At 46.8% G+C, this 72089-nt stretch overlaps 2 protein-coding genes and 2 long non-coding RNA genes across 7 annotated transcripts; 3 read left to right on the top strand and 1 right to left on the bottom strand.

Annotated features, from left to right (window-relative positions):
- Positions 1–29120: 29120 nt before the first annotated feature.
- Positions 29121–34803, top strand: LOC123047605 (uncharacterized). Of its 4 annotated transcripts, none has more exons than XR_006423036.1 (8): positions 29121–29390; positions 29480–29720; positions 29803–30054; positions 30204–30427; positions 30521–30878; positions 31003–31198; positions 31285–31383; positions 34569–34803. It is a non-coding gene; the product is annotated as an uncharacterized lncRNA (long non-coding RNA). The 4 variants fall into 4 exon arrangements; XR_006423034.1 differs by lacking the exon at positions 34569–34803 and adding an exon at positions 31495–33041 and having other exon boundaries at positions 29122–29390; positions 31285–31393; XR_006423033.1 differs by lacking the exon at positions 34569–34803 and adding an exon at positions 31495–33036 and having other exon boundaries at positions 29123–29390.
- Positions 34804–39370: 4567 nt separating this feature from the next.
- LOC123042984 (chitinase 2-like) lies at positions 39371–40723 on the top strand. Its single transcript, XM_044465317.1, has one exon. It carries the CDS (start codon positions 39425–39427, stop codon positions 40415–40417), a length of 993 nt encoding a protein of 330 aa, XP_044321252.1. The 5' UTR covers positions 39371–39424; the 3' UTR covers positions 40418–40723.
- Positions 40724–41229: 506 nt separating this feature from the next.
- LOC123047603 (DNA-directed RNA polymerase II subunit RPB1) lies at positions 41230–50947 on the bottom strand. Its single transcript, XM_044471194.1, has 15 exons — positions 50764–50947; positions 49728–49991; positions 48967–49266; positions 48716–48874; positions 48414–48575; positions 48072–48292; positions 47843–47984; positions 47408–47743; positions 47031–47317; positions 46693–46951; positions 44448–46583; positions 42133–43136; positions 41897–41968; positions 41733–41792; positions 41230–41629 (listed from the first exon to the last, which is right to left on the bottom strand). Exons 1-15 carry the CDS (start codon positions 50845–50847, stop codon positions 41536–41538), a joined length of 5580 nt encoding a protein of 1859 aa, XP_044327129.1. The 5' UTR covers positions 50848–50947; the 3' UTR covers positions 41230–41535.
- LOC123047604 (uncharacterized) lies at positions 43379–44436 on the top strand. The gene is made up of 3 exons (XR_006423032.1): positions 43379–43516; positions 43604–44045; positions 44131–44436. It is a non-coding gene; the product is annotated as an uncharacterized lncRNA (long non-coding RNA).
- Positions 50948–72089: the final 21142 nt, after the last annotated feature.

Below are 72089 nucleotides of genomic sequence, written 5' to 3'. Positions count from 1 at the left end.
TTTTTTCATATTCCCGCACATTTTTTAACTCCACATGAATATATTTTTTCAGTTCATGAATTTATTTTGTATTTGCAAACATTTTTTAGAATTCTCAAACAATTTTTGTTTTGGCAAACAATTTCGAATCACAAATATTTATGAATTCATGACCTTTTTTTTTAATTTGTGAACATTCTTTTGTATTCCTGATTTTTTTTAAAGATATGAGATTTTTTTTCAAATATGTGAACATGTTTTAAAGTAAAATAAAACCGACCAATATATATCTCTGAGGTAATAAAACCGACTAAACTAAATAGGTATAAAAATATGTTTTTTTTAAAAGGGGACTCCCCGGCCTCTGCATCAAAACGATGCATACGGCCAACTTATTAAATAAATAAAAGGGTTCAACAAGATCTTAGAGTGTCAAAACGAAAATAAAGGAGAGCTCACAAAGAGCCAAAAGGGCCAAAAACAAAGTGGCCAAAAAAAGCCACAACCGGCTGGCATAAGAGAGATAGGTAAACTAATTGTCTATCCTATTACATGACCGCCATCCAAACCGGTTGAAGATATCCCGTGCTACCATCTCCCAGAAGATAGATCCAGTAACCAAACGCTCCCTGGCCTCCGTCGGAGTGAGTAGCGACCACATACGGATCAACGCAGTGGCTCGGAAAATAACCTGCAAAAAATGAATATTTGTTGTCTTGTTAAAAACCAAATCATTTCTGCAGTTCCAGACTGCCCACAATAAATCACAAACTCCTACGCAAATATGTCTCGCTGTTTTGGGCTCTATCCCGTTAAGGCACGTTCCAAATAACGTGTTGACACACCTTGGTGGAGTAATATTAAATGCAATATGGATTGTCCACCATAGGACTTTGGCTAACGAGCAATCAAGAAAAAGGTGTTTGATAGTTTCATCTCGATCACAGAAACTACACCTAGTAGGTCCTGTCCAATTACGCTTTGCCAAATTGTCCTTGGTTAATATTACTTGTTTATGGACAAACCACATAAACACTTTGATTTTCTAAGGAACTTTGACAGCCCAAACATGTTTGGAACTAGGAATCGAGCTTGAATTGATAACATCAACATACATTGATTTAACTGTAAACTCTCCAGACCTAGTAAGGTTCCAGCGTAATTTATCGGGTTGTTGACATAACTGAACGTCCATCAGTCTACTTAGTAGATGGAGCCATTCTTCCCAACGATTGCCAACTAATGTCCTTCTGAACTGAATATTAAGGGGGTTGGATTGAAGTACTGTTGCAACGAACGCCTCACGTCATTGAACAATACGATATAGAGACGGGTATTGAATGGTAAGGGGGGTCTCTCCGAGCCAGGTATCCTCCCAGAATCGCGTACTAGCGCCATTGCCAATAATAAACTTTGTCCTATTAAACAAAGTTACTTTGACTTTCATAAGCCCTTTCCAAAAAGGTGAGTCAGTCTGCCTTGCTGTCACCTGTGACAAAGTTTTGGAGTGAAGATACTTGCTATGGAGGATCTGCGCCCAAGTGGCATTAGTTTCACTCGATAACTTCCACAGCCACTTGCTGAGAAGACATCTGTTCTTAACCTCAAGATTCTCAATACCAAGACCCCCCTTGATCTTTCGGTCAACAGATCATATCCCATTTAGCGAGTTGGTATTTTCTTTTCAGTTCATCGCTCTGCCAGAAGAATCGTGATCGATAGAAATCTAGTCTTTTTCTAACTCCAACTGGGACTTTGAAGAAAGACAAAAGAAACATAGGCATACTCGTAAGAACCGAGTTAATCAGAATTAATCAGCCTCTGTATGACATGAGCTTTCCCTTCCAGCAACTCAGTTTCTTTTCAAAGCGGTCCCCGATGCACTTCCATTCTCTGTTTGTCAGCTTACGATGGTGGATTGGTATACCTAAGTATGTAAAAAGTAAAGTCCCCAATTCGCACCCAAACAATTGCCTATATGCCTCTTGTTCGTCATTGGCTCTACCAAAGTAGAACAATTCGCTTCTATGAAAGTTAATCTTTAACCCGGCCAATTGTTAAATAAGCATAACACCAACTTCATATTTCTCGCTTTGGCCAAGTCATGCTCCATAAAGATGATAGTGCCATCAGCGTACTGAAGGATAGACACACCTCCGTCAACTAGATGAGGTACCAAGCCACCCACCTGACCAGCCTCCTTAGCCCTTCCTATCAAAATTGCCAACATATCAACTACAATGTTGAACAGGATAGGAGACATCGGATCCCCTTGTCTCAGGCCCTTATGTTTCTGGAAATAATGACCTATGTCGTCATTCACTTTAATTCCAACACTCCCTTTTTGCGTGAACGATTCTACCTGGCGTCGTCAGGCTTCATCAAAACCTTTCATACGCAAGGCCTGTTGAAGGAATGGTCATTTGACTTTATCGTACGCTTTCTCGAAATCCACCTTAAAAACAACTCCATCTAATTTTTTCGAGTGAATTTCGTGGAGCGTTTCATGAAGGACCACCACCCCTTCTAGGATGTTTCTGTCCGGCATGAAAGCGGTTTGGGAATATTGCACCACCGAATGCGCAATCTGTGTGAGCCTATTAGTCCCAACCTTGGTGAAAATTTTGAAACTAACAATAAGGAGGCAGATCGGCCTGAACGTGACAGTGCTGTTAACATGTCATCTTGCAAGATAGATAAATTACAAAAATTCGTCGGATGGGACTTAGCTAGCTAGCTAGATATCTAGGAATACGAGGACACACAGCGATGAGACGGCGCCTCTCTTGCTCGTTTTAGTTATATGTTGTTATCTTGTTATGTCATCCCATCAGTATTAATGTTGGGTAAGCAAGTTGTTAAGTGAAAGAAAGTGGTTTAGATTGCAGCCAAGGGTTCTGATTACCGTCCCTACACGGAATATGAGTCCACCAGATGTTAGCGTGATTCAGCGATCCAAATCGAACTAAGAGCCCCCGGCGATCTACTTCCGCCGTGAGCTCAACGACCAAGAGCGGGCAAGTTATGCGGCGATGCTTGAACTCTTAGGCCCAATTTCGCTGTCCATAGCAGCAGACTCGGTGACTTCGGCGCTCACCGCATCCGGCAAGTTTTCGGTCAAATCCCTGTACCATAAGCTTTGCCAGGGCCCAGCCTTGCCGATGGCGAAGGGCCTATGGAAGGCGCGCCTCCCGCTGAAAATCAAAGTGTTTTTCTGGCAGCTGTTCAGAAACAGACTGCCCACCTCTGAAAATGTGGCTAAAAGGCAGGGGCCGTCGACCGGCATGTGCGCGATTTGTAACGTGGTAGAGGATGCAAACCACGCCTTTTTCCGGTGCCCGCTGGCCAGGTTCGCCTGGAGCACGGTCTGGACCGCGGCCGACGTATCCTGGGACCCGAGGTCAACCAGCGATCTTGTGGCTATCCTTGACTCGGTCCAGGGGAGCAGTAAACGTGTGTTGTGGAGCTGTGTCGGGCCACTGTTCTGGGCACTTTGGCTAACTAGGAACAAACTTGCTATTGAGGGGATCTTCCCGACTCATCCGGCTAATATCATCTACAAATGCAACTTATTCCTGCAGCAGTGGAGTCCGTTGGCGAGGCGCAATGATGCTGAGAGGATGCAACATGCTCAAGACCATCTATGCCAGGTGTACGTGATGTCTAGGGAGCCAGCCGCCACTTCTTGATTTGGAGTGGCCCTTTTGTTCGTGTGCGAGCCTGCGTGCTCAGTGTTCTGGCCTCCGCGCCATGTAACTTCTACTCGCGCTCTTTTGGCTGTGAACCCTAAAACTTCCCGCCTTTGTCTGGCCTGAGCACTTTGATGATGTTTGTAAGGCCTGACTTTGGTTTCACACTACGACACCCTTCCAACACTTCCATTATTCCTTTTCTCCGTCTTGTCTAAGAGCATCATCAATAGTTCATATATTACTTTGTTGGTAAAATTGTCTATGACATCGACCAATAACCCAGCATACAATAATTCGAAAAGAGTGTGCCTAAGTTGCCCAATAGAAGGTGGGAGAAAAGTATAAATTTACTCTCTAATTTATACCTTAGAACTTGTGCAAAGATCTATTAGTTCAGGTGCGTATATAAAACCTTGATTTCTTTCTTTGTTTATTTATGAGCCACATCATTACATGTTCCTTGTGATAAAGGTTACCAACAACCATCATATAACCATTAGAAATGACCTAAACGTCTCATCAAAAGGACGACATTGCCACTGTTGTGTCTTTGAATTTGCCACTCGCATTAGTCAAGGAAACTAGTAGTTAGACTCTGCTGATTCAGGATGTGTGGCATGCTGGCTCGCTTGGCCAATTTTTTTACGAGAAAGCTAATTTCCAGTCGACTGGAAATTCGCCAACAGATCCGAACAACCCGTCCGTCGTTGGATCTGGATCCCACGATCACCAACGAACCCACGTCCTTCTCATGCGCCATCGAAAAAATTATGCACTGAGTGGGTATCGAGCACACGACCTCTAACTTCACGTGCAGGCTGCTCAGTAGCTGAACTAGCTCTTTTGTCTGTCCTGAAGCAGGCTAAGTTCTTTTTCTAGTCTAGTTTAAACGGTCTTCTGAAAAAAAACGCACACACTGAAGACACTAGTAACGGCTTCCACTAATTTAGGCCTTAACCTCTCCTGGCCCATGCATGCATACTGGATTGTTGATTGCGCACCTTCCACGCTAATCGAGAAATGGTTAGCGTCAGGCACGGACGATTCTGTTCGATTGAGCGATTTTCTTTTTCTCCCGCGTCGCGTTCCATCGAGCGATTTTCTTTTCCTCCCGCCTCGTTGAACCATTTTTTTATGCACCGCTCGTACGAGTTCCCTCGACCGTCAGTCCCTCCGATTTTCAGGTGGTGAGTAATTAAGTCGCGTTAATCTTTCTCGTCAAAAAATAGTGTGCCAACAGGATTCGATCCTTGTAAATTTTACAAGGTAACCCACTAGCCAACCACCTCACCTACAATTCCTCTTTTGTAAAAATGAAAGCAAATAGGCTTTTTAACCTGTCTCCTTTTCTATGTTTGCACAAAAGTGAATGCAATATCCGATCTTTTCCGCACGTAAGTAGATTATTTTACCAACTCGTCTCGAGTTGATGATACCATGGTAATTTTGGTGGAGGAGGTTGATGAAATATACCGTTGGTAATTTTTGTGTGTGTATAGCATGGTAACTCACACATCACATACCTGATAACTTATGTACTCGGTACTGATTACTTTGGCGATCGGGAGGGAGGCGTTGATGAAATATCCCGGGTCATTTTTGTGTGAATATCATGATAACTCACACATCACATACCTGATAAACTTATGTACCTCAATCCTGGTAACTTTGAGGGAAGTGGTGTTGATGAAATATCCCCAGTTACTCTGATGTGAACAACATGGTAACTCAGACATCAGAGACCCGATAACTTATGCACCCCGGTCCTGGTAACTTTGGCAAGAAGGGGTGCTGAAATATACCCCCAATAATTTACGCACCGCAAACATGATAACTTTTCCCTCCGCCGGAGGGAGGGGTTTTGATGAAATATACTCTCAATAACTTTTGTGTAAATATGATGATAGTTTACGCATCACTGTCCTGATAACTTTTATGCAAATAACATGATAACTCATACATCATAGACATGATAAATTATGTACCCAGTCCTGGTAACTTTGTCGGTGGGGGTAGGGGTGGGGGGAGTCGTTGAAACATACCACGGTAACTTCCATGCAAATAACATGATAAATCACACATTGTAGACATGATAAATTATGTACCCAGTCCTGATAACTTTGTCGGTGGGGGTAGGGTGGGAGGAGTTGTTGAATCATACCACGATAACTCTTATGCAAATAACATGATAACTCACACATCGCAGACTTGATAACTTATGTACCCGATCCTGGTAATATGGCGACTGTGGCGAGGGGGGGGGGGTGATGCCCCGCTAATTTCTGTGTAAATAACATGGTAATAGAAACATACAAAAATGATAACTCCCATACAAACGCCACTGTAACTTTTGACCTGAAACTTTTTTGTTGAAAAACATACACCCGATAATTTCTGTGTAAATAACATGATGATGTATCATCGCAGACTTGATAACTAATATTTTACGTTTAAACACCATGGTGTCTTTCATCCAAGGGAAAAAAGTTTTTGAAACATTTCACCGGTAATTTCTATGTTAAATTACCATACTTTCCCATGCTTTTAACCTTCTCGTACTGTAGTTACCAGCCTTATCCTAGTACGGTTATCATGTTACTCAGACCATAGTTAGCACGCTGGTCATTACCAAAGTTACCAAGCCAAACTTTATTTTTTTCTTTTGATATGGCAGAAATAAGAACGGTTCAAATAACATTGTCATTCTACAATAAACAACAACAAAAGGTGGCTTATTTGGTTATTAGGCTCGATAGGTATTACATAGACCTGAGTTCGAATCCTCTTTCAAGCACTTTTATTTTCTTTTCATATTATGCAGCGAAAAACCAGAAAAAACCACTAGCAATTTACTACAGTTTTTGAGAGAAGGAAAAAAAATCAGTGAAAGCGGGAGGAACGACGCAGCGGGACGAACGGAAGGATCGATCGAAGGTCGTGCGGATCTGTTGCTAACCACCAGTCGACTGGTGGTTAGCACAGTCCATTTTTTTTATTAATAGTAAATAGTAATGCAGCAATTCCAAAATTGATAATGATTGATTTTGAAATTTGAAAAATAGGAAAGGCGCTATGGACAACAGCGCCCAGACTGGACTCTATTCCGAATGATGTCCATGGCTGGACGGTTTTAAAGAAAGCGTCCAGTTATGTCGTTCCGGTCAGGTGCTCTTATTAATCTATACCGAGAGTATTTCCTCCAATAGATTTAATACATGTGAGCTTTGGATATTTTGTGATGGTTGTAAGGCATCCATAACAAATTACTAAAACGCTCATTTGTTCCATTAACTCTAGCACAGTTTGCTTTTGCCAATTAGATGAGAAATCGACTTAAAATACATGAATGTATGAATTGTTAACACACAATCACATCTCAGTGATTGCCAAAATACAATGAAGAAAAAACAGTGACTCGTCAGCTACCAAAAGTGTCTCAAGCAAGTCTAATTGTGCATTCTATATCATGGGCATTTTCAAAATCCCCTACTCAGTGTGTGATGACCTGACTCGTATAATACGCCAATACTGGTGGGGGGTGGAGAACGGCAAGAGGAAGATGGCCTGGTTGAGCTGGGACAAACTACGGCTACCTAAACCCATGGGGGGCATGGGTTTTCATGACATGAGGGCTTTCAACCAGGCTCTGCTCGCCAAACAGGCCTGGAGGCTCATTGACAAGCCTGATAGCTTATGTGCGCGTCTGCTGAAAGCTAAATACTACCCCTCTGGACAGCTCCTTGATACTGTCTTTCCGAGCTCCGGTTCGGAGGTGTGGAAAGGAGTTTTGCATGGCCTTGAACTTGTCAAGAAGGGGGCGATTTGGCGTGTTGGCAATGGTACTATGATCCGGACGTGATGCGATCCGTGGATTCCGCGCCCTCAATCATTCAGACCAATTACTCCTAAATGTAATTGCCGCCTCAACTGGGTCTCTGAATTCCTTGACGACAATGGGGCATGGAGGGTAGATTGGCTGAGGGAGTTTTTTTGGGAGATGGATGTGGAGCACATTCTGAAGATCAGACCCTCACCGCGTCAACGTGATGATTTTTTATCTTGGCACCCGGAAAAGAGTGGCCAATTCACTGTAAGAAGTGCGTACAGGCTAGCCACTTATGATCACAATGTTACCTTCGCAAACGGTGCTTCTAGCACTAATCCTGAGGGGAACAGATCGAGCTGGAATTATATATGGAAGACCAAGGTTCCCCAGAAGATGAAGATCACGGCTTGGAGGTGTGCGACAGGTACGCTAGCTACTCAGCAATGTAAATCCTATAGACACCTGGCCACGACATCTACTTGTCCGTTGTGTGGTGTTGATGTGGAGGACTCTTTCCATGCCTTAATGGCCTGTACCCATGCAAGAACCCTATGGATTAACATGAGACGAAGATGGCCGCTGCCTGGGGATGAGGCTATCATCCATGATGGAAAGGAATGGCTGGTTTCCTTGCTGTCTAGGTGCTCTCAAGATGTCCGCGACTTGATCATCCTGCTGTTTTGGAGGATTTGGCAGTTGCGGAATGATATGACTCATGGGAAGGCAGCCCCCCCGGTGCCTTCTACCGTCGAGTATCTGGATAGCTACTATAAATCGATCAAGCTGGCTGGTCGATTTTCCACTGAAGATATCCTGAAGGGTAAGATGCCCACTGTGGATATGGACAGGCCGACGCTCTTGGTGGAGCGTCTTGCAGTTCCATGGCCAGCCCCAACGCACGGCTCCGTGGCGCTCTCAGTTGATGGCTCGTTCAACCAGGAGGATGGTTCTGCTGCGGCAGGGATGGTGCTCAGGAACGAAGAAGGGGAGATCTTGATGGCCGCGTATCGCTTTATTTTTCATTGCAACGATCCACTCGAAGCTGAGCTACATGCGATCATGCAGGGTATGGCTCTGGCCATTCAGCATTCCGATCGTCCAGTGATCGTGCAATCGGACTCCTCGGAAGCCCTGTCTAGTTTGACAAATGGTGTGTTGGTTCAATCGCGGTATGGTCATATAGTTCTGGAAATCAAAGTCTTGCTTGGTAGGAGGGAGTTTTCTTCACAAAAGATTAGTAGACTTCAAAATAGAGTTGCCGATCGTCTCGCGAAATATAGCCGATCCGAACGAGCTACGGCTGTGTGGCTTGGTTCAGTTCCACCATGTATCGAGGACATTTTGCCCCTCGACTGTAACTCTATTCATATGTAATGATACTCCCTTTACCCCGCAAAAAAAAAATAATTGTGCATTCTAGGGTAGGACCAGATCAATACAACCCTCGTCTCGTGGGTCGCTAGCGACTCACGGGGCGACTCCCAGCCGCCGCAACAGGGAGCCTCCTCTGCGCTCATCCCCCTAGCGGCCGCTGCCGCCGCCGGCCGCCTGGCTGGCCCGTGGTGGCACGGCGCCCCTTCCTCGTGCTGCTACCTCTCTGCTCGAACCTGCAGCGCCTCCCGGCCACTACGCGATTGCGCATCCTGGTTGGTATCTGATCCGCGGCCGTCATGGCGACGCTCCAGCAGATCGGCCGCTTCCTGTTGGCGGCTTGCTAGTGTTGGTGCCTCCTCGGCTGCTGGCCCTCGGTCCCGGTGGGCTCCCGTCGATGTGCCTCGGCCAGATCGGGCTGCCCCTGCATGGCCGGCCAGTCCGTCAAATCTGACGGCAGTTGCATCCAGATTGGACTGGGATTCATCCACTTCGACTGGATTTTCGTGCCATGCATGCCGTTGTCGAGGAGACAAACGTGAACCGTCGACGTTGCGGGATGTAGCTGGAAGGCCTCTATGATGGTGTTGTGCCGGTTGCCGGCCCTCATGAATCTAGCTGTTGACGAGTTCCGGAATGCTTCATCGCAGATCTTCATTAGGCGCTTGATGTCTGAAGATTGCGGGATCAGATGGGATTCGGTTGTGGGTGCCCCTATTTCAGCCCGAGTGACTTCAGGAGGGTGTGACGCGAAGCTTCGGTATCAGTTGACATTATGGAACACATCGGTATTTCGATTTCCATGGTGAAGACGATGTTGGAGAACGTCATGGCGGCTAAGGACTAAGGCCTTGTAATGGCGGTCGAGTCTTCGTAGCAATGAGGACTTTGCTTTCGTGACTCGTAGCAGCGACATCGGCAAGTGGGGGCGGCAACACAGACGAAGTACAGAGTCTTAGCTTTCAGGGTGAAAACCCAAGGCTTGGCCTTAATTAGTTGTGCCCGGCAGTAACCTTGTTGAAGGCATTGTTTTGAGAGCGCGGATCTTCTTCAGGGTAAAAACCTAAGATCTCGGATCGGGCGATGACAGTGCTTGTGCACTATTTCCTTTTTGGAGGCATCGCTTTCGGAGAGTTTTCGACTTCGGGTATTATCTAGGTGGTGATCACTATAGCGGGTTCTTTTATTCTTATTCTTCTTTTTTATTCTTTTGGTTGTGTACATCCGTAATGTTTTTACGATATTGCGTTGTTGTAGAGGTTGGATGTAATTGGTATCTTTCGATATTAATATATTCCCCTTGTCAAAAAAATTGTGCATTCTACAACGGAGACTTAATTGCTTTCTAGACTGCGTAGAGGGCGAAAACCTCCAGCGATTCAACCATGGACAGTGTGCTCCGGTACACTCCTTGCTACTAAGGGCGCCTTCAACGCCAATTTCCAAACAGGACAACACATTTGTCCATGGACAAGGGGACCAATCCACGAACACGGTTGCGGGAGGCAGTCATTCAAAGCTTTCAGCATATGTATGGTTACATTTTGGAAGAATTATAAAAAAAATGAACAAATTTGATGCATATTTAAATGCATGGGATGATATTCATTTATGCATGGATGATTTTTACATAAAACCTCATGCTTTTCATCTAAAACGGAGAAAACTCATTACATTTAGACATATTTCAACTAAACTGAACTCTAAACCTAGCCTAAAATGACTGCCAGCGCCTGTTCCCCATCTCCGGTCAGCCATGAGCCCCGAGAAAAGAAACTCTACCTATTCTGCGGCCACGACCGTTCGAACTAGATCTATCCGCCTCCATGTCACCGGCAAGCAGTTAATCGACTGACCATGTTGAGGCCGCCAAGCTTGGCTTCAACAGGAGGGAGGAGCGCTGGCCTTCATGAGACACAAGCGCTGATAAGGACTCGACTAGATGGCGAGTCGTTCGATGTCCCGATCTTTCACGGTGCTAGCAGCAGCAACAAGAAATTCCGGTCGAGCAAAGATGCAAGACCGTAAGATCAGAAACTTGTGTCGATTAGATTGGATCGACTCCACACGCAGCAGCACCAAAATCCCCTCGGATCAGCAACAAAGATACTTGATGTCCCCCGACATGGAACGTTTTCTGTAGTTTTATTGATCTCACGACTAAAACAAAATTTGACCATTACATCAGCCGTAGCCAGCCTTTTATATAGGCATCACACACCCGATCAAACCGGCCCACGAGCAAAGCAAAACTGATACGGACTCTCTCTCCTAACCATAAACCGAGCACGACTCCTAGTACTACTACGACTCCTCTAAATCTCACGCCTAAGGAAAAGTTCCTTTACCTAACAACCAAGAATTTACTATTTAACTATCCGGCCATGCTGATCACTAGGATCCAAAATATACCTTAACCGTACTATATCACCTTGGATTTAGAACGCTTCTGCACGTAAACCTCATGTGACCTGGACCGAAATAGCACCAACAATTATCCAGCTTGGCGTACGAAAATTAGGCTTGACTTTTTCAGGCTCTGGTTTTGGTGACGGTATTTTAAGTGCATTGTACCCATCATCAACATATAAGAATTTGTAATATGACCAGTGTTTGCTACGGCACTGATGGGCACATCAAGCGCCCACGACCTTCCATGCACTACTCTTGCATGTTGCCGGCGACGCCCGCGGATGTGGGCTTTGTGGTCGTAGCGGCGGGTCGCGAGCAAGCTGGTAACCTCGTCTTCGTCCTCGCTCTTGCTGAACAGCTCATCCGCCGCCTCGTTGAACTCCCAGTAGGCGGCTTCTAACTTTGCCTGACGTTGGCGGTACTGCCAGCTGTCACGACAAATGTCGCAGGCGGAGCGATAAGACTCGAGCAACGCCTCCGGCTCAGGCATGTCCATGTCCCGTCCAATGGCCGTTCGAGCTGCGAGTTGCTCCTCTGCACGCCGGTGCTCCTTGAGGAGGTGAGCGTTGTACTCCTGGTCATCCTGCACCTACCGGAACACGGCCTCCCACTCGGCCAACTCCATTCGGTGTAGTGAGCATGGGCCTCACCCATGGTGATGCCCGCATGGACTGGCAAGGAGGATGGCGTCGGCTCGTCGTCGGTCGCGTCCTCCATTGGGACGTCCGCAGCCCCGGCCTCTGCCTGCTTGCCGACATGCCGGCCGGCAGCAATGGCGGCGATCTCCAGTATCTACTCGGACGAGAGGCTGTCTGATGTAGGGTGGAACCCTAATTCGTCGATCTTTCACGTTTGGAGGGGATCCTACGGAGGAATCATGAAGAACATGCGGAAGCACAAGGGAAACACGGGGGAAAACGAGAGGGAATCACTTAACCAACAAGGAATCGATCACACAAGTGCTAGATCACCACACACATAAGAGATCCACAAGATACATGGTCAACAAAGGTAAGGATACAAAGGAACCGTTCTTCTCCAAAAGGAGGCCTTGATGTTCTTCCCTAAAGAGGGGTCTTGAATCCGCTAGGGGATCTTCTCCGAGGAGGTCCTGATCTCCGTGGAGAAGTAACCGAGTGGATGAGCAAAGGCTCTCACACAAATATGAGCTAATCCAATGCTAAGTCTCAAAGTGAGGAGAGGGGGTCCTATATATAGAGTCGGGGGCGAAGGGGTACATGGGCTCAGCCCAACACGCGCGCGCAGGCACTGGCCGGATGATCCGGACGAGGGTCCGGATGATTCGGGCTGGTCCGGATGATCCGGGTGGAGGCCCGGATGAGCCGGAGGGTCGGCTGGTGGTCGCACAGGGCCGGATGTCCGGCTGGAGGTCCGGATGTCCGGGCCGAGTCCGGATGATCCGGGACGGGGTCCGGATGATCCGGCTTCAGCGTGGAGCTTCTGTAGGCTTCGGTCGAATTAGCCGGATCATCCGGACCGGGGTCCGGATCATCCGGGCTCTGTCCGGATCGTCCGGGCCTCCGTCCGGATCGTCCGGCCTCTCTGGTCCTTGTTGCTTTCTCCACTCCGTCTTCATGCATGTCTTCCGCTTCCGGTTCTCCTTGCTTCCTAGCCTCTTCATGGTTGACTCCTTGGTACCTGAGTATGCATAGAGTTTCCGTTTGAGGTAGCAACCATGTCTCATGTGAATCGAAGGAGAGTTGTGATAGGAGTGATGTCACCTCGGTTTCGAGAGCTCTTGTACGTGCTCGAGTCATAGGTCCTTGTGGGGTTGGATGTGTTGATGTAGAGTCCATGGGGATGATGGAAGGATGCTCCGCATCATATCCCCTCCCTTCGAAAGGATCCGACCTCGGATCTAGATCTTCATCACCATGGAAAGGCGAGAGGTCTTTGACGTTGAAGGTGTCGCTCATGTTGTACTTGTCGCTTGGTAGATCGAGCATGTAGGCGTTGTTGTTGTAGCGTGCTAACACCTTGAAGGGTCCATCGGCTCGGGGTAGTAGTTTGGACTTGCGTTCGTTTGGGAAGCGTTCCTTGCGAAGGTGTAGCCACACGAGATCGCCTATGTTGAAGATCATGGGTTGCTTGTTGATGTTGAGCTTGGTCGTTAGTCGTTGTACTTGGCGCTCGATGGTGTTTCTTGTATCTTCATGCATCTTCTTGATGTAGCTTGCCCGGGCACTTGCGTCGAGGTTGGTGCGCTCTTGTAGAGGTAGAGGTAGAATGTCCAATGGGGACAATGGGTTGAAGTCGTAGACGACCTCGAAGGGGGACTTGCCGGTCGTCGAATGTCTTGCGCGGTTGTAGGCGTACTCGGCGCTGGGTAGACACGCCTCCCACTCCTTGATGTTCTTCTTGATCAACACGCGAAGTAGAGTGGAGAGCGTCCGGTTCGTCACCTCCGTTTGGCCGTCGGTTTGAGGATGGTATGCGGATGAGAACAAGAGCTTGATTCCAAGCTTGGCGCAAAGAGTTTTCCAAAAGTAACTCAAGAACTTGACGTCGCGGTCGGAGACGATTGTCTTTGGTACTCCATGGAGGCGCAAGATTTCCCTACAAAAGAGATTTGCAATATGTGAAGCATCGTCTACCTTGTTGCAAGGAATAAAATGTGCCATCTTAGAAAACCTATCCACAACCACAAACACGGAATCCTTTCCATTTTGAGTTCTAGGCAAACCAAGTACAAAGTCCATGCTAATGTCTTCCCAAGGTTGATAAGGAATAGGAAGAGGCATGTAAAGACCATGAGATTGAGCTTTTGACTTAGCTTTGCGGAATGTTGAGCATCGGGTGGTGAAGCATGAGACGTCTCGAAACATCCTTGGCCAAAAGTAGTTCTTGGAGAGCGTGGCGAAGGTCTTGTCGCGTCCAAAGTGTCCCATGAGTCCACCGCCATGAGCCTCTTGCAAAAGGAGCAAACGAAGAGAAGACTCGGGTATGCATAGTTTGTTAGCCTCATAAGATAACCATCCTTGAGGTAATATTGTTCCCAAGATGTATGCGTCAAGCATTTAGCATAATGAGGTGCAAAAGATGGATCACTAGCATACAAATCTTTGATGTGCTCAAAACCAATAACATTCAACTCAAGTTGGGTGACAAGCGTGCATATGCGTGAAAGTGCATCGGCAACTACATTTTCCTTGCCCTTAATGTACTTGATCACATATGGGAAAGATTCAATAAATTCACTCCATTTGGCATGATGCTTGTTCAATTTAGTTTGACCTTTCAAGTACTTAAGCGTTTCATGATCGGTATGGATGACAAATTCGTGAGGTCTAAGATAATGTTCCCAAACATGTAGTACACGCACAAAAGCATACAATTCCTTGTCATATATGGGATAGTTAAGTTGAGCACCGGAGAGTTCTTCACTAAAATAATCAATGGCTCGTTTTTCTTGCATCAAAACTCCGCCAATTCCGGTACCACTTGCATCACAATGAACCACAAAAGTTTTGTCAAAATTGGGCAAAGCAAGAATCGGAGCATGAGTAAGCAAAGACTTGAGCTTATCAAAAGCGGTTGCTTGCAAAGGTCCCCAAACAAAAGGAGTATTCTTCTTGCTCAAAGTATGCAAAGGAGCGTCTATTGTGCTAAAATCTTTCACAAATCGACGATAAAATCCTGCAAGACCAAGGAAACTTCGCACTTGTTGCAAATTGGTGGGTTGGGGCCAAGTTTTAATTGCTTCAATTTTAGTTTCATCAACATGGACACCCTCGGAAGAGACAACGAAACCCAAGAAAACCACTTTGTCAACGCCAAAAGTGCATTTTTTCAAGTTGGCATAAAGACTTCCCTTTCGAAGTGTTTGCAAAACAAGCTTAACATGATCAAGATGCTCTTTCATGGTTTTGCTAAACACAAGAATATCATCGAAGTAAACCACAACAAAGATTCCAATATAAGGTCTAAGCACATGATGCATGAGACGCACAAAAGTTCCGGGAGCTTCCGACAAACCCATAGGCATAACCAACCACTCATATAAGCCAAATTTGGTTTTAAAAGCTGTTTTCCATTCATCACCCTCATGAATGCGGATTTGATAATAGCCACTTTTAAGATCAATTTTTGAGAAAAAGTTGGCTCCACTAAGTTCATCAAGCATATCATCTAAGCGAGGAATGGTATGCCTATAGTGCACGGTGATAGCATTTATGGGTCTACAATCGGAGCACAAGCGGAAACTTTCATCGGGCTTAGGCACAAGTATAACGGGAACGGCACAAGGGCTTAAGCTTTCACGTACATGACCGTTGTCGATTAGTTGTTGTACTTGCCGTTGAATCTCTTTGGTTTCTTCGGGATTGACACGGTATGGAGCTTTGTTTGGAAGTGGCGCTCCGGGAATGAGGTCAATTCGATGCTCAATGCCTCGTAGAGGAGGTAGACCCGGAGGTAGCTCTTCGGGGAAAACATCTTGAAATTCCTGCAAAAGAGATTGAAACACCAAAGGTAGCTCGTGAATGGTGTTAGTTTTTGTTTCTCCATCCTTGCACACAAGGACAAAGTGCATCACACTCGATGGGTTCTCACACACTTCTCTCATCTCATGTTTGGTGGCGAATAGTATGAGGTTTTTCTCTCTAGGCGAAGAGTCGCTCAAGTTTGGCTTGTGGCTCTCACTCACTTTTTGGTGGTTCACTCTCTCACTCTTCTCTCTTTGGTTGGTGGCTTGTTTGTCGGCTATCACTTGACTAGGAGACATGGGTCGTATGACATATGCTTTTCCTTTCATCTTGAAGGTATAGTGGTTCGTACGCCCATTGTGGTAGACACCACGGTCAAATTGCCATGGCCGCCCAAGGAGAAGGTGGCAAACGGTCATTGGGACCACATCACATTCCAAAGTGTCCTCATATGCACCTATTTTGAAGGATACTTGGACCGTATGCTCAACTCGTATAGTGCCGGAGTCACTTAGCCATTGGACCTTGTAGGGGTGTGGGTGCTTCTTCTTGACCAATTGAAGCTTTGAGCAAAGTTCTTCGCTTGCCAAGTTGTGGCAACTACCTCCATCGATGATGACCTTGACGGATCGTCCATTGATGCCGGCCTTCGTGTGAAAGATGTGGCATCGTTGGTCTTCTTCTTGTTGATGTTGAAGTGTCAAGACCTTGGAGACAACTAGAGCGGGGCTCGTATCTTCATCACAAAAGACTTGATCATCTTCGTCTTCATTCACGCGTCGGTGCATGGCCACTTGCTCAATAGCTTCCATTTCATCTTCACTCATTGAGTCGTAGGTGCCATCATCGTTTAGGATCATGGTGCGCTTGTTGGTGCACTCATATGACTTGTGGCCTCGGCCGCCGCAAGTGAAGCACTTAAAGGAGCTTGTCTTGACGGTCTCATCGGTTGGAGTAGATGATGAAGCACGCGGCTTGAGGTTGCTTGTAGTAGGAGGAAGACGACTTGAACTTGTGGAAGTTTTCTTGTAATTTGACTTGTCGTCGTTGCTTGGAGAAGTCTTGGTTGATGCCGAAGTTGGAGTAGTTGTTGAAGCTTGGTTGTTGAAGAAGCCGTGTGTCTTGGAAGAGTACTTGGCGTACTTGAAGTCATCTTGCACTTGACGTTCCGCCTTTGTAGCTTGATGCACGAGCTCAATGAGGTTGGAGTAGGGTTGGAAGTCGGCGATTTTCTTGATGGGATGATTGAGTCCATTCAAGAATCGTGCCATTGTTTGCTCATCATCTTCCGTGACATTGGCTCGAATCATGGCAATCTCCATTTCTTTGTAGTATTCTTCAACACTCTTTGTTCCTTGCTTGAGGAGTTGTAGCTTCTTGAAGAGATCACGGTTGTAGTAGGTGGGCACAAATCGTGCTCGCATGACATCCTTCATTTGAGCCCAAGTGGTGATTGGAGGTTCACCTCTTGCTTGTCGGCGCTCAAGGACTTGTTCCCACCATATGAGCACATAGTCTTGGAACTCAAGTGATGCCATAGCGATCTTCTTTTCTTCATCATAGTTGTGCAAACGAAAGATTTTGTAGACCTTCAATGCCCATGAGAGGTACTCTTCGGGATCATTGCTTCCATTGAACTTGGGCATTGTGAACTTGATCTTGCCATAGCGTTGCTCTTTATTGTGTTGTGGTCGATGTTGATGATGACGTTCTTGTCGTGGAGGGTAATCATCCTCATGTTGCGCTTGGCGAGGAGGAAGTCCATGATCACCTTGCTCTTGTTGACCTTGAGGTTGAGGTTGAGCTTGAGGAGCTTGTGGAGGAGCTTGTGGGACTTGACGTTGCGCACGCGGATGGTAGTTCCTCTCTTGTATTTCTTCTCGAAGGGCTTCCTCTTGATTGCGCCTTTCGCGATTGCGGTTGGCGATAGCTCGACTTGATGCTTGAAGGGCACGTTCCGCCTCAAGAGCTTGTGCTTCTCGTTGTTGTTGTTGATGACGTTGGGCCTCGACATCTTGTTGCTCTTGATATAGGCGCGCTCGTTCTTGTTCTTGTTGGCGACGAAGACGTTGTCGTTCTTGAGCTTGAGCAAACGCCACTTGGTTCGATTGAGGACGAGGAACTTGTTCATCAACTTGCTCTTGGGGATTCTTGTCATGTAGCGGGTTGCGAGATGCATGACGGTCTTGACGCGCGGCTCGTCGAAGAGTGTTCGATGACGGTGTACTTGTGTCGGAGAAGGAGTCGTCGGAGTGGCGACTTGAGTGGCTCCGTCTTGAGTGTGAGGAAGTAGAAGGACGCCGGTTCACCAACAAGGCGCGGAGCTCGTCCATTCTTGCATTGTTCTCTTTCTTGTGTGCGTCGAGCTTGTTGTCGATGCGTTCGCTCATTGCTTGTTGCTCTTGATGGAGAGCTCGTTGTGCGGCAAAGAGGTGGTTCTTGGTGACGTATGATGACATGTCGTCGTCTTGCTCAATGAAGAGTGGATTTGTAGAAGAACTTGGCCTATCCATCATTTCAAGCAAATTGTGAGTGGAAGAAGGAAAAGAACGAATACCAATGTACCTTTGACCGAAGTTGAAGATGAATAAAGTTCACTCAAATGCGGACAATGAAATAGCACTATTGGTACCGATCCTTGTCGATTCTCACACCTACACAAGTAAAAGCCTTTGGTGGAGCTTGTTTAGGATGGTGGCACAAAATTGATTGCAATCGTTAGCTTGACTCAAAAATGTTGAAGAAGATTCGCAAATTCGCATATGCAACAAGTAGACCAAGCAAGTAGTGGTACACGAAAACACACATGCAAATAGATAAATAGGATTGTGCAAACCAAAAGTGAGCCAAAATGTGGAATCCACGAAAATGCTCTTGTTGCACAATACTTGAGAGACGCTAGCACGATTGCACAATAGGCGGATACGGAGCTTGTGCACAACCTACTAGGCAAAAATGCAACGATCTCTATCCCACGTATGCTATATGTATGGTATTTCGGTGTAATGATCCAAGATGATCTTATATGACAATCTTAATGTTGTATGATGCTATGCTTGTTGCTTTTAAGCTCTTTGCTTATCTTTCCTCTTTGCTTAAAAGCTTGAGTGGCTCTTCCTCTTTTGAGCTCTTTTCTTAGGCAAACATGACGAACCAAGATAGCAATTGTGTATGCGATGACAACTTTGTGACACACAAGTTGATTCCGAGATATGCACCAAGATGGTATGTATGATATGGTGTATGCAACTAATGTGCACAAGTCACGTTGCCGGCAATACTCAATGGCTAGTCTCGATGGGTAAGCAACGCAAAAGATGGTATATGATGGTTATCAATGCAATTGCAAGGTATGACAAAGATGTCGTCGATGTTACCGTCCGTAGCGAAGATGAGTAGTCGACCAAAATGAGCGTTTGTTGTTGATGTTGCACCGCGCCTAGATAGCCGAAACACAAAAGGACACGGAAATCTCACTCAACTTGTCGAACTCAAATTCGAATAGTAGTACGGAGGTTGTGTCGTGGGGTTTGGCGAGTGGAAGTGGTGGTAGATGGGGTGGGGAGGGTGTATGTAGGTGTGGATGGTGGTGGTGGTGGGTGGTGGACTGCAGAACTGCAGTTTTGGCAGAGGAAGCCGGATGATCCGGGCCAGGAGCCGGATGATCCGGGCACGTCCGGATGATCCGGGCAGGTCAACCACACACGGGAACTGCTCGGGAAGAACACGAAAACGGGGAGAAATTTGACGATTTCGGGGATTTTGGGTGGATTTCGAGGGGAAGAAGGTGGGGAAAAGCAAGATCCACGAGTTACACACCGAATCCACGGATCAAAAACAACAAAACATCATCAAAACCAACAAATCACAAAAAAAATTTGGGGGGTATTTTTGTGGGGATTTTCGGATAGGACGAAAACAACAAAATCAAGCTAGAAAACATGGGGTAGGGGCTCCAAAAACGTGATCAACGTGGCTCATGATACCATATGATGTAGGGTGGAACCCTAATTCGTCGATCTTTCACGTTTGGAGTGGATCCTACGGGGGAATCACGAAGAACACGCGGAAGCACAAGGGAAACATGGGGGAAAACGAGAGGGAATCACTTAACCAACAAGGAATCGATCACACAAGTGCTAGATCACCACACACATAAGAGATCCACAAGATACATGGTCAACAAAGGTAAGGATACAAAGGAACCGCTCTTCTCCAAAAGGAGGCCTTGATGTTCTTCCCTAAAGAGGGGTCTTGAATCCGCTAGGGGATCTTCTCCGAGGAGGTCCTGATCTCCGTGGAGAAGTAACCGAGTGGATGAGCAAAGGCTCTCACACAAATATGAGCTAATCCAATGCTAAGTCTCAAAGTGAGGAGAGGGGGTCCTATATATAGAGTCGGGGGCGAAGGGGTACATGGGCTCAGCCCAACACGCGCGCGCAGGCGCTGGCCGGATGATCCGGACGAGGGTCCGGATGAGACGGGTGGAGGCCCGGATGAGCCGGAGGGTCGGCTGGTGGTCGCGCAGGGCCGGATGTCCGGCTGGAGGTCCGGATGTCCGGGCCGAGTCCGGATGATCCGGGACGGGGTCCGGATGATCCGGCTTCAGCGTGGAGCTTCTGTAGGCTTCGGTCGAATTAGCCGGATCGTCCGGACCGGGGTCCGGATCATCCGGGCTCTGTCCGGATCGTCCGGGCCTCCGTCCGGATCGTCCGGCTTCTCTAGTCCTTGTTGCTTTATCCACTCCGTCTTCATGCATGTCTTCCGCTTCCGGTTCTCCTTGCTTCCTAGCCTCTTCATGGTTGACTCCTTGGTACCTGAGTATGCATAGAGTTTCCGTTTGAGGTAGCAACCATGTCTCATGTGAATCGAAGGAGAGTTGTGATAGGAGTGATGTCACCTCGGTTTCGAGAGCTCTTATACGTGCTCGAGTCATAGGTCCTTGTGGGGTTGGATGTGTTGATGTAGAGTCCATGGGGATGATGGAAGGATGCTCCGCATCACTGTCCTAGACGGCTTTGGAAGCAGTGCTCGCATCAGGGTGGGATGGCGGCTGCTGCTACTGGTTGCGGTGGCGCGAGCGCCGCGGGCTGCCATGGCCGTCGGTTGGTGGGGGTGGCGGCGCAACAGTGGTGGTCGACTTCGTCCTCCTCTGCTCGACGGCTAGGAGCGTTGGCTGGTGGCGGCCTGTGGTGAAGTGTTGGCAGCTCAACGCACCTGGCGCCGTTGGCCGGCTGCTGGCAATAGGGGCAATTCGGGGTAGGAGGCAGCGACTGCGTGCCAGAGGGTAATCATTGTCTGGCTTGCACCAGGCCAGCGGCGGCGGGGGCCGTGGACCTTGTTACCTTTGTGAAGGCGGCGTCACAACTACTCTCCTCCTTCGGGTTGTCGGGTGTAAACCATGATCTTTTTCGATCGTCGGTTGCGGCTCCGATGTCGCACCCTTCCTGAAGGCACCGTCTTCGAGTCCATGGTTCGTTGGGCACAATATCTTCTCTTCGTGACGCCTCTTTCATGGTGGAGCACTCTGACCGCTTCTTGCTGGACTCTTTTTTTATTCTAATTGCAAGCTTCGAACGGGTTGGGGTGGTGTCGCTGTTCTTTTGCATTGTTGTATCCTTCCTCGGGTGTGTGTGGTATGGTGTCAAGTTGTATGCATTGAGGTATATGCTCTTTGTTTTATCTATAAAGCAGGGAATGTGCCTTTTTAGGTATAAAAAAAAACAACTCGAGTTCATGACAACATGCACAAATATTCACACGCAAATTCTCAGCACACTCACACGGTTGCGGGTGCCTAGTGTAGGAGAGCGAGAAGGGTGGAGAGAGGGGTCACGATGACGTGGTAGTAGTCAGTGTGCCTAGAGATTGCTCAAGCGTAACGGGGAAGAGGTCAGTGTGGTCCTTGCTGAGGAGGATATGACAGCTGGAGTTGGACAGTTGTGGCCCCGGCACGAGCAAGGCACGGCGATGTGAATTGGCAAAGAGGGATAACGGCTAGCGAGAGGAGGGTGGTGTGTTGCGGGAGCGCCATTTTTGACAGGTTAGAGGTGGCGGAGTCTAGCTTTGGTTGTGCGGAGGTAGCCGAGGGTACAAGTCAAAGGCCAAAGGTAGCTAGTCGGGGTCTGGTCGAACCAAACAATGGACGCTGTTTATACCGAAAAAGGGTTTCCCCCCGCTTTGTATACAAAGCAACCAACCGAATCATACAGGGATAGGTGCTGGGGCGGAAGCAGCACAGTCACGCCCAAAAGAAACAACAGAGAAAGAGCAAAAGAAACAAATGCCGACAACGGCGGATCAACAAAAACGAAGAAGCCTCGCGATCGCTAGGCCCACCGGGCTCATCCACTAGGCTCCAAGACTCCGAAGCGCCGGCACCAATCAACACCCCCAAGAAGGATCGCGACGATGACGACGCTGCTGCCAAGGGTTTCCCCCGGTACACGACGAGGCGAGAGGAAGAGTAGCCCCCGACGCCCTCCCGGAAGTTCAGGCGGCACCCACAGGCGCCACCGCGCCGGGGTCGGCCACGCCGACAGGGGTTTCCCCCGATCCCAACCCGCACCTCGGGCACTCCGGATCCCGCCACCAAACCAACCACCACCCTACGCCAACGTGGTCATGAGGCCTCCACGCCGTCTCACCACGGCACCGCGAAGTGAGGACAGCACGACGAAGAATCAGAGCCGGGACTAGGGCATCAGCACCATCGGCACGCGGGAGGGCCCCACCTCCACCGTCAGCGACAGTAGCCGTCCGGACGCAATAGCAGGAGCACACCAGGCCTGTAGGCCCACAGGCCCGGCCGAGCCCTCGTGGGCCCGTAAAGCTCCCGCCTTCGCGCTGCTGCCGGCACGCCATCGGCACCGACGCCCCAAGTCCGAGCCGCTCCTCCTTCTCACCGCGCCGCAGACAACGAGACCATGCCGGGGGGCGGCCCCCAGGGGCCCAGATGGGGCCCGACGTGCCCGGATCTGGGCCGGGGGCGCGTCGACGGCCACCCGGCACCACCACGCCGCCCCGCCGCCAAGGAGCGGCGCCGTCACCACGCCGGCCGCCGGCCGCCACCGCAGGGCCGCCGGACCGCAGCCAAGCCGGGCTGCACCGCCGCCGCCTCCCTGCCCCGGGAAGGGAGCATGTGCGCGCGGGGACTGGAAGGCCCGCCGCCGCCGGCACCACCCGGGCCAGCGTCGGGGGCGCCCGCCGACGGCGGCGGGGGGAGATGGGGAAGGCGGGGTCCCGCGGGCGAGGGGCGCGAGCTCCGCCCCGGCCACCTCCCGGGGAGGCGGCGCGAGGCGGCCTAGACGGAGGGGGGTAGGGCGGAAGGGGGCGGAGGCGGGGGGCGGGGCCGACGGCCGGCGGCGGCGGGAGGGGTGGCGGCGGCAGGAGGGGAGCGGGGGAACCCTAGCGCGTCCACGCTCAACCGTCCAACCTTGGACGTTGTTGTTACTGGCGTCCAGCTCTGGACGTCATTATTCCTAGCGTCTTTTCTACTATTCAAATTTCTCATTAATGTTTATTAGTTTTCAAATTACTGGGATATTAATTATCAATAAAAAAATTGGCTTGCTTGGCCGGTCCATCTAGCGACGTTGAGAGCGATGCATCCCTTTTGCGAGAGGCACAGTTGGTCCCATGGAATATTATTTCACTCGTGTGGTCACTAGAAAGGTAAAAATTGCTTTAGTGTAACATAAATTAGTTTAAAATACCGCAGTTAGTTCTGGTGGAGGCGGTGTTTTTGTTCGTTTGCTTGCTGCGTTGTGATGGGTGCTAGGTGTCAGTTTCATGACTGCGGCGTGGTCTCGGATGAGCAGGTCCTTTGGCGGTGCTGGCAAAAATATCAGTTTTTGTAATATGGTTTCGACTGAGCAGGTCCTTCAAAAACGTTGGCACCATATGGTGTCTGCGGTACCGTCTGGGTTGATTTTCAGCAGTTAGTACATCGACCGCGTCATCAACGCGCTTACATCTTTCGTCGTAAAATAAAAAAACTCGCTCACACCTTTGGTTTTGGCTCTAATGGAATTTGCTGACCCTAGAGCAATGGTTCCCATGCAGATGCAGGGACCAAATCAAACTTGCTTTAGCTCAAAAAAAAAAAGTCAAACGTGCTCTTTCGAAAATAGTCTTGCATATAGTATCTCGATAAATAGTACTACATGACAGCTTAGAGCATCTACACCCAGGCGCCCTATATCCGTCTCATACGTCCGAGCAGGCTGTCCGGTCACTGACCGGTCACAAAAAACTGACCCAGCCGAAGCTCTCAAACGGGCTCCAAACGCCCGGACTGACTGGCGCCCCTACACTCCCATTTCCCCAATCTGTCAAATCCCTAGCGCCGGCGACCATGTCCAGCACCGGTAGCCACTCCGACAGCATCTTCGGAGACAAGGAGGAGCTGGCGCTCCGTATCGCGCTCGAGCACTCGCAGGTCAATACGGGCGGCAGCTCCAGGTTCGGTGCGACGCCACCTGTCGCCCGTCGCCGGCCCTTCCCACCCCGCGCGCGGCTCTATGAGGCCAACATGATATGCTCCTCCTGCCCGATGGCCTCCTCCTCAACCTCCAGTCGCTGCTTCACGCGGGCAGCGCTGGGTTATAGTACCCGCTCCGCCACAGCCACGGATGCGGACTCCAGAGTCGAAGGCACGTGCCGCCCGCCGCGAGAGGGGGAGATGTCGGGCGGGTCCGACGTGTCTGCGTAGTCCGCCCGCCGCCGCCAGGTGCCCGACGAGGATGACTGTCTCCTCGAGTGGATGCCGCCGGTCATCGACTGAGGCGGAGACGAAGGCCCAACGGCTCTGGAGGATCAACGCCAAGCAACTCCGACTCGGCATTGAGAAATCCGAGCGGGATGCGGCGGAGGCAGCGGCAGAGGCAGAGGCGGCGAGGGTGGCCAAGCTCAAGCATAAGCAAGACCGCGTTGTCCGGCGCTTGCAAGGCTACTTCGTCATGTCCGATTCCTCCGACGACGACGACGACGGGTCCAACGGCTCCGGCATGGACCCACCTCCTACCATGGACTCCTACAACTGCGCTGGCGACAGGAAGGGCAAAGGCCGGGCGAGGTAGTGGTGAAAATCTGTCTTAATTTCAAGTTTTTAGATGTAGTTTGAACTTCTCTGCCGTATTATGTGTATTATGTGAACTTTGGCTATCTTTTGAAAATCCGGCTGTGATCTTTTGATAAATCGATTATGCATTTCTATGTCCGCTCATGATCTACGTAGTTTTTATCAATGTTGCATGGTTTAGTATGAATATAGGGGACGGAATATATGAGATACGCGGGTGCGGAGGCGCGGATATAGGGAGTGCGGAGGCGCGTCCACGGATGTATAGGGAGCCGGATTTGCCAAGTCCGGCTGTATATGCTTTTAGCTTGCGGAGAAGAAAAAAGAAGAGAAAAATGCATGCATCACGACCACGGCCAGGGGACACTGCTACAGCTGCATGTCCACTTTCTTGTTGCTACGAGTCAAATCAGTTCTGTTAATTGCCGGAGTTGCTACGACTCACTAATAATAAGTTGTTACAGTGGCCGTCCAATCAGTTCTTGCATGTCCAACTTTAGTTGTCTATCATGAGACGCATGCATGGCACGCAGTAGTTGCCGTGATCGACCTGGGTAGCCACAGGCATCGGCAAATGGCTGGCACCATGGAATTGTCTAATCGTAGTGCCCTTGCTTTCCGGTTGTGGAAGAGCGCGATGGAGGAAATGACACATATACTCCCGGCTTGACGATCGGATTGAAAGTTTCGTCGAAATCAAGGATACCATCCCGCTTGAGCTTGTGGCCAAAACTTATGATGTTGGTTTGGCTACTACAACGGTAGGTTACATCAAATAGTTAATCCTTTGTTGTCGGAGAAAATATGCAAACCAATAATGTTTGAATGGTGTATCTTGCCTACAAATTTTTAACGTTTTTTAAATGTTTACCCAATAGACCATGAATACCTCTAAGCCATTAGAAGAGAGAATAAAAACTAGTATAATATCAAATCTAGTCGCTCAAATACGTGGCTGTTTTCATAACAGCGTGTCTCGAACATCCTTGTTTCGTTTAACTAGTCATCGACCCGTGCAACAGCACGAGCTAGTTATATACTTGGCAACGTAGTAGCGTTTTTGAAATAAATCTTCCATTATATGGGATGTTTGCTCATGTCATCATATACCCAGCTAAATTTTAATTCATTCAAAAGCTTGATGGTGTTATTTTGTTACCCCCATAAAAGATGACTGTTTTATTTGGCATGTGCTGAAAGCTCATGGAGAAACGAAAATACAAAGAACTTTCCACATTGTTAACTCTCCCAAGCATATTAAATAAATCTATGTGCGGAGCACAAAAGGGAAATCATCCATAAAAGGTATACACGGTGTACAGCACAAACACATTTGTGAAAGGTTATACACACGATGAGTCTCTGTATTTTTCATCTAAATAAATTGACTTAAGTACGATTTTGTACCTATAGCAGCTTCTGTACCGAACTAACTATACAAAATAAAGGCCAGCAAAATATATTTACAATTATCAAAACCTTTTCTACAAACTATAAACTTCAGCAAATATTTGTATCATAAGTTCGCTAACCCCAGAGACTGATTATTTCTCTCATCCCAAAGATCAGGTAGAAGTACTATCAAATTCTCAAATTATTATAGAGATACGACATATCGTAGTGGTTGCTGGTCTGATGAGTTGCACACCACATTATAAACTATAAAATAAAACTGGATTATATAGTATTAAATGAAGAGATAGGCAGGTGACTTCAAACATAAATGTAATTTGAGAATCATTTTTTCTCTCTTCCACTTGTACCCAAAAGCGTATCCATTTTTTTCTATTAGAATGAGAAACAAAACTTTGGTTCATTAGGCCTTCCTTTCTGAACCGGGATATAACATTGTAAACAAAATATACAAACGTACCAACATGCCACTTCTGCTGATGTAAAATGTAGCAATAGATTCTATTGACTGGCTACTACATATTCTAGTTTTGCATTACATGGGGCAGATTGCAGGAGAACCCCTTGCAGTTTTTCCAAGTGGAGGATACGATTTATACTGACATGTACATTATTGCACTGCTTTAAAATCTTGATAGTCTCGCCATGTTCCCACTCTGTACCTTTTCACGCAAGCAGCGCTAGTTCACATACATAAGATCAAAACCAATTTTTGAACCATGTTGAATATGCCAACAAACTATTTTGTAATCCTTATTCGGTATACTGCGCTAATGCCAGCCTCATCTCCAAGATTTGAGCTGTCACCTAATTCACAAATAAATAAATAAAAAAACCCGGGTGGGCAACGATCTGTGTTGGCAACAACTACAATTAAACTTACATAAATGGCATTTGTCAACTCGAACTCTACAGGGGGCTCACCTAAGATCATCGAGAGTGATGTTGGAGCCGAGTAGAGTGCACAACAAATAATGAGGTGGAGTAATACTCGCTCTCTCAGCCAACGGAAGGTTAACCACTGCGCCACATAGCTGGGCCAAATCCGTTTCTGCCAGCTGCCTCACATCAGGACGGGCGTTTACAGCTTGGTGCAGAATTCGTACCTGCCAAAAAGCAAAGTTTCTTGAAGCAATATTGATTGATAATATCTATCTTAAGTAGCACGATACAGATATTACCTTCAAATTAATCCATCGTAACTTAAACATGTCTTATATTCTTGAATGCAACCTCACCAATCAAACACGATAAATTTCAATAAAGTTCAGTCATTCACGTCATGGAACAGAAACTGAACCTGTATAATTTGCAGCACTTTGTTTTTTTTTTGCGAATAAGCACTTTGTTGGCTCCTAAGCATTGATTTTACTGCTAATTTGGTACTTATAGATGGAAAATTGTACCTGTCCAAGCACAATATATAGGAAAAGTGGAAAATAACTTGGTTGCATCAGCATAGTACGTAGTACAATTAATACTGGAGTTAAAAACTATCGATTTTGGCACACAATTTTAATTTGTAGCTCCTGTCAGTGCCCCTTGGTTCGTATAAACAACGAATTTATGTTAAAATAACAGTACGGGGAGTAACCACAGTAATAGATAAGATGAATAAATAATACACCATATCTCAAAGGAATTCGTCAGTAAATCTACTTGTAGGCCCATAGGAACCAACATTAGATTTTGCCAAATACCTAACCAGGAGAACAACGACCCATCGAACAGGAAAGTATTCATGACCACAACGTCTAGGGCGGCTGCGAGCAGTGCATCGTGATATGAGATTGTTGGACTTGTCATACTCATATAGTAATGCCAGTCACCATGTAACGTTACAACATGGGACCTCGGGCTACTGCACGTAGTGCGTCAACTCTAGATGACAGAGAATCAATATTCAATACTTGACCTGGAGCAACCAACAACGATCCATCAAACTGAAAATTATTGACGACGACAGCGTCTAGGGCCTCCGCATGCAGTTCATCGTGATCCAACATTGTTGTCATAACCATGGCCGCATCACCCTGAAACATTATAATATGGGACCTTGGTTTACTCCATGTAGTGCATCTTGATCGGATGTTCAACTTCAAATCGAGGACGACATGCTTCGCCCAAGATGCCGCGGTGAAGCCAACCCATCTGTTCACATGATCAAATGATCGTGCTTCTTCACCAAGGTTTTGACGTTGTCAATAGGACTGTCCAGGTCGCATAATGAAAGTCTGAGATTATGAAAGCAAAGATTGGGTGATATGTCCAAAGATCCTTCCATTGAGAAGAAAGTACGCTTGTCTGTGGAGCTTCTTCCCGTCTGAGTTGTGCTATGCATCAGAGGGAGGCTCGTGTGGGCTCATGGATGATTGTAGGAGGAGGAGCGGAAGGGAGGGGCTTGCAGGAGGGGAAGAGGATGCATCTCCGATGCCTTGAGCGCCGGCGCCAGAGAAGATGCATCTACAGCTGCCTCGCGTTAGAGATTACACATACAATCGTATCCTTCTATGACTCTTTTTTTTGGCAGGTGTATCTTTTCAGGACTCTAAACTGCAATTATTTCATCTGGACCATGGGTTTGAGATCTGAAGGTTAAATTTACATGCTAGATACATTTATAGTTTTTTTTTAAATCAAGATACATCTATAGCTGCCTCAGTTGGAGATTACGTACACATAAAATCGTGTCCTTTTACGGACGCGGAGGAATTGATCCCGAGCACGCAGGATCTCGGTATCGGGACCGCTGGGTACGGTGTAGCGATTCGCATGAGAAGGCGCACGTGACTCCGCGCTGGCACATGTGAGGACGTGGCAAAGATACATTGAGGGAGTAATCCTCCTGGGCGGTGGGCCAGAACATGGTTTACATTCCAGGCCGTGGCTGGGTTGCCGTCAGAGCCGTGGCTCGACACGGCAGCGAATTCCTGATCCGTGGATTACTGTGGGCTAGCGTCGTCAATGAGGTAGAGTAAATGAAGATGGATGGTAGGTGCGTCTGGATAGGTCATTACTCGGGCGCTCGTCGGTGGCCTTCTATCGGGGTCCATAGGCGGAGTCAGTGGCGGAGATTCTGGGGTTCCTAGGCGGAGTCCTTGGCGGCGATTCAGGCATTCCTAAATCTATCTGCCGGCGGCCATGGAGTTCTTCATGCAGCCGTGCAACAGGTGCGTAAAATCGTTCTTTGCTCTGTGCGGCCTTCGGTCAGATAGAGATGGGAGATCTAAATCGATAGTACAAATTTGTTTGTTTGCAGTAGAACTTTGATTGAAGAGATGACAGACAGTGATTTGCCAATGCAACCAGCTCATCACACTGTTCGTTCGCCGGTCACGGACGGATTAGCAGCCGCTAATGTTCCAAGTGGGGGGGGGGGGGGGGGGGGGGCAGATCTGTGCGGAGTCGGCCATAGCACAGGCAGGAAGTGGAGACAAGCCACAGGCTTCAGAAAACTCAATCGATCAGATTGATCCGAAGACACCTGAGTGGACACGCAGGTATGGAATTGTAGAATTAGACTGTAGTAATTTATGGTCATGCATACCATGGGGAAGCTTGAATCTTGTTCGCTTGTTTTAGAATTGGGACAGAAGTAAAATTAGTAAACTAGTTGGAAATGCGATGGCTCGATGGTCGTAGCTTGTATGAACCTAGCAACCAACCATCAGCTCGCAGGAATGGTAGTCCGCCACCCGGGGACGACACCGAATTGTTGGCTGCAGCAGTGCAGGGATCTTCAACATCAGCAGCTTCGGCCATGGGTCTCCAAACAGCGACCCATGCACTCGGTCCAGTCGACTTTGCGCAGCAAATTCACAGGCGATATCCAATGTTCGTGAGCGTCCTTATTGCAATTTTTTCTTTCCAGACTTCATTGCTTGCTAAGTTTCTTCGCATACACCATGTCTCTTACACCACTGGTACAGGCTGCATAAGGGTATGTCGTTCTCTCATATCTATTTCTGCTTCCTTACCTGCAGGCATCGGATGTCATCTCCATCTTACTGAAGGAGCAGATTGCAAGGTGCCAACGTGAAATCAATACTGCCCGCTTTAATGTGCAAGCCGATATGATTAAGTTCGTAGACAAACTAATGGATGCGATTAGCAAGAGGTGCATATGTTGCACTGCAAGGGGTTTTACCGACTGCCCAGCTAGAGCTGTTGATCTGAACATTGGTGCCCAACATGTCAGCATGCTCTGGTAAGTACACGTCATGTTGATCCATTCGGCACGATACAACCAGTGCTACCTGCCAAGATGCAACAAACTAAACACGAATGTTCGTTCATACAGCTGGCACCTGCTGGCACCTCAACTGTACGGAGACTCCATGAGGAAACAACCCCCTGCCAGCAGGAGAAGAGGCAGCGGACCGATGAAGGTTTGTTGTCTATAATTACCGAGCAAATTTTATCATTTGTGAAGCAGACCCTTAAGGCAATTAGTGAGCTCTTCATCGACCTCCCAAATGATGGGAGCACTACTGTGTTCGGTGCGAGGAAAAAAGAGCTTCCTGGCCGAAAATATGTACACAGGCCTGGGTTCCAAAGAGATCCGTGGACTAGGGGGGTCATTCCGTATCCCCCTCAGCCTGCTGTGTCGCAACTTCTATCTGACTTTTCACCTCCGCGCCTCGCAAACATCTTACCAGGTACTACTGAATGCTCAGATAGTTGCACATCAGTACTTTCCCAATTGATCTACATTTTCATCACATATACTTTTTTTCTCATCCCTACTGACCTTTCTGGCATACATCCACATGCTCATTGCAGCAACTGCCTTGTTCACGAGCATCCAAGGTTCATACGGATATCAGGTGTCACCTTGAAAGAACAACTCGCAGGCGAGGCGGCAATTGACCATGAGCTCTTGTCAGTTATCCTACGATGATATTCTCAGGCTGACCAAGCAGCAGATCAAGAATCCCCGTATTTATCATGGAGGCACCCACTCGAGCCCGACTTCTCAGTGAGCAACGTGCACGCTTGTAATTTTGATGGAACTATGTGGCAATGTACTCACACCATTGTCTTTCCAAACGATTTCATTTGCAGACTCTTGTGCTGTCAGACTCCGACTATGTTCACAGTGTGTGCATTCAGAAGCAACTGGGAGCTGATGATATCAAGTACGACATCACCTCATCACAGATGGTACGATCACGTAGGTTCATCCTTGTTACATTTCGCACCAGGGTTCTACAACAAGGCTAGTTTTCAATGGTCCCGGCATAGACACGATTCCAACTTTTTTCCTGTTTTCAGTTCTTCACACCTGTGCGGCGACCCGAAGGTTGGATGGTACTTTTCTGGGACATGGTCAGACGGATGATGACCGTCATCGATCCGATGTACTCAAAGAAATTTCCAAAACCTCCCACACAGCTTCGAGACGAAGCAATAGCTTGGAATCTAAATGCTCGGTGTTGGCAAGTGCCACGTCTCCACTCCTCTGGTTCTCCTAATCTAGCTCTCCGGTGATTGTAAGCTGCGGCCTGATGAGGCACTGCAGCCGGATCTGCAGCAATCTGGTTGCTCAGCTCAGCCTGGTACTCCTCGCTGGAACGCATGTATCCACACAGCCCCTTCTGCAAAAATTAGAATGAATTAAGAGATGCAGAAAGATTAGAAAGCATGAATCCAGCTGACCAGCAAGAAATCCACGAAAAAACGATTTTGTGTATAAAACTTTCATCCCTATTGACACACTTGTAGAATCGACGACCGCCGTTTACACCGCTCCGAGCAACCCAAGTGTACACCCGGTCCTTGAAGTCCCTGCAGGGCACTAGAGGCAAGATCTCGTCATGGCCTGCGGTGGAGGAAGATGAGGACATGCCTAAGAAGCGTTGGAGCTAACAATGGCTGGAATCAGAATCTGGTTGGATCTGGGAGAGAGATCGGGTGGATGGGTGGACTTATGTAGACGAGGAACGTGACGGAGGAGGTTGGTAGGTCCAACGGGTGGATGCATTGAATGTAATTGACGGCGTTAGCCCAGAATCTCAGTCGACGCGGCTCATAACGTGCAGGTATTCCTGGTCCGCGTCAAGCGTTCCTGACGGCATAACAAATGGGCTGGCACACATGTGGGCCAATGCGTTAATAATTACAACATAATCCTGGATAACATCTAGGCCCACACTGACAGCAGCGCACATCGCGAGATATTCATGCGGTACAGATTCCGGGACTCTGTGAGCTCGGGCTCACATTAGCACATTCGTCCTTTTACTCGTTTTTTTGCAGCCGTATCTTTTTAGGACTCTAAACCCCACTTATTTCATCTGGACCGTAGGCTTGAGATCTGAAGGTTAAATTTACGTGATTAATGAGAATTAACGTGGAACCTCCGTTGGTGCTTCTGATTAGTAAATATAAGATAAGATATAAGATATAAGATGCTATGGACAGACTTCAAAAAAAATCTGGTACGGCGTAGTAGTATGCGGCTCTTAGTTCTATTTTTTTAGAACGAAGACGCTAGACGCGTCCGGCTTTAAATTAATAAAGCCCGCAGCATAGTCAGTGTGAATGTGTGATAGTGTTGAAGTGTTGGAATAAACCAAAAGATCGCTAGTCTCTAGAAGCATTTCTGCCACTCTGCCACCAAGACATCAACACCAATTTTGCCATGTCTACCAAAGTATCAAATAAAATGGGAGTGGCTTGGCACATGTGTGTACCGTGAAGATGATCATGAAAGGTAGAGTGTCATTGCAAGAACCCCCTACCTGATATCCACTCAGTCTCTGTGCAGGGATCCCGGGATAGGCAACGACTACTAGACATAGCCAAGTGTGTATAATCTAACTGTAAACTACAGCCTAACTTTTGCGTGTACAATAGGTTTTAGTTAACCTAGTTGTGACGAGTCTTAGACTCCTTTCCTAAAGGGTCCTAGATGTATTTAAGTTCAAGCTACGTTTTGAATTCAGTTTAGGATAGAGTTGCATATGGTATGTAAGCCGAACGGAGTTCCATGTATCAATTCTAGCTAGTATCGCGTGGGGCATGTTGAGTACCACCATCAGATGCAATTAATCTTCCATGTGTCGAGAGATGATTTATCTCCAACTATTATTTCAAAATTTAGTATAACACAGATGTCTGCATGCAATTTCTATACAATATTGGTGCAAATCATACTATTGTAACCACATGCTTGTTCTTGCGTATTCTAAGTTTTATGCAATTTGTTCAAGTTTTTATCATCATTTTCTATATGTTTCCCTGTTCATTTTGTTCCTTCTTTTAGGGGTAATATCAATGCCTTTGATGCACTCTGCCTTAGAATAACATATGTTTTTGTTTAATAATAACAAAAAAAGTGAGTGACATGAGAAAAAGAGGCAACCTGGCAATAGAGATATCAAATAAATGCTTGGGAGTTGGCTTGCCAAGTATGAATATTTAGGTCGATAGAGACGTGACTGTGCTGTTAATATGTCATCTTGCAAGATAGATAAATTACAAAAATTCGTTGGATGGGACTTAGCTAGCTAGCTAGATATCTAGGAATACGAGGACACACAGCGATGAGACGGCGCCTCTCTTGCTCGCTTTAGTTATATGTTGTTATCTTGTTATGTCATCCCATCAGTATTAATGTTGGGTAAGCAAGTTGTTAAGTGAAATAAAGTGGTTTAGATTGCAGCCAAGGGTTCTGATTACCGTCCCTACACGGAATATGAGTCCACCAGATGTTAGCGTGATTCAGCGATCGAAATCGAACTAAGAGCCCCTGGCGATCTACTTCCGCTGTGAGCTCAACGACCAAGAGCGGGCAAGTTATGCGCCGATGCTTGAACACTTAGGCCCAATTTCGCTGTCCACAGCAGCAGAGGGCGCTCACCGCGTCCGGCAAGTTTTCGGTCAAATCCCTGTACCATAAGCTTTGCCAGGGCCCAGCCTTGCCGATCGTGAAGGGCCTATGGAAGGCGCGCCTCCCGCTGAAAATCAAAGTGTTTTTCTGGCAGCTGTTCAGAAACAGACTGCCCACCTCTGAAAATGTGGCTAAAAGGCAGGGGCCGTCAACCGGCATGTGCGCGATTTTTAACGTGGTAGAGGATGCAAACCACGCCTTTTTCCGGTGCCCGCTGGCCAGGTTCGCCTGGAGCACGGTCTGGACCGCGGCCGACGTATCCTGGGACCCGAGGTCAACCAGCGATCTTGTGGCTATCCTTGACTCGGTCCAGGGGAGCATTAAACGTGTGTTGTGGAGCTGTGTCGGGCCACTGTCCTGGGCACTTTGGCTAACTAGGAACAAACTTGCTATTGACGGGATCTTCCCGACTCATACGGCTAATATCATCTACAAATGCAACTTATTCCTGCAGCAGTGGAGTCCGTTGGCGAGGCGCAAGGATGCTGAGAGGATGCAACATGCTCAAGACCGTCTACACCAGGTGTACGTGATGTCTAGGGAGCCAGCCGCCACTTCTTGATTTGGAGTGGCCCTTTTGTTCGTGTGCGAGCCTGCGTGCTCAGTGTTCTGGCCTCCGCGCCATGTAACTTCTGCTCGCGCTCTTTTGGCCGTGAACCCTAAAACTTCCCGCCTTTGTGTGGCCTGAGCACTTTGATGATGTTTGTAAGGCCTGACTTTGGTTTCACACTACGACACCCTTCCAACACTTCCATTATTCCTCTTCTCCGTCTTGTCTAAGAGCATCATCAATAGTTCATATATTACTTTGTTGGTAAAATTGTCTATGATATCGACCAATAACCCATCATACAATAATTCGAAAAGAGTGTGCCTAAGTTGCCCAATAGAAGGTGGGAGAAAAGTATAAATTTACTCTCTATTAATTTATACCTTAGAACTTGTGCAAAGATCTATTGGTTCACGTGCATATATAAAACCTTGATTTCTTTCTTTGTTTATTTATGAGCCACATCATTACATGTTCCTTGTGATAAAGGTTACTCCCTCCATTTTTATTTACTCCGCATATTAGCTTTGGTCAAAGTCAAACTTTGTAAACTTTGACAAAGTTTTTAGACAAAAATATTAACATATACAATAACAAATCAATCACATTAGATTCATTGTTGAATACACTTTCACATCGTATAGATTTGCTATTGTAAATGTTCATATTTTTTTCGATAAAGTTGGTCAAAGTTTATGAAGTTTGACTTCGGCCAAACCTAATATGCAGAGTAAATAAAAACGGAGGCAGTACCAACAACCATCATATAACCATTAGAAATGACCTAAACGTCTCATCAAAAGGACAACATTGCCACTGTTGTGTGTTTGAATTTGCCACTCGCATTAGTCGAGGAAACTAGTAGTTAGACTCTGCTGATTCAGGACGGTTCTAATCTCCCATCAAGTAGCCATTTTCGTAGATGGTATGTGTTAGAATAACAATATGGATTGGCAGAGCAATATTTAGCAAAAAAAAGACTGGGATTGTCTGAAGAAAAATGATTCCACTCTCTTCCATAGTGACATAAAAACTTCTAGAGACCATCAACTAATTTTCTTCACTGCCACACCTAACCATGTATCTTTAGTATTACAAAAACTAAATGGCCAGAGAGACTAGTGGTTTTGATAATTTGTCTTCACAAGAAAAAAAAAAGGTGTTGTCTTGAAGTAGTTCACTCCTGGAAGGATGTTCGTTTGGTCGTTAGAACATATTTTTAGCGTGATCAGTCACTAGAAATAAATAGTTTGTGTTTGTGATATCCTTTCTCACATTTTAGAGATCCTCCTACTGAATGGTTAATTTTTTTTCATTTCATCATTTATTAGTTTGAGTATTTCTAAAAGCACTTCGATTGTACATGTGTTGCTTTGTTGGTAAAATTGTCTATGTTATCAACCAATAACCCATTACAACTATTCGAACAGAGTGTGTCTAAGTTGTCCAATAGAAGGTAGGAGAAAAAGGTAAATTTTCTCTCTATTTATACCTCAGAGCTTGTGCAAAAATTATTGGTTCATGTATACATGGAACCTTGATTTCTTTTACATTGTTTATTTCTACCTTTATTTATTAAAAATTGTTTATTTCTGCGCCACATCGTTATATGTGCCTTGTCATAAATGTTACCAGCAACCATCGTATAACCATTGGAGATGACCCAAAGGTCTCATCAAAAGAACAGCAATGTCACTATGTGTCTTTTAGACGTCGCTACTCACATTAGTGGAGGAAAATGGTAAGACGACTCTGTTGATTCTGGAAGGGTTTAGTATCATATCAAATAGCCATTTTATAGATGGTCAATTTTATTGGAATAAATATATATCTGGAGTGACAGTGGGTTATTCGGCACAAAATTGATAGGGCCAGGCAGAGAACTGAGTCAATTACACTACTTCCTTCCATACTAGAAAGAAAACTTCTAGGGATCACCAATTGTTTTTCTTCACTGCCGCACCTATAACTGTGTATCTTTCGTATTAGAAATACAAAATGGTCAGAGACACTACTAGATTTGATAATTCGTCTTTGTTTCCTTGAAGTAGTTCACTCCTGGAAGGATGTTCGTTTGATCATTAGGAACATATTTTAAGTGTGATCGGTCACTGGAAATAAAAAGTTTGTGTTTTGTGTTATCTTTATTCAAATTCTATAGATCGTCCTACTGAACGGCCATTTGTTATTGCATCATTCATTATTTGAGTATTTATAAGAGCATATTCAATAGTTCATGTGTTACTTTGTTGGTAAATTGTCTATGACATCAACCAATAACCCGTTATACTCAGTGTGTGCCTAAGTTATCCAATAGAAGGTAGGACAGAGAGTGTCTATAAGATCAACCAATGAAACATAGTTTGCTCTATATTTATACCTCAGATCAATGCCACGTAGCCCACCTCGCGGGGGGCAGATGATGGAGGCGGTGAAGCATCTTGAGCAGGAGGCAGTCGTTTTGGGTGGCCAGATCGCGCACCCCCAACCCACCCTCTGCCTTAGCCCGGCATACATGATCCCAGGCCACCAGGCACTACTCACCCGAGGCTCGATTAGCCACATTCCAAAGGAGGCGCGTCGAAGAGCGTCGAGGGCGGCCACCACTTTAGGCGGCCACCCAAGGCAGACATGGCGTAGGACGGGATGGCGTTGATGACGGCGTTGATCAGCACCAGAGCAAGCGGGCACGCCACCCTGCGAGATAGCTAGATGTCCACTTTGGCAATCATGCGGGTGAAGTCAGCAAGCTTGAGCTTGTCGCAGGACAGCGGGAGCCCTAGGTAGGTCTGGGAGAAGCCCCTGACAGCACACTGGATGGCCGTCACCACCTCACCTAACGTCGTGGCATCCACATGGATAGGTACGAGAGTACTCTTGTGGTAGTTGATGACGAGACCGGTCACTACGGCGAACAGGTCGAGGATGACCCGAAGACGAGCCGCGGACACGGGTCGGCGCGCATGACAATGAGGGTGTCGTCGGCATACTGGAGCATGACGGGGGGCTCGCCGTCCACCAACGGGTGCATGAAGGCCCCGTCCTGCCGAACCATCCATGCGCTGGAGGACGTCGGCGACAAGGAGAAACGGGTAGGGGGAAATCGGGTCCCCCTGGCGCAGCCCGCACCAGACCTCGAACCACCTCCCAGGGACGCTGTTGAGGAGGACAGCCGAACTGGAAGACCAGGAGATGGCGTTCATCTAGTCACACCACAGCTCGGGAAAGCCGCGAGCCAGCATGATCCGACGGAGACTCCCCCGGCCGATGGAGTCGAAGGCTTGTGAAGTCGAGCTTGAGGACAAGGGTCGGTGCAGAGCGACGGTGGCAGCATTGGAGGAGCTCGGCGGCGTACGCGAAGTTTTCAGAGATGCTGTGTCCGGCGAGGAAGCCGGGCTGGTCCTCGTCGATGAGACCCGCGACCTGACGCTGCAGCCTCCTCGTGAGGCCACGGCATAGGATCTTCACGTCTCTGTTTTGCAAGGAGACGGGGCGGAAGTCGCCAGGGGTGGGCACCCCGTCCCTCTTGGGCAGGAGGGCGATGAAAGCCCTGTTGATGCCGTCGAGGCGAGCAGTCTACGTGTGGAGGCCGTCAAACAGAGCCTGAAGGTCCTGCTCGACGGCTGGCCAGGCGGCCTGATAGAAAGCCAGGCCCAGCTAATACAACTGTTGATTCTGAAACGCTCTAGTCTCCCATCAAATATCCATTTTATAGATGGTTTGTGTTATTACTTATTAGAATAAAAGTATGGAGAGAAAATGAGTTATTCGACAAAAAATAGGGAGGGCCTGCAAGAAAATAAGTCCAGTGTAATATGCACTATGCACCAGGCAATATATGACCCTTGTGTAAGAGCATCTCCAACAGACGTGCAAAAACTGCTCCGCGCGCTAAAAACCGTTCTTTTTTAGCGCGGAGACGCTCCGGCAGATGCTGCAAAATAGTGCGCACGCAAAAAACATTAGAGCACGCGCTAAAAGCGCTATCTCACGCTTCAAATTTGGGGCGCCGGACCGCGCTCTTCATAATTTGCACTGCGTGTTTTTTGAGCACGGGTTTATGGGCATCTCGAAAACCAATGTTGGTTGTGGCACGCTAAAAGTGTTACAGTGGCGATGTAAAACTATTCTAGCGCTCGATATTTTTGCTCGTCTGTTGGAGATGCTCTAATACACTATAGTACACATCACAAAGTTGCAGAACATGTTTGTTTTAGTACAAGCTAATTTTATCGTCATTTTTAAGCTAATCCCATGTGTATACACTAGTAGGAGTACACGACACCAAATTTGAGCAGCTCAGTATTAACTTTTAGGAACAGGCCAACATGCAGGCTAATCTTGTTGTCTTTTTGGTTGCGATCAAATCCCAACAGTGCACCTCTTCGTCACATGGTTCAATGAAGATACGCCACATGGTTCATCAGTATGAATTAATTCATCAATCAGACGTGGTTGATCGGTGATTGTTGGGTACATTTCAACAATTTATGAGACAAGACATGTCACATGGTCCTGTAGTAATGCAGATGATAAGGGGAACTCGTGACATGTCATGTCCAGACTTCAACCAACGAGCAGCGACCAGGGAGTGAGTAGAGTAGCACGGCTCAACCCATTTTCCACGCAGGGAATTGATCTTGTATACAACCACAGCACGGCTTCTCCCGACCAAAGATCTATAAATAGCGGCACTAGGTTGGCGCCATAATCTATCAGCTGCAGGTATCAAGATCAACCAGATCGTGGCTACACTGAGAATGAGAGGCCCGAGGAGGGTGGCGGCCATCCTGGCCATCGTCCTGGCGGCGGCGCTCGGCACGGCGGTCCGCGCCCAGCAGTGCGGCTCGCAGGCCGGCGGCGCGACGTGCCCGAACTGCCTCTGCTGCAGCCGCTTCGGTTACTGCGGCAGCACCTCCGACTACTGCGGCGCCGGCTGCCAGAGCCAGTGCAGCGGCTGCGGCCCCACTCCTCCTGGACCCAGCCCCGGCGGGGGCGTGTCGTCCATCATCTCCAGGGACAACTTCCAGCAGTTCCTGCTCCACAGCAACCAATGCCAAGATGCCGGCGGGTTCTACACGTACAACGCATTCCTGGCTGCCGCCGCCGCGTTCCCGGCCTTCGGCACCACGGGGAGCACCGAGACGCGGAAGCAGAAGGTGGCAGCCTTCTTCGGGCAGACCTCCCATGAGACCACCGGCGGGTGGGCCACCGCACCCGACGGCCCCTACTCCTGGGGATACTGCTACAAGCGGGAGCTGGGCTCACCGCCCGACTACTGCCAGCCATCGTCGGAGTGGCCGTGCGCGCAAGGAAGGCAGTACTACAGCCGCGGCCCCATCATGCTCTCCTGGAACTACAACTACGGCCCGGCGGGGCGCGCCATTGGTGTGGACCTGCTGAACAACCCGGACCTGGTGGCCACGGATGCCACGGTGTCGTTCGAGACGGCGTTGTGGTTCTGGATGACGCCGCAAGCGAACAAGCCGTCATCCCACGCCGTGATCACCGGCCAGTGGACACCGACGGCCGCAGACAACGCGGCGGGAAGGGTGCTCGGGTACGGCATCATCACCAACATCATCAACGGCGGACTCGAGTGCGGCAGGGGGGCGGACAGTCGTGTTGCCGACCGGATCGGGTTCTACCAGCGCTACTGCAACATCCTTGGCGTCGGCTACGGGAGCAACCTCGACTGCTACAACCAGAGGCCCTTCGTCCAGGGGCTTTTGATACAGCAAGTAACGCAGTAACAAGATACTACTCCCTCCGTTCCGAAATAATTGTCTTTCTAGTCATCTCAATTGGACTACACATACGGATGTATGTAGACATGTTTTAGAGTGTAGTTTCACTCATTTTGCTCCGTATGTAGTCACTTGTTGAAATATCTAGAAAGACAATTATTTCGGAACGGAGGGAGTACGATCTAAATCTAAAGTCAGTCCTCGATGCATGCCTGTGTGCATGTGATTACTGATAAATAATCTCGAGGAGTAGTCTATGAGTAAATAAATGGATGAATAAACTTGCCGTTGTTGTGTGTCAGCAACCCCGCATCGCTCCACACGATGATCACAGGTCCTTTACTGAAAACATGTCTTCCCTACTGTATTTGCATAACTCAAACAAGTACTCCCTCAGTTCGGAATTACTTGTCGCAGAAATGAATGTATCTAGATGTATTTTAGTTCTAGATACATCCATTTTCACGACAAGTAATTCCGAACGGAGGGAGTAGGTCACAAGCAAACAGCGAGAAATTCACGTCGATAACACTTCTATCAACATCAACAGAGAATTAAACATTAAAATTGTGCTGATCAGATCAACAACTACACAAGTACTCATAGGTTTAACAACAATATGGAAATTAGAACTTGAACCTGACAGCAGTAACAGTACATGTTGTAACCCTTAATCCTTACTCAGGTGTGAAGTCTGATGGAAATTAGCACAGGAGGCAGGCTTTAAAGCACAGCTAAGGCGTACCAAACAACCTCTGGGTTTTTTCAGCTTTGGCGAGCAGGACATAGCAAAAGCGCTCCACAGCTGAGTGCAAATAAGAAGTTCAACTGGAAACATTAACATAACAATCCGACCAACTATCAATCCGATCAACAACATCATTAACATAGCAATCCGACCAACAACACATTATTAAGTACAATTGCAGATTCTCAACAACACAGTTACGGGGAGTCACTCGCAACATCTATCATACATAACAACTCAAGTTCAGCAAATTATCGGCAAGCGCAGCAAAACCCAAGGCCTGTTCGGGTGCAACATGCGCGGAAGGAAACAGAACAGCAGCTGGTGCAGTGTGCTTCTGCCTCGGCCAGAAGCAATTTTCTCCAAGTCGGTGGCTTCAAGGAGCAGCCCCCTTGTCCTTGTCACTAGTTTGCGGCTCGGTGGATGTCGGTGAGTAGCCCGGTGCGGTGGGAGAGTAGCTTGCGGTGGGGCTGCACGCTCAAAAAGTGATATCGTCAGAAGAGCTAACCAACTGTGTATGTACTTCCATCACGGGCAGATCAACAAGATAAACCTGATGATGCATTTCATTACCTGTAGTTTGGAGAAGTTGGGGTGTAATCTGGGCTAGGTCCTCCAGAGGTAGTGATCGGGCTGCAGCATGCAGGCAGTGAGTTAGGCAACCCATTGTATTTGTCACAGCAACAGGTGTTCTTTAAGTTGAAACAAGGAGGATGATCAACTGAAATTCGGCTCACCTTGTCGGGCTGTATGACGGGCTTGGTTGCGCATACGACGGTGAGGTGGGCGAGTAGGACGGTGAGGTTGGGCTGGAGAAACAGATATGTGAGCACAAATAAGCATAGATATTCTGCTGTGTGTATCAACTATCAACCGACGATGAGGCCAAGGCTTTACACTTTTTGGAAAAGAAATTCTAAAAATGTATGAATAGAATACCACCAGAAAGTCTGAACAGAAGTTACAGAATTACCTGTAGTTTGGAGACGTCTGACTGTATGGGCTCATCATCCTTGGGCTGCTTGGAGAATAGATATGCGAAGGACTGTACTTAGCCGAAGAAGGGCTGTAGCTAGGTGAAGTAGGGCTGTAGCTCGGTGACGTCGGGCAGTAACCAGGAGATGTCGGACTGTATGCAGGTGATGTCGGGCTGTACGAGGGCGATGTCGGTCTGTATGAGGGCGACGTCGGGCTATAAGTTGGCGATGAAGGGCTGTATGAGGGAGATGTGGGGCTGTATGATGGCGACGTCGGGCTATAAGATGGTGAAGTCGGGCTGTATGAAGGAGATGTCGGACTATAAGATGGCGACGTTGGATTATAAGATGGCGACGACGGGCTGTATGCAGGAGATGTTGGGCAGTATGCTGGAGAGGTCGGGCTGTATGCAGGAGATGTCGGGCAGTATGCTGGTGAGGTTGGACTATAGCTTGGCGAGGTGGGGCTGTAGCTCGGAGATGTCGGACTGTAGCTAGGAGATGTGGGGCTGTAGCTCGGAGATGTCGGAGAGTATGACGGGCTGGTTGGAGAGTATGATGGACTGCTCGGACTGTAGGAAGGAGAGCCAGGAGTATATGATGGTGATGCAGGGCTGTAGCTGGGTGATGCGGGGCTGTATGACGGAGAAGTGGGGCTGTAACTGTGTCCTGGCCCTGGGCTGAACACCGGAGAAGATGGACTGTAACCCCCAGAGGAAGGGCTGTAGTTCGACGGCATGGGTGAGAACGCCATGCCGCCAACATACGGCGAGAACTGTGCATCAGAGAGGGGGGAAGCCCGGAAATTCGGGCTCAGCAATGGCGACATCATTCCATCATGGTACGGTGTCCCGGAGATGGGTGAACGCGCCGGTGTGACACCGTAGTCCAGAGTGTCAATATAGCTCGGGAGTTGGAGCTCAATGGCCTGCTTCAGCATCTGGTCATTCAGATACAATCCACACCCTCCTGTACCAATAGGAGCAAGCTGGCCAAGCATCAGAGGCGGAGCCAGCATGCTAGCGTTGGGTTCAGATGAACCCAACGATCTTTCCTGGTCTAGTACACGTACATACGTACATACTGCTATGAACCCAATGAAAAACAAGGGTTGAACCCATTAAGTTTCAACGCCAAGAAAACAGCCTAATAAAAAAAGCCCAAAAGCCCAATAATAAATTGGGTCTGTACCTAGCCTGTTGGTGCCCCTATTTTATTCTTCACCGCAGGTCCACAGCCGCAGTACACGAACCAAGACTTGTCTTTCCTGTTCGCCTCTCCGTCTATTTCTCCTGTTCGCCCTCGATCGGCCGTCAGACACCGGCAGGTCGGCCGCAGCGCCGGCGCCCGGCGATTGTTGTGCAAAACTCCATATTCGAGGTGCTGAGATCGTATCACCACGTTGCTTCTCTATCATGTGTACCCTAATTTTTTAATTGTTTATACTTCACGTACTGGCTGATCTAGGTTATGGAATTAAAAAAATGGATCGACAGATCCAAATGATGATGCATTTCACGGCCACCCATCAGGCGAGGTGCATCAAATGTTGTCGCTGCAAACAGTCTTTCAAAGCCTTCTATTCAAAGAGAAATTAATTTGGATGAGTTGCCTTATGATTCCGCTAATTGGTAGAGAATTTCATAATACACAAGAAATTCTAAGAAGCGAGACAAGATTAGGTGAAGATATTTAACAGGGAGACCAGTGTTCTCTCAATTTCTAAAGATAGTACTGGTATTATCAGTTGCCGCAACATCTGTCTAAGAGATACTTTTCACTATGAATGTTGTCAAGAAAAAGTTGCGCAATAAAATTGGAGATCAGTTTATGAGCCATAGTCTAATATTCTATTCAGAGAGAGCTAATATGTTTATTGGTGACAGATCGAAAAGGGGCACTCTAAAATGTGAGTGACTCTATATGATTATTTTGTTTTATGTTACTTATTTTAAGCTGGTCGAACTAATTTTTCATTTTTTCCATGTTTTTAGAAGGATGGGAATCTGCACATGAAGCTATTAAGTTACTTTGGTACTACTCTATTTCTAAACAGGTGATTTTTACAATTTTATCTAGCAGGTATGTCTTGCTTTCTTTAGTTTTGATGTAATAACTATCTATGATAAGTGATATCATTTTTGTGTCTATTATGAATTTTTAGTATTATTATTTTTAAAGAGACTTCTATTTTCTTTATATAAGGCGGTGTAAAACTAGACTTAACAAAATTATTTGATGATAAATCCTCACAATAAGTCAATGAATGAACCCATCGGCCAAAATTTCTGGCTCCGCCCCTGCCAAGCATAATGTTCTCTGTAACACCTCTCAAGTAATCAGATTCCGCATATACAGCAGCATCAAGCAGGATATCCACCGTCTCTTCAAAAGAACATCTCATGAGAGGCCCTGTGTCATTACGATTTATGCCGTGCCTGGTAATCGCCATCAGGTGACCTCTGTACGTCATTGTATCGCAGAGAATGGCCAGATGCCGGTAGTTCACATAAGACCCATCAAAAGATATCACCACCCTCAGCTCATCCAAGAGGGACCTGCGGACAGCCTCGATCCCAAGAACCTCAATCACTTCAATCAAATGATTACTTGTTGTCCTTGAAGGATCAACGTCCTCATGACACATGACGGCCAAGAGGTTTACACCTTCTGTATCAAGCATCCACTCCTCTTCTCCTTTGAAACCTTCCTTCTCATCAAATTTATTCACCTTCCCCTTTTTGATGAAGACCTTGTTGATATCTGGAATGCCTCGAAGGGCCATCTCAGTCAACATGTTACCCTCAATCTTCTTGAGGAAGACGTCGTCCTCGGCAGATTCACCCTGTGCCTCTCCTCCTTTTGGAGGAGCTTCGTCGTTTGCGATGCGGACACGAAGGATGAGCTTATCCGCGTTGTCATCGTTGAATATGCATGACAAGTCGTCATCAAACTCATGATTGATCTTCTCTGCAATATCAGCCATGCTCAACTTCTTATCAACCATCATCTCACGGTTCAGTTCAATACGCAGCAGCCAAGGAGACATCTTATCCGGGTCGACATCCTCATCAGGCATCTCATAGTATGACCTGACAAAGTCGACATCCTCAGGAATGAGGGTTCCTAGAGGATCAGGATCATACCATATCTCAGTGGCATGGGTCACACTACGTAGCGTGGTGTACTCCAGGGCACACTGGACATTCTTGGCTGATTCTTTCCTGCTGTTCACCCCAGGCTTTAGGAAGATAGACAGCGATGGAGTCTTTATCTTCTTGGCGACGTTGATGATCTCTCTTAATCTGGGAACACCAAGGGTAACATTCTTAGCACTAACACCAGCATAATGGAAAGTATTCAGCGTCATCTGAGTCGCCGGTTCTCCAATGGATTGTGCAGCCACACATCCTATCATTTCACCAGGAGCCACCAAAGACTGGAGGAATCTCGATTCAATCTCACCGATGACCCACTCGAAAGATTCCTTTGTAAGCCTGTATTCTTTCAAGACCCTCTTGCTAGCAAATGTGCTGCGAAGCAGGATATTGAAGAGCAGAGTAGCGTTCTTCTGAGCCTCAATGCTCATGGCGTCGTCGCCGGGGACAACCTTGAGTCTTTCTTGCAGCTTATCAATTGCTTCCACAATTTCCATTGGGTGCATGTCAGAAGGTTTTCTTAAATCAATCTTGAAAGTCTTCTGAGCATTCCAGATAAGCCGCTTGAGATTGACAGGCATAGGCCATGTACCCTCGCCAGTTGTGGTAATTTCTTGCCCAAGCTGTAATCTGTCAGCTTCCAATTTCTGAAGCTCTGCCTCAAACACATTTCTGAATTCACGAATGGTTTTCAAATCCTCAACATGGTCAGGCAGCATGTAATTAGGCTTCCAGTTCATATCATTCAGTTCATAACGAAATACATTATCAAACTCATCCTTTTTCATCTTCAGGGAGTCCAGTTTCTGGGATTCAATCCAAACAGCATCCATGCCGTCCTCTCCATACAAGAATTGAATGACATCGCCCAGGGAGTTTCGCACAGTACCATCATATTTCACCATAATGTCCTCCATAGCCTTCACGAGCCTCCTTTGGATATATCCCGTCTCAGAAGTTTTCACGGCAGTATCAATTAAACCTTCTCTACCACCCATAGCATGGAAGAAAAATTCCTGTGGTGTCAGGCCTCGAAGGTAAGAGTTCTCCACAAATCCACGACTTTCGGGGCCGTAGTCATCTTTAGTGAAATGGGGCAATGTACGATCAACAAAACCAAATGGAATCCGCTTGCCCTCAACGTTCTGCTGTCCGACACAAGCAGTCATTTGTGAAATATTAATGAAACTGCCTTTTGAGCCTGCAGTGACCATGGCTTTCAAATTGTTGCTCTCGGACAAACTCTTCTGGGCACTACTGCCAGATTCATCACGAGCCTTGTTAAGAACCTAGCATGAGAAACAGATATGTCAAAACAAGTATGTCAAGAAAGTTATTTATCGCAAACTCCTATTTTCCCAGATGAAAGAACCAAACAAGGATATTCAGCTATTGTACCTGATTTACTCTATTTTCAAATGATTCCATCATCGTGCGTCCTGGCTCAGGTTCCAGCTCCTTCTCTTGCGCTTGCTTAATAAGCCCATTCACTTCAATCTTGGCGTTTGCGATTGTCTCATTAATTTTTTCCATAGTATCTGCGTCTGCAATTGTATCCCCAATCCCAATACTGAAACCATTTTGCAGAAGCCAGTAGTTGACCAGCCACTGTGTATGACCCAAGAACTTCCGTGCCGCATCTGGACCTACCTCTTCCCTGCAAACAGTTAAATCAAAATTATTTAGCAGACGAGAACATGTTTGCTAGAATCTGCAATGCACCTTTTATTACTTACCAAATAACATGAATAAGACTTCCACTTGATGCCCCAAGTGTTTTTTTGCAAAGTGTACCAGATAGAAGCTCTCCCTTCTCTATCCGGACCACAGTATCACCAGGAGTTGTAAATCCATTCTCTGTTTCAGCATGCCAGGCTGAAAATCTAATTAAATTAATTAACTTGGGGATAATCAAGTTGAAAACTTGTTTGCCAGTCCAAATCGGCCTTGGTTTCAAAATGGTAGGGGCTGGGACCTTCCCATCAAAATCTTCCCACCACATTAAGATGTTCATAAATACATCCTGGGAGAAATTTAAGAAAGTTAAGCTATACAAATATAAACCACACAGATGTTACTATTGAAGGTTTTCAAGGAGAGTATTATTGTTAACCTTTTCAATGAGAGTATCCCTTTTGGTCATTTTTCGACACCCAAGAAGTGTGTCCTGGACAATACCCATGACAGGTCTATTTGCTTGAGGCGACACAATACATTTCGGCACCATCATCAACTCTAAAACTTCAGCTCTGGTCTCAAATGACTGAGGAACATGCATATTCATTTCATCCCCGTCAAAATCTGCATTGTATGGTGAAGTGACAGACAAGTTCAGGCGGAAAGTTGAGTAGGGCATAATTTTACTGCGATGGCCCATGATAGACATTTTGTGGAGACTGGGTTGCCGGTTGAAAAGAACAAAATCTCCATCGTTGAGGTGTCTTTCCACCTAAGAAGTCAAGCGCAAATAGGTGAGCTAAAACAAAAAAGGCAGTTTTTGTGATGCCGCCATTGAAACAGTAGATGATGCAATGATGTTGGTACTAACCTTGTAACCAAGCTCCAAATGCTGATCACTACTTTTCTTCACATAGCGAAGATCCAGCCTCTGGCCATCTTCCCTGATAATGTACTTCGCGCCTGTCTTCCCTGGGGGAGGGTGAGGTCCATATTCTACTAGTTCTTTCAACCTGGTATAATCAGATTTGGACATTACTTATCAAATATCAATGCAAAACAACAATTACACAAGATGCCTTAGTAGCATCAAAATTTACCTCTCAATGTTATATGGAGTGACAGTTTCTGGGTATGTCAGGTTCAAAGCAATACTCCATGGCACCCCCAATTGATCAATGTTGATATTCGGATCTGGTGTGATGACGGTACGAGCTGAGAAATCAACACGCTTCCCCATTAAGTTTCCTCTAATCCGACCTTCTTTTGCTTTCAGCCTGCTGCAAATCGACTTAATAGGCCTTCCAGAACGTTGAGTGGCCTGAATAGTTTCGAAAAAAATATTCAGTACAATTTATCCATTACTGTTTTCTTGGGCGAAACAAGTGTGGTAAAATATCCATTAGTGTTTAATACGGAAAGTGGACTTATAAACTACTCACCCTTGGTTGTCCAGGAAGATCATTATCAAAGTATGTTGCAATGTGAAACTGCAACAACTGAGCAAACTCTGTTATAATGTGAGCTGGGGCTCCGTTTCTCTCTTGCCTCCTCAAATTCTCATTATGTCGAATTATCATCGCTAATTGATGAGTCAAATCATCCTGTAGAAACAGAAGAAACAGCAAGAGTGAAAGAGTGAAAGCATGCCCTGTGAACAAACCATACGACAGATGGTTTCACAGGCGGTGGGGGAATTATCCATCTAGTGGATTCATAATAACTTTAGTACTACTGGGCTAACCTCGCTTCTGGAGGAAGTATCCATCATGACAGATGGTCTCACAGGGGGCGGAGGAATTGGGAGGACTTGCAGTATCATCCAATCAGGACGAGCAAATTCAGGGTTCAGGCCCAATAAAAGACAGTCCTCATCACTTATACGCTTGAGAACATTAAGGACCTGCCCCAACAAACCATGATGTGATCCATATGGTTCAATGAAAATTCTTAATTAGAAGAACCTACTGAGTTGAGCAAAGATAATGTAAATACCCTCTCGGCGGAGAGAATTTGCTTTCGCTCCACTGGTTCCGGGAGTTGATCTTGCTCATCATTTTTCTTCTTTGTTGTTTTAAACTCTGCAACCATCTTCATACCATCAACTGTGATATTTGGCTGCTGAGCCCCACAACCACCTTTTTTCTTCACTGGCTCTTCAGTGTCCTGCTGATCCTGACCCTCAAGGTCTTCACCCCCAGAGCAAACCTTTTTGCTCTTGCAAGCATCATATATTCTTCTTAATCTATTTTTGGGGTTCTTGATTTTCAGAGCCTGCTGGAACTTGGTATCTTCCTGCAAGATATATCACTGATAAGTAACAAGCCAAAACAATGCACACAGCAATAAATGGTCCATTATTGAGTAAACTATAAAGTTATTTCTTATTCGGCTCCGTGGTGCTGATTAGAATGTTGATCTCCAGGTCCATAAAAAAGATGCAAGAAGTCTAAAGCAGTCGCATCTACAGGTCATCATACCCGACACAAATCATTCTATATCTCAAAATTACCATGTTGGTTGAGAAGAGGTGCAAAATTGGACAAACATAGATATGGTGAGAACTAAGATTGCTATGATTTGAGTGTAGCTTGTCTGGCACATCAGAGACCCTTCCTTTCAGTTGGCTAGATATGCACCAACCAATAAGCAGTAAAATGGTTTGGATAGATATATGCATCAACCAGCAACCAGTAAGATGCACAGGTCTTAAAAAGGGAAACCAGACCGGCAGAAGGGTCAAGAAGATGCAGTACCTCGTCCGCGAGGATCTTGGAGCAGTTGAAGCACACGCAGCGCATTACGGAGAGCACGGTCTTGATGAAGCCGATATGGAACATGGGCTTCGCAAGCTCGAGGTGGCCAAAGTGGCCCGGGCACTCGGCCATCCCAGCCATACAAGTGTCGCACTTGAGTTTCCGGTCGATGGTGCCCAAACGAGGGTCGCTCAGACCCCCGGGCTTCACCTTGCCCCTCTCCATAGTCTCCGCGTGCTCAATCATCACCACCGACATTTGTCTCTGCAAATAAGGAAAGCAACATAAGAATACTCAGTCAAATTCATTCCTAAAATGGTAAGCATTTCCATATCGGTGCCCGCCACGATTACAAAAACAGCCAACGGTGTCGTTAAACCGTTAAAAAAATAACGGTCGGCGGACATTTGAACCCAATAAATCATCATACAGTCAAATCCATCTTATTAAATACTAGATCTAAGTAAGAGAGAAGCAACATCTGTGTGCGACTTTAAAGCAAACTGTAAAATCAACTAATCAAGTGTGATGATAATACACAAATCTATGAACTGTACCTCAGAGAGTTAACCCAAACATCAGATGTCACAAGAACATTGATTATCACTTTGTTGGATTGGGCAGTCAAGACTTTTGATGTATAACAGTATAAGAGAATTTCAACTTGACCTAACATATATCAATCCTACCACAACTTGAACTCAGAACAAACCATAGACTTACAAGTTACACGGCCAGTATTCCCCTCTGCCCGAAATTTTCTCTTGGCTAATTCCCCATGCTAGCAAAAACCCAAACAGCAATTGCAGATATGTTCAACGTGCCAAACCCAAAACCCTAGGTATCCGTCAGATCGATCAAAGTCGCCACCCAAACACCAAAAAAAGTCGAATCTACAACCACACAGTGCATCGAGGGTTGGGAACTGCACGAGATCCGACTCCAACTCCACGCAAGGAGAGCAGATCAGAGGAGATGAAGGACGGATCCGAGATTTAGATGAAGGAACGCGGTGGTGGTGGGGGTGGGGGATTACGATCTCGTCGGGGCTGAGCACGCCGAACTGGACGAGCTTGACCTTGGCCACCTCGGCCGGCGAGTGCGGGAACCGCGCGTCCATCGCGGCCCCACGTCGTCGGCGGCTCCGCCGGCGCCGACAAGATCGATCTCGGACCGCCGACGCTCCGCTCGAGTCGGCGAAAGGGGATCGACCTGGGGCAATGTGCGTCTGGGGAAGAGGGTGGGAGGTCGGGTTTATTTATAGACGTATCCTGCGCCGGCCGGGCTACCGTGAGCCGGAGGAAATGAGGGTTTTTTGTAAGAGAGAAATGAGGCTTTCTTCTGTGGGAATATCTTTTCTCCTGATGGGCTTTTTTTCCTTCTTGACGAACCTCTGTAATGCAGTTTATCGAGTCTTTTTCTTTTTTTTCATTTTGAATATCTTTTCTTCAAAAAAAAATTAGTTGTCATGGTTCCTTTTTTAATGAAATGGAAAAAGGGGGGGGGGGGGGGGGGGGGGGGGGGTTGCGAATACCGTGCAAACACAGATACTCATATGCGCGTACGTGCTCATCGCATAATAATGGAGTGCCGTATAGCTGCTCGTCTAGTCATGAAGTTGTGGTTTGCTATTTCCGCATGGAGAGCACCTCTACATGGTGGGCGTTGAATAAGGTCGTGACGCGATAACTAATTTCATCAATTGGTTGTCGAATCGATCCACCTGAGTTTGTCGGGCGGTGGCAAAAACCCTCGTACCACCCTTGCAGTAAATTATTCCATTGACCTAGCCGCCCTCGCCGTTCATCTCCTTTTACCCTACCCACGTGGCATCGACTCCAGCTTACGGCCCCCTGCCTCCTCAGTATTGTCGTTTCTACACAACTTTTGGGTGGCATATCAAATAAATGATCAAATACTTGGACGTAACTTTTGGGGCTGGGAACTGCACGAGATCCAACTCTGACTCCATGCAGGGAGAGTGGAACAGAGGAGACGAAAGGACGAATCTAAGATGAACGAACGCGGTGTGTAGGGGTGTGGGGGATTACGATCTCATCAGGACTGAGGATGCCGAACTGGGAGCTGCACCTTGGCCACCTCGGCCGGTGAGTGCGGGAACCACGCGTCCATCGCACTCCTACGTCATCGGTGCCGCCACCTACACTGACAAGATCGATCTTGAACCGCCTCTGCTCGAGTCTGCAAAAGGGGATCGGCCTGGGACAGGTGCGTCTAGGGAAGAGGGTGGGTGTCGGACTTTATTTATAGACCAAACATGCGTCGTCGGGCAGGCTACCGCGAGCCAGAGGAAATGAGGTTTTCTCCGGTGGGAATATCTTTTTTCCTGATGGGATTTTTTTCTTCTTGACTTTACTTATGGTTCGGTGTTTTTTTTAGTTCTCATGGCTTCATCTTTAATGAGATAGAACCGAGGGAGGGTCCCTGTTTATCAAAAAATAATGAGGTTCCTTTTAGGAGGGAATACCGCGCAAACACAGATGCTCACATGGGCATATGTACTCATTGCATAATGATGGAGTGCCCGTATAGCTGCTCGTATGGTCATGAACTTGTGGTTTGCTATTTCATCTCTATATGGTGGGTGTTGAATAAGGTTGTTGCTCGGTAATTAATTTCAACGCTTGGTTGTCAGATCAATCAATGTGAGTTTGTCGGTTGGTGGCAAAAAGTCGGGTGCCACCCATGCGGTAAATTATTCCATTGACCTAGCCACCCTCGCCGTTCATCTCCTTTTACCCTGCCCACGTGGCGTCGGCTCCAGCTTATGACTCCCTGCCTCCTCAACGTTGTCGTTTCTACACAACTTTTGAGTGGCATGCATATCAAAAAAATGATCAAATACTATATCACAGGTTGTCGCCATAGGTCAGGTAAAATGGATAATGTTCATCTGGATAAAAATACATTTAAGCAACTAGTGTTATGATAGGTACGAAGAAAAACGTTTCATATCGATAGATTGGTTTAATAGTATAGTCCACCATTACTGTAAGAATGATCATGTAGACACACAAAAAACACAATTCATGGAACCGCGTCGCACCCCCACCTCGGCGGTGTCGCCGCCACCAAGATCGATCTCACACCGCCTCTGATGGTGGGAGTCCATGTTTGTCTATCAGGAAAGAAATGAGGTTTTTTTCAGTGTGAATACCGTGCAAACACAGATACTCATATGCGCGTACGTACTCATCACATAATAATGGAGTGCCCGTATAGTTGCTCGTCTGGTCGTGAACTTGTGGTTTGCTATTTCAGACCGCATGGAGAGCACCTCTACATGGTGGGCGTTGAATAAGGTCGCTACGCGATAATTAATTTCATCAATTGGTTGCCGAATCAATCCATCTGAGTTTGTCGGGCGGTGGCAAAAACCCTCATACCACCCTTGCAGTAAATTATTCCATTGACCTAGCCACCCTCGCCAGTCATCTCCTTTTACCATGCTCACATGGTGTCGACTCCAGATTACGCCCCCTGCCTCCTCGGCATTGTCGCTTCTACACAACTTTTGGGTGGCATATCAAATAAATGATCAAATACTTGGACGTAACTTTCGGGACTGGGAACTGCACGAGATCCAACTCCGACTCCATGCAGGGAGAGCAAATCAGAGGAGACGAAGGATGAATCTGAGATGAACGAATGCGATGTGTAGGGGTGTTGGGGATTACGATCTCGTCGGAGCTGAGGACGCCGAACTGGACGAGCTGCACCTTGGCCACCTCGGGCGGCGAATGCGGGAACCGCGCGTCCACCGCGCTCCTACGTCGTCGGTGCCGCCACCTATACTGACAAGATCGGTCTCGAACCGCCTCTGCTCGAGTCTGCGAAAGGGGGTCGGCCTGGGACAGGTGCGTCTAGGGAAGAGGGTGGGTGTTGGGCTTTATTTATAGAACTCACCTGTGTCGTCGGGCGGGCTACCGCGAGCCAGAGGAAATGAGGTTTTCTTCATTGGGAGTATCTTTTTTCCTGATGGGCCTTTTTTCATCTCGACTTTACTTCTGGTTCAGTGTTCTTTTTAGTTCTCATGGTTTCATTTTTAATGAGATAGAACCGAGGGAGGGTCCCTGTTTATCAAAAAATAATGAGGTTCCTTTTCGGTGGGAATACCGCGCAAACACAGATGCTCACATGTGCATATGTACTCATTGCATAACGATGGAGTGCCCGTATGGTCGTGAACTTGTGGTTTGCTATTTCAGACTGCGTCAAGAGCATCTCTATATGGTGGGTGTTGAATAAGGTTGTTGCTCGGTAATTAATGTCAACGCTTGGTTGTCGGATTAATCAATGTGAGTTTGTCGGTTGGTGGCAAAAAACCCGGTGCCACCCATGCGGTAAATTATTCCATTGACCTAGCCATCCTCGCCGTTCATCTCTTTTTACCCTGCCCATGTGGCGTCGACTCCAGCTTATGACCCCTTGCCTCCTCAACGTTGTCGTTTCTACACAACTTTTGAGTGGCATATCAAAAAAAAATGATCAAATACTATATCACAGGTTGCCGCCATAGGTCCAGCAAAATGGATAATGTTCATCTGCATAAAAATATATTTAAGCAACTAGTGTTATTATAGGTAAGAAGACATATCGATAGATTGGTTTAATAGTATAGTCCACCATCATTGTAAGAATGATCATGTACACACACCAAAAACACAATTCATGGAACCGCGTCGCACCCCCACGCCGGCGGTGTCGCCGCCACCAAGATCGATCTCACACCGCCTCTGATGGTGTCCCCTTTGCAGTAAATTCTCGCATTAACCTAGCCCCTAGCCTGCATTCTTCTCCTTTTACCCTGCTCATGTGGCATCGACTCCAGCTTACACCCCCTGCCTCCTCAGCGTTGTCGTTTCTTCGTAACTTTTGGGTGGCATATCAAATAAATGATTGAATACTACTATATCACAGGTCGTCGCCATAGTTCCGGTGAAATATGGGTAATATTCATCTGCATAAAAGATCATCTAAGCAACTAGCGCTATGATAGGTAACGAAAAAAAAAGGTTTAGTATAGATAGGTTGGTTGAATAACATAGTCCACCATCACTGTAAAAATATTCATTTACACACAAAAAGACACAATTCATGGAGCCATGTGTCTATCACGCCCCCACGTTGGTGGCGGTGCCACCGCCTATGCTCGAGTTGGCGAAAGGGGATCAGCCCGAGACACGGTGCATCTGAGGAAGAGGGCGGGGGATGGGCTTTATGTATAGATGTATCATGCGGCGGGGAGGGGGAGTGTCGGTGTCAAAACCGGCGGATCTTGGGTAGGGGGTCCCGAACTGTGCGTCTAGGATTGATGGTAACAGGAGACGGGGGACACAATGTTTACCCAGGTTCGGGTCCTCTCTATGGAGGTAATACCCTACTTCCTGCTTGATTGCTCTTGATGAATATGAGTATTACAAGAGTTGATCTACCACGAGATCGTAATGGCTAAACCCTAGAAGTCTAGCCTGTATGACTATGGTTATGAGTATATGCTGATCCGGACACGGGTAGGTCTTCGGTCCTCGTATCTTCACAGCCCATCAGTCCGGCCCATGGCTAACAGGACGGACGCTCGAGGACCCCTTAGTCCAGGACTCCCTCAGGGAGGGCTACGGTGGGCCGGAGGAAATGAGTTTTTTTGTGGGAATATTTTTTTCTTCGATGGGATTTTTTTTTGGCGAACCTAGAGATGTTGAGTTCGGGGTACCAGATGATGTTCGCGGTTTCATTTTGAATGAAATGGAACCAGGGGCGAGCCCCTATTTATTGAAAAAGGAACGCGTTTTTTTCTGAGTGGAATGCAATCAAACACCGATGTGCGTACGTACTCATCTCATAATGATGGAGTTCCCGTGTTTTCGTGAACTTGCGGTTTGCTATTTCAGACCGCATTAGGAGCATCCCTTCATCAACCAACCAACCAACCAACCGCTGGACCTGGGATCGAGAACCAACAATCCGGAAAACTAGGATCGCACGAGGCGATCAAGGGAGGCGAAAGGGTTCCCTTGCGCGCCGCCGGTGACGCCGCCGGTTCCCTCTCTCTTAGTCGGCCGCTCCGGCGGCGGGAGGGAGGGAGAACCCCGGGTTTGTTCGCTAGGTGGGTGTGTGGTAGGGTTAGGGTTGAGGGAGACGCTGCCGAGGCCGTTGCAGTGGTGTCACGTCGGAATAAGTTTCTCCGGGCCCCGTTCGTGGTCAGGCGAGGCTTTTGCCTTCGTCTAGGAGCCAACGGGGTTAGGGATCCCCGGATCTCGTCGAGGTCGCGGGCTATGGTGGCTGGAGGTCCATCGACACTGGCCGTTTGGGTCCTCAGATGGGGCGATGGATGCAGGGAGACGAAAACCTTTCTTCTTCCTTGTTGGTATGATTTGCTGATGCTGTTCTTCTCCTTCCTCTGCGCTGATGCTGGTGGGAGATCTTGCTTTGTCCGGGCGGATGGCCCGGCCGCGGTGCTGGACCGGTCGGATGACTCGAGTTCTCTTCCTTCCGAAAGCGACATTTTTCACGGTACTCAAAGCCAAAGATGGCGACGGCTATTGCAGGTGTGTTGGATTGATGTCCATGCCCTCTCAGCGCTGGTGTCAAGAAAGGAGGAAGCGGCATGGCGGCAATTGTGCCGTGGTCGAAGATGATGACCTGTTTGCGACTGGTTGCAGATCCTTCCGATGCAGGGGTCTTCTCTCAAGATTCAGGGATGATGACACAGGGCTTCGAAGATCTTCTTGTGTTATGGTTGTCTTAGGGTACTCTAGGTGTTCATGGTCCTTTGTGTTTGCGTTTCAGTGTGCTTGTACGGATCAACTACTTTGTACTGATTCGTGATATGAATGAAAAAAATCTTAAAAAAAAGGAGCATCCTTCATTATGGGGTGCTGAATAAGTCTGTTCCTCGGCAATTAATTTAAACACTCGGTTGTCGTTTGTCATAGGTCCGACTCAAAATGGATATTGTTCATATGCATAAAATTTATTTAAGCAACTAGTGCTATGATAGGTAAAAAAAGGCTCCATATGGATAGGTTGGTTGAATCATATAGTCCACCATCACTATAAAAAGTTCATTTGCACACAATTCATGTGAGTAGAAAAAAAGTTTGATATGCATTTTTTTAAGAAAATAAGCTATACCTTCACTGAGAAAATAAAATATATGTGTGCATGCTTTGACCAACAAAGGAGCATCTTTTTGACTCTCGTGAACGGTTGTTCATGCCAAGTGTGCAATATTTTGATCTAAAAAAAGTTTACAATATTTTTGAAACGAACTTTCCACAAACCACTTGAAATTTCAGCATGTTTGTCCATATGGTATTGATGAACGAGTATTTATTTTTCTTTATTTATATTTTTTGAGCTGGTTTATCTATATTTGAAAAATTGTTGCTTCTTGTGCAGGTAGTCTTCTTTTTAATAAAGCAAATATTACTTTAGGACAAACTACAAAGCATCCATAGTATTTGAAAATGGGCTTCTATGCGGTACTACATAGAATCCCACATTATCATTACACCATCACGGCATCACCACCAAAAGCACAACCGATATCGAAAAGAGTTTCGTTCTACGTGGGAGTTACACGAGGCTAGTGGGCTGGCCTAGTACTGAAGTTGTCTGTGCGCGATTATTTTTTCTCTGTGTTTTTTCAATATTGCGCACTATCATTTAGTTATTGTTATTATTTTCCTAATCACACGGTAGACTTCATCCGAGACACATGTGTCATTTTGCTTCCTTCAAAGAAATAATCTTTCTTGACCGTTTGCATCAGTATTCTTTGTTTTTTTTACTAGTTTTTTCTTTTCCTTTTTCAATTTTTTCTTTTGTTTTATTTGTTTCTTTCTTCAGTTTTTCTTAGAATATCTCCCCAACATGTGTTCATTTTTTATATATATTGTACATTTTTTGTATACATAAAAACATTTGCGTACACATTTAACGTATGCCAAATATATTATTAACATTTTTCTATATATTTTGTTGTCTACTTTTTCTACACATTGTACATGTTCCGTATACAATTTTTGTAATAAATGTTTAACATTTTTTAAATAAAAATACTATATTTTTACATGTGTGTCTTGATGTAACATAAATTATAAACATTATACATTTTTGTATATATATGAAACACGGAAATTCAGTTCGGCTCATAGGTGTATATGCAGCCATTGTCTAAATTCACATTTTAAAAAGTTAAAAAACTTCAAGAAAAAAATCCCGTGTATAAATCCAGATATTATATGTGCGTGCACCGAGTTTCGATGAAAAGGGACATTTTTTTTGTGGCTTGTGTTAAAAAGATAATCTTTGATGCTTGATTACAACTATTCATGAGGCTTTTTAATAGTATTTTTTATACATGCCACAAAAAACGACCTTTTTCACCGAAATTCTGTGTGCGAACATCGGACGTCCGGATGTACATGCGGTATTGTTTCTCAAAAAAATTAACATTTTAAAATGTGCTTCTTATACATATTTCAAAATAGGTGTATCTACACCTAGGAGCCAAAATGGCACTCTCAAAAACACGGAAACATTGTTTTTGTAAATGTTTAACATTTTTCAAACACATGATTAACATTCTTCAAATACTCCCTCTATTCCAAAATAAGTGTCATGATTAAAAAAGAGAGTACATATAACATTTTCGAATACGTGTTAGATATTTTTCAAACATACATGCAAACATCTTTTTGAATGATATAAACATTTTCTAAACTACACGTATAAAGAATTTTCAAAAATGCCTCAAATTATTTTAGAAATGTGTGAACATTTTGCTAAATGCATCATACTTTTTTTTTCAACGGAAGCACAGATTTGCTTCTCGTAGAAGAAAAAAAATGAAAGTCCGCAACTGTGCTTCCGGGCTTTGCTTTATTTCGTCCTTTTTTTGTTGCCAATTTTTTCGTATTTTTGATTTCTTTTTGGTATTCATTTTTTGGGTTTTCCGTATTCCTAATTTTCCATGAATCGGTAGCGGTTGTGGGTGGGTGTGGGGTGTTGGGGATTACAATCTCATCGGGGCTGGCGATGCCGAACTACATGAGCTGTACCTTGGTCACCTCAGCACAAGAGTGCGGGAACCGCGCATCCATCGCACCCTCACATCGGCGGAGGCGACGCCCAAATCGATCTTGATTCACGTCCTGTCAAGTCAGCGAAAGGGATCAACCTGGGAATGGGTGCGTCTGAGGAAGAGGATTGGGGCCAGGCTATTTTTGTAGACGTATCTTGCGCCAGGTGGGCTATCATGAGTTGGGTTTTTTTCTGATCTAAAAATACACTGCATACGCATTCGTACTCACTGCATAACGGCAGGAGCCCATGCGACTGTGAATCTGTGGTTTGTTGTTTTGGATGTCAAATAAGGCTGACCCTCGACAAGTAATTTCAACATTTGGGTCATCGGACCGATCAATCCGAGTTTGTCGATGAGGTGGTGAAAACCCTGGTGCCCACACACGACAAATTCTCACATTGACCTACCCCTTCCTCATGTGTCTTCTCCTCTTACACCTTACTCGCCTGATGTCGACTCTGGCACCCACCTCTTTACCTCCTAGGTTGCGCCGCCGCTTCTCGGTGACTATTGGGTTGCATGTCAAAGATATGATCGAATAATATACAAGGTACTTATGCAAATAATAATAATAATGGCCCCTAGGTCGCCACCCAGTCCGGCTCGAAATGGATAATGTTCATATATACATAAAAAATTGTTGAAGCAATTATTGCTATGATATAGGCAAAAAAAGGTTTCATATAGATAGGTTGGCTAAATAATATATTCCACCACAACCATCACTATAAAAAATGTTCATTATACACCGAACACTGAAGTAATACAATTCATGTTAGTAGAGAACAAAAGATTTGGTATGCATTTTTAGAAAAAATAAGCTCTACCTACAATGGAAAAACAAGTTAGGTGAGCATGCTCTACGGGCAAAGAAACATCCTTTCTGGACAGTCCTGAATGGTTGTCCATGACAAAAACAGACCAGTCAAATCGATAATCAGATGAAGAATTTCATCGCAAAGCTTTTGCTTACCCATAACAAAGAAACATCCTTTAGGAAGCTAGCCTGCGGAGAACTTCCGAATGGGGCCATATATATGTTGAAACTTGAAAGCCCACAACGCTATACATGTATGCTGGAAACCAACAGTGTCCTTCACTTGCGCCAGATGGTATGTGAGGGAGTCCTGGACTAGGGGGTGTCCGGACAGCCGGACTATCATCGTCAGCCGGACTCCAAGACTATGAAGATATAAGATTGAAGACTTTCGTCCCGTGTCCGGATGGGACTTTCCTTGGCGTGGAAGGCAAGCTTGGCGATACGGATATGTAGATCTCCTATCATTGTAACCGACTCTGTGTAACCCTAGCCCTCTCCGGTGTCTATATAAACCGGAGGGTTTTAGTCCGTAGGACGAACAACCATCACAACAATCATACCATAGGCTAGCTTCTAGGGTTTAGCCTCCTTGATCTCGTGGTAGATCCACTCTTGTACTATCCGTATCATCAATATCAATAAAGCAGGAGTAGGGTTTTACCTCCATCGAGAGGGGCCGAACCTGGGTAAAAATATCGCGTCCCTTATCTCCTGTTACCATCCGCCTAGACGCACAGTTCGGGACCCCCTACCCGAGATCCGCCGGTTTTGACACCGACATTGGTGCTTTCATTGAGAGTTCCTCTGTGTTGTCACCGATAGGCTTGATGGCTTCTTCAATCAACAACAACGCAGTCCAGGCTGAGAATTTTCTCCCCGGACAGATCTTCGTGTTCGGCGGCTTTGCACTGCGGGCCAATCCACTTGGCCATCTGGAGCAGATCGAAAGCTACGCCCCTGGCCATCAGGTCAGATTTGGAAGCCTAAACTTCACGGCCGACATCCGCGGAGACTTGATCTTCGACGGATTCGAGCCATAGCCGAGCGTGTCGTACTGTCACGATGAGCATGATCTAGCTCTGCTGCCGGACAGTACCTTGGAGGCCGCACACGAGTCCGCTCCGACCCATAGTTCGGAGGCGACCGCGCAGATCGAGAATGGGTGGCTGGACACCGCCTCGGGAGCTGCAACCTCTACGGCATGGAGCCGAATACCAACCTTGTCCCTTATAAAGCTCGTGACTCCGAGGTGCCGGACTCCTTGCCGGACTCCGAACCTCCTGCGCCCCTACCAATCGAATCTGATTGGGCACCGATCATGGAGTTCACCGTAGCGGACATCTTTCAGCACTCGCCCTTTGGCGACATCCTGAATTCACTAAAGCATCTCTCTTATCAGGAGAACCCTGGCCGGACTGCGGTCAGGATGGTTGGGATGTGGACGACAAAGAGATTCAAAGCCCACCCACCACCCACTTTGTAGCCACTATCGACGATCTAACCGACATGCTAGACTACGATTTCAAAGACATCGACGGTATGGACGACGATGCCGGAGACGGTCAAGAACAAGTGCCTACAGGGCACGGGAAGACCACCTCGTCATACGACGTATATATGGTGGATACACCAAAAGGAAGCGATAACGAGGAACAACGGGACGCGGCAAAGGATAATTCCGCCGACAAACAACCAAAATGGCGACGCAGACGCCGCCCTAAGTCCCGCCTCGACAAAAACAACACTCCTAATGACCCAGCAATAGAGCAGGGCAAACCAGTGGACGACGAACATGCAACCAAGCAACCATCCGAACAAGACGAATCGGATAATCAATCCATGCCCGGCGAAAACAATAGTCCAGACGATCTCACGCCGGACACACCACCGGAGCATAAGAACCTTCACAAACGACTCGTCGCCACCGCAAGAAGTCTGAAGAAGGAAAAATGGAAGCTCAAAAAAGCGGAAGACATACTCAGAATGAGGTGAAGCAAAGTACTCAAGACCACAGATAAATATGGCAATGGCCACCAAACAAAGAGCTACCCGAAGCGCAGGCTGCTGCCAGAATTCGACGAGGAGGCCATAGAGCCCCCACAGTTAAAAAGCAAAGAGGCCGCCTGACCGGATAGACGACCAGATGACAGGCCAAAAGCAACAAGCGGCGCCGCACACAAGCCGACACACGATCCCCGCAAAACAGATGGCCCAGGTCCATTTATGGGCCAAAAAAGAGGGCCCCAGGAAGCAACACAACACGTCGCATGTTTGAAGATAACGGCACGCCTAAATACAGGGGCGCCACACACCCACTATGTTTCACCGATGAGGTGCTGGATCATGAATTTCCAGCGGGATTCAAGCCCGTAAACATAGAGGCATACGACGGAACAACAGACCCCGGAGTCTGGATTGAGGATTACATCCTGCACATACACATGGCTAGAGGAGACGATCTCCACGCCATAAAATATCTACCCCTCAAGCTCAAAGGGCCAGCTCGGCATTGGCTCAAAAGCCTCCCAGAAAATACCATTGGAAGTTGGGAAGAGCTTGAGAATGCGTTTAGAGCAAATTTTCAAGGGACTTATGTCCGACCTCCGGATGCAGACGATTTAAGTCACATAACTCAACAGCCCGGAGAGTCAGCGCGCAAATTCTGGAACAGGTTCCTTACCAAAAAGAACTAAATAGTCGACTGCCCGGACGCCGAAGCCTTAGCAGCTTTTAAACATAATGTCCGAGACGAATGGCTCGCCAGACACCTCGGCCAAGAGAAGCCGAGAACAATGGCCGCGCTAACAAGCCTCATGACCCGCTTTTGCGCGGGGGAAGACAGCTGGCTAGCAAGATGCAGCACCAGCGACCCGAGTACATCCGATATCAGAGATGGAAACGGAAAATCACGGCGCAGAAAGGACCAGCGCCGAAATAAAGAAAAAAGCCCAAAGAACACGGCGGTCAACGCCGGATTCAAAAGCTCGCGGCCGAACAACAAAACACTGCCTCTTAAGGACAACAGTGACGAGCTATCCAACTTAAACAAAATTTTGGATCGGATATGTCAAATCCACAGCACCTCCGGAAGGCCTGCAAACCACACCACCGAGATTGTTGGGTCTTCAAACAGTCCGGCCGACTCAACGCCGAACACAAGGGGCTCGACGCGCCCAGCGAGGATGACGACGAACCCCACCAGCAGAGCGCCGGAAAACAAAAGACTTTCCCACAAGAAGTCAAATCAGTAAACTCACTTCATGTGATAATACGGAACAAAAATGCGGCACCCGCCAAAGTAGGTGTCGCACGGTCCACCCCAGCGGAACCTCGAGATTGGATGTCAAAACCAATTACTTTCGACCACCTGGACTATTCCAGAAGTATTCGAAACGCAGGATGGACTGCTCTGATATTGGATCCTATAATCGACGGACTACAATTTACACAAGTCCTGATGGGCGGCGGCAGTGATTTAAACCTGCTATATCCGGACACAATCCGCAAGTTGGGGATAGACCATACTAAAATTCTACATAGCCGCACTTCCTTCAAAGGAGTGATGCCAGGCCCTTACGCCAAGTGCACGGGCTCCTTACTACTAGAAGTTGTGTTCGGGTCACCCGACAACTTCCGACGCGAAAAGCTAATCTTTCATGTCGCCCCATTCAAAAGTAGCCATCAAGCACTATTGGGACGTCAAGCTTTTGTCCGTTTTAATGCAATACCACACTACGCGTCTCTTACAGTTAAAATGCCCGGTCCATGCGGCATCATCTCATTAAAAGGTCGTTCAAGGCCCCGGACACGGCTAGACGAGTCCGACATAAATAAGCTAGGGGCTCCCTAGCCGCACACCCCTTTACAAGGGGCTGTGCGTATGAGCTAATATAAGCTCAGCTTTATTCATTCATTCATATTTCGATTTTTAATTCATTTTTTGCACAATTACTTTTCAAACTAAGTTCCTCTCTTTTACAGATGAACAGCGTGTTACACCCGTCCACGATACAGCACAACGGAGACACAGGCGCAGACGTGCAGTAGGGACCCGTTGCAAGGATTCTTTTCAGATTAAGACCCTGCGTAAACCTTTTTTACTGTCTCTTGTTGCTATATATCCCCCGGTTTTTCATTATAACCAGAGAGGAGACTGACGTTTTGGCATCGGCCACGTCAGAGGACCTTGCGTGTACCTGGACACTAGGGGCTTAGGGCATTGTTCTGCCCGCTATCATAAAGACCGAATACCTTAGGGAGTGTTCAGCGTCTCGAGTTAGGCCTTATATGCATCAGCTCCGAATCATGTCTTTGGTCAAATGTTGGGTTTGCCCGGCTCCTGTGTTTTGCTGCCTTACGTTCCGTATCATCGGCTAACGCGGCACCAGGAGAACTACTGCGATTGTGCCCCGGTTCGGCCGGGCGAGCACCTCAGTAGAGAAAGCCGAAAACTGACTGTCATGATACAGCGAGAGACTGGTCAACCACTCGATCGACTACCGGAATGTTTAGAATTCCTCCGCTTTGACGAAGAACCGTTTCCCGGTCAGGCACATACGCGCCCCGAATTCGGAGAGCGCGGTGCCTCTAGGGGCCTCACCCTCGAACTCCTATGGCTAAGTGAAAGTGATAAAGCATTATAGTCCGGTTGCCTCGTTTGCTACGCTACCACCTCCTTCACAGGACCGAGACATCGGATTAAGTGTGAAAATGCGCTATTTTTGCGAACACCCCCGCACCTTATGCGTGGGGGCTGAAGCCGACGACTGCCATCTTTTAGGTTATACACACGTATACACAAATGGCCGCACAGGAGATATTTCAATACTTGAACGCACAAGTACCAAAAAGCGCTGACATCATAAACATCGTCTTACAAACCAAAACGTTCACTTGAACATGACATTTTTTGAGCACTGCGACTCTATTACACGAGCACCACGCAGAACTTCTCCAAAATAGTGCTCGGCGGGTAACCGGCTCTCGTCCGAACCCTGGGTCGCAACAGCGGTGGCATCCATCTCTGTCCAATGTGTCTTCACACGGGCGAGGGCCATCCGTGCACCTTCTATGCAAGCCGACCGCTTCATCGCCTTGATATGCGGCACCGCCCCAAGGAATTGCTGCAATAAGCCAAAATAACTCTTCGGCTTGGGCCTATCCGGCCAGACATGAGCCACGATATCCGTCATGGCAAGTCCTAACAATCTATTCAGTTCAGCCCACTCGGCCAGCCGATCGGTCAGCGGAAGTGAACGCTTCGGACTATGGAATTGAGACCAAAACAGCTCTTCCGTCTTGTGATCCTTCTGACTTCGGAAGTGCACAACGGCATCTGCCGCACTCGCCGCTAAGTCCATATAAGGATCCTCCGGACCCCATAGCTGGCCAAGCTGAGCATACTTTGGATCTGTAAACCTTCGGCGCAGCAGAAAGGGCTTGCCGGCCACAATGTCTCCGGCCTGGCGCAGCTCCTCCTCTATAGCCCGCATTGCAGAACGGGCATCCTTGGCTTCGGCAGTGGCCTTCCCCAGGTCTTCTTGCTCCGCTAGGCGTTCCTTTTCAAGAACATCATTGCGGTCGGTAGCATCTTTCAACTTCACGGCCATTTCGGCCATCTCCTCCCTGCTTCGGCGGTGTGCAGCCCTTTCGGCTTCTAGCTCTTCGGCCGCCCTCGAGGCAGCCGCATAACTCCTTCTGGCTTGCTCCTTGGCTTGAGCAAGTTCTGCCAGAAGGCTCTCCACAGCAGCGGCACCATCTGCATTGAACACACATGTTGTAAGGAGTGGGCTTCGGCTCCCTTACTAGGTGACCACGGAGAAAAAACCTACCTTGTGACTCGTCAAGTCGTTTATTAACCAGCGCGATGTCCGCATCCGCAACGTCGAGCTGCCGCTTTAGTTCGGCAACTCCATCAGTCCGGCTAGCCACCGAACTATCCACCACCTGCTTAGGAAAGGCGTAAATCAATACCTGGGATTTTGATCCTCGGCACGCTGTCGTTCTCGACACCCTACCGAGTCTCAGGGGCTACTATCTATACAGGGCACACTTTATGTGTAAAACTGTCAAAGGGCATGTCATTTTTACGTACCTCAAACCCCGCCAGCAAACTCCTGACGGCATCACGCAATCCGCCTTCGGCGAATGAAATTCTTTCAGTCACCGTACTCATCAGTGTACGGTGACCTTCTGAGATGGACGCCCTCTCAAGCAGATCCTTCAGCTCCCCCCCGGCCGCACACCAGTTGGTGCCGAATTATTCGGCCCTGCCGGACTCGGGGATACCCTCCATGATGACACTTCAGGCTCGTCCGCCCTATCCGATGGGGCGGCAGATGGAGGCGTCTCGCTCTCCATCATCTGCGAACGGAGTTCCCCCGAAGACGAGCTCATCTGAGAAGGACGGAGATCCGAACTACAAGGTAAAAACTTAAGTTATCCTCAGAAGCACAAATACGGATGTCCCTTATTACAAAACTCCCTTTTTTCTACTTACGGCTCGCTGGAGGGCTGATTCTTTAGGGGAGACTGTGCGGCCGGAGCCTCTCCGGACGCAGGACCCTCTGGTGAAGATCTCTTCCCCCGCTTCGGGGCTTTGGCCTCCGGGTTTTCGGAGGCGGTCCTCTTCTCCCCCTGGAAGGAGGGATTCTCGATCCCCCCTCCTCAAAAGCCTCCTTGGTTGAGGCGGTAGTTCCTCTGTTCTCCCCTTCGCCTTCCTCTGAAGGCGCAACCTCCAGCATCCTGACCAGCACGGGATCCGGCGCGGTCTCTGGGAGGGGGGCCGGACACCGTATCAGTTTTGCTTGCGCTATCCACTCCTGTTTAGAGGGCAATTGGTCAAAAAGCGAATCATAGAAAGGCAAAAAACGGTATGTCCGGACAGGGAGCTACTTACTTGTGTATCCGGGCGATTGCAGCTTAGGCCGGCGTCCTCGGTCAATTCCGGACACGCCTCTCGTGATCCGAAGAACAGTTTGTACATCTCCACGGGTGTCGTACCCATGAAGTGTTGGAGAATTCGTGGTCCCTCCGGATTAAACTCCCAGAGCCGGAGAGGACGGCGTTTGCAGGGCAGGAGACGCCTAATCAGCATGACCTGCATCACCACGACCAGATCGATCTCCCTCGCCTGGAGGTCTTGAATCCGGCCCTGCAATAGGGGCACGTCCTTTGACGGCCCCCAGTTGAGCCCTTGGCTGACCCATGACATCAGCCGCTGCGGAGGGCCCGAGCGGAAGATGGGCGGCGGCTTCTGCCTGCTGCCCCTGGGAGCGGTTATGTAGAACCACTCCTGCTGCCACAAGCCGAGCTCCTCCTGAAAAAGAGCCCTCGGGCCATGGAGCATCGGCCCTTCTGCTTACAACCGCCCCGCCGCACTCTGCTTGACGCCCCTCGATCATCTTCGGCTCCACGTCAAAGGTCTTAAGCCACAAGCCGAAGTGAGGGGTAACGCGGAGGAAGGCTTCGCAAACAACAATGAATGAAGAGATATGGAGGATGGACTCCAGAGCCAAGTCGTGGAATTCCAACCCATAGTAAAACATGAGCCCTCTCACAAAAGGATCCATCGGGAAGCCTAAACCCCGACGGAGGTGGGATACAAACACGACATACTCGCTGGGCTCGGGGGCAGGAATGACTTGCCCTTTGACGGGCAACCTATGCGAAATCTCGTAAGACAGGTACTTGGCCTCTCGCAGCTTTAGCACGTCTTCTTCCGTGACGGAGGAGGGCATCCACCGACCCTGTAGGTCGGAGCCGGACATTGTTGAAGGTCCGAAGCGCTCGAATCTGGGGCTCTGGGTGTTGGAACTTGGGGCAGGGAGTGGATTCGATTGAGGATTGAAGAAAAAAACGAGCCTTGGTCCCGTTATAAAGAAGGGGAATACCAAGAGCCGTCCTCGTGACCGTTCGGGACTCGCCTCCGATAGAGGGGGCGTGGCAACGGGCACGGTTGGGTTATCCACGTCCGTATTGATGGGAATCCCGGAGTAAAGGGAACACGATCTCTGCTTCGATAAGACGTGCCAAGGAAACCGCTTCGCTAAACGCGCTGAGGTGGTATAATAAAAAACGATTCAAGTAAAGGCTTGGTAGTGGCATGACGTCATGCCACAAAATACGTCAGCAGATTGAACTTGTGTACATATTATTCTCTCTACGGTGGAATGTGGAATTTATTTTGCAGAGCCGGACACTATCCTAGTGTTCACAATCTTCTATGAATTATTCGGAGGAGGAACCCGCCTTGCAATGCCGAACAATATGCGCACCGGACTCATCGTCATTGAAGCCTGGTTCAGGGGCTACTGGGGGAGTCCTGGACTAGGGGGTGTCCAGACAGCCGGACTATCATCGTCAGCCGGACTCCAAGACTATGAAGATACAAGATTGAAGACTTCGTCCCGTGTCCGGATGGGACTTTCCTTGGCGTGGAAGGCAAGCTTGGTGATACGGATATGTAGATCTCCTACCATTGTAACCGACTCTGTGTAACCCTAGCCCTCTCCGGTGTCTATATAAACCGGAGGGTTTTAGTCCGTAGGACGAACAACCATCACAACAATCATACCATAGGCTAGCTTCTAGGGTTTAGCCTCCTTGATCTCGTGGTAGATCCACTCTTGTACTACCCATATCATCAATATCAATCAAGCAGGAGTAGGGTTTTACCTCCACCGAGAGGGCCCGAACCTGGGTAAAAACATCGCGTCCCTTGTCTCCTGTTACCATCCGCCTAGACGCACAGTTCGGGACCCCCTACTCGAGATCCGCCGGTTTTGACACCGACAGTATGGAAAGTGGTTTATGAACTGTTTTGGCAAACACACTTTAAAAATATTGTGAGCAGTTTTTAAACAATTGAACATATTTTAAGCATGACCAATTTTTAAATATCTTAAAGAATGATTTTTTATAAACATGATAAACTTTTTGAAATTATGAATATATTTTCGAAAAAATGAATATTTTTGAAATTTATGAACATTTTTAAATTTCAAAAAAAAATGATAAACAAATTATGAACATTTCTGAGATGTAAAGGAGGGTTAGTTGCCATATGATAATGAACACCTTTTCTATTATGTGAAAATTGTGAATATTTATGAGAAATAAGAAAATATAAACAATTTCTGAGAAATAAATAAATTTAACTCATAAGTTTCAATCACGTGCATCCAATGGTCCATACAAGACCAGCACACGTCGTGATGCGCCAACTACAGCCGCGCAGTGTTAGCTATCCTCCCTCGTTTGGCCCTCTGTATGGGCCGGCCCATTCCGGTTTTCCCACGCGAACCTTCCCGAAACTGGTTTTCCTTTTGCTGGCACAATGCCCGTGTGTTGCAATAGGAGAGGTATTCTTTTCTTTGATATGTCCACCAAAAGCGGTCTCCACAGCCGTGGCCGATAGAGCGAGGAGTTGCGATCTTCTGGGGGGTCATGTTTGGCCTATGAGATCTTAATAATGGTGGGACTGTCGAGATGGCGACAACCACCCAACCCGTGCCTTTCTTTTATTCCGGCTCCACCTCCGTCTCGGGGATGTGGCTGGCTCCTCATTTGGTTTGTTTACAGAGACCTTCGAGGCACGGTTGCTTCGACCAGTCTCTCCTATGATGTCGTAACCGAATAGATTACTAAGTGCAGTGCATAATCTTGTTTCATTACCCTGATCAACGCATAACTAGGCATGAACATGTCCCTTTTTATTAGGGATTATTCTTTTTGATTATTTTAGCACTTACATGCCCATATTTTCCTATTATATAAAAACGAGCATATTTTCTTTTATTGGCACGTGCCCACGATTTCTTTCCATTATAGCCAACCAACATATTCTCTTTTATTGGCACGTGCAAGCTGCCACCGGTAATAATTTATGGAGCCCCTCGTTCTGCTCATGATTCTTGAGACAACTTCCTTATTCTCAGATAACCTCCTTATATCCAGATAATCTAAGGACATATAAAAATTGGTGTGATGTGGTATAAAGCTCCAAGGTGGGACTATTACTATCATGATTGCAAGCTAGCTGAGTTAGTTTTGTCCATCGGCACAATAGCGAAGGTCCACAGTTCAATCCCCTCGTGGCCTAAATGTTTCGCTGCTCGTCCGTTAGATAGAAAGATGTAGGTAGGCCTAGTTCGGCCCACTCGGGGGACAAACAATATACATTTGAGAATTACATGTGGAACAGACGGAAAAAAATTATACGTATATTTTTGCTTTTTCTTGGTCCAGCGGCGCAGGAGTTATTATATGACCCTAGTTGCGTCAAATAGCACGCGGGACCAACAACAGTTCATGTCCGGGGCAGCCCACTGGCAGGCACGGAACCGACTTTGTGTTTGTAAGGCATGAGTATAAATCCAAAAAACGACATGTTGAATAATAAAAGTCATGACCCAAAAGACCCGACCACATGCTGCTAGCAACCGGAACATGTGCTGCCACCGCGAAAATTTAAGAACATACCGCAGCTTTAGATTCAAAACATATTTTGATTTTTTTAACTAAAAAATAATTATGAATTGCCGAATATTCTTAGAAATGTATTTTTTTGAAATGATGAACAGTTTTTTGAAAGTTCTGTACATTTTTTAAAAAACATGAAATTTGAAAGGGTTCATTTTTTGGCATTAACAAACATTTTTTGAAGACATGAACCTTTTATAAAAACACAACCATTTTTGGAATTCACGCACAATTGTTTACAATGGGAACATGTCTAGAACACTCAGAATAATTTTAGAAATTGTGTTTTTTTAAATCCAAACATTATTTCGAATTTGGAACCAGTTTTTACAGAATGCAATTTTAGTTGAAAATCTCAACCAATTTTAGAAAAGACAACTTTTTCTAGAAAAATGGGAGCACTTTCTGAATTTTAAAGAAATTTCGGAATAAGAACAAAAATTTAAAGGCCTGAACATTTGTCAGTGCTGGAACGCAATTTTGGAATGTTGAACATTTTTTATAAATTTTAAGGAAAAACGAATTATAAATATTGAACATTTTCAATTTCAAAAAAGGAAAAAAGAAAATAAATTTAGAAGTGAAAAAACTTAAAGAAACAGGAAAGAAAATGATAACAGAACAGAAAAATGATAAAACGAAATGGAGCATAGAAAAAAGGAAATCGGGCCAGCCCAGTCTTGGGCGCCTTTTGCGAAGCTCCAACTATTTGCCGCATCTAGGGTTTTCCCAGCTGAGTCGGCAGGAAAATATTTGGCTGGACTTTGCCGGGCCACAACCTGTGCCGGCCCACATATGAGTTGCCAAACATTCTTCGAAACTTGAACAATTTTTGGAATTACAATCATTTTTTTGAAAATCCCATCCATTTTTGTAAAAAATGCAAAGATTGAAACGATATCATTTTTTAAAATTCACAGACTTTTTTGGAAACATCTTTTATGTAAACAGACACATTTGTTCTTTTTTTCCTGTGTTCCATGATGCTAGTTGGTTATAACTATTTTTGATGTTTCAAGGTTCTAAACTTACCTGGAAGTTTATATCTTTATACTGCATACTGGCTCGTATCACCCTATTTTATTTGTCAGATGACATGATTGCAGGCTTGCCTACATTTTGACATCTGCTAAATCTTTCTTATCAGTTCATTCTTGTCTTGATGGTTGTCTTACAGAGAATCATGTTATAGCATGTATTTGAAACAAATGTGCAGGTTGTGGAAGTTTCAACAACTAAAACTAGGGCGAAAGGTCAAACCAAGATCTTCACTTGACTATACCGTGTCATCTTCTCACAAAGCTTGCCATCATAGTGTACATTTGTTTTGTTCCTGGACTGAACCTACATACATTACATGATTTTCCTAATAATTGTCAAATCTGTCATGAAGCTTGGCGTCATACTGTACTTTTTCTCTCGTCAAAACAACATATTCTGCTAAAAAGGTAAAATTAATTATTACAACATGATTAAAAGAAATTGATAACAAAATAACTGACTCTATTATGCAATCAACTAAATTATGTACAAGAACATGGTTTGTAAATATGATCATGGTTGATTGACTTCCATGACATTATTTCCTTCTTTTGTGGTGGCAAATATAATGCATATGATCGTTTGGTAATACAACGAGATAAATAGATTGGATGCTCAATGATAGAGACCAAATATTATTGGAGGCATTGTCATCCCCAAAAAAATATAGTATGTGTTTGGATGGGGAGTTTGGATTAGAGCGGCAGAGAAATGAAAGAACGGAGGAGGAGTGAGACACCAATGGGTGTTGAACCAACAGAATATAGGTAGGCCCCATTGCATCGCATGGGCAATTAGCTAGTCTTTAACAATTTTGGAAAACACAAACTTTTTTTTAAATGGGAACTTTTTAAGGAACAAAAATTTAAAGTGCTGAACATTTACCAAAATGAGAAAACAATTTTGG

Source organism: Triticum aestivum, chromosome 2B (genome assembly GCF_018294505.1).
Source record: "Triticum aestivum cultivar Chinese Spring chromosome 2B, IWGSC CS RefSeq v2.1, whole genome shotgun sequence".
Classification (NCBI taxonomy): domain Eukaryota; kingdom Viridiplantae; phylum Streptophyta; class Magnoliopsida; order Poales; family Poaceae; genus Triticum; species Triticum aestivum.
This window is presented reverse-complemented; position numbering and strand designations above follow the sequence as displayed.

What these genes read in the sequence shown, in the direction of transcription:
- LOC123042984 (XM_044465317.1), top strand. Translation starts at nt 39,425, where the DNA reads ATGAGAGGCCCGAGGAGGGTGGCGGCCATCCTGGCCATCGTCCTGGCG.
- LOC123047603 (XM_044471194.1), bottom strand. Translation starts at nt 50,847, where the DNA reads ATGGACGCGCGGTTCCCGCACTCGCCGGCCGAGGTGGCCAAGGTCAAG. An exon ending in ATACTTCCTCCAGAAGCGAG is followed by an intron (nt 48,576 to 48,715) that starts GTTAGCCCAGTA and finishes CTGTTTCTACAG; the next exon opens with GATGATTTGACTCATCAATT. An exon ending in TTGAAAATAGAGTAAATCAG is followed by an intron (nt 46,584 to 46,692) that starts GTACAATAGCTG and finishes TTCTCATGCTAG; the next exon opens with GTTCTTAACAAGGCTCGTGA.